General features: G+C 39.8%; 4 protein-coding genes across 4 annotated transcripts; all 4 read left to right on the top strand.

Moving 5' to 3' along the window:
• Positions 1 to 668: 668 nt before the first annotated feature.
• Positions 669 to 8,905, top strand: LOC308684715 (C-type mannose receptor 2-like; the record flags this gene model as incomplete). Its single annotated transcript, XM_081355969.1, has 4 exons — positions 669 to 705; positions 798 to 1,148; positions 8,026 to 8,376; positions 8,541 to 8,905. 4 exons carry the CDS (start codon positions 669 to 671, stop codon positions 8,903 to 8,905), a joined length of 1,104 nt encoding a protein of 367 aa, XP_081212095.1.
• Positions 8,906 to 21,362: 12,457 nt separating this feature from the next.
• On the top strand, positions 21,363 to 41,206 carry LOC308705543 (uncharacterized protein; the record flags this gene model as incomplete). The annotated part of the gene is made up of 3 exons (XM_081390588.1): positions 21,363 to 21,468; positions 32,427 to 33,539; positions 40,626 to 41,206. 3 exons carry the CDS (start codon positions 21,363 to 21,365, stop codon positions 41,204 to 41,206), a joined length of 1,800 nt encoding a protein of 599 aa, XP_081246714.1.
• A 1,995-nt stretch (positions 41,207 to 43,201) lies between these two features.
• LOC308705551 (GTPase IMAP family member 7-like) lies at positions 43,202 to 45,367 on the top strand (the record flags this gene model as incomplete). The annotated part of the gene is made up of 2 exons (XM_081390600.1): positions 43,202 to 43,208; positions 44,190 to 45,367. The coding sequence occupies 2 exons, from the start codon at positions 43,202 to 43,204 to the stop codon at positions 45,365 to 45,367; spliced, it is 1,185 nt and encodes a 394-aa protein (XP_081246726.1).
• A 13,734-nt stretch (positions 45,368 to 59,101) lies between these two features.
• LOC308705558 (GTPase IMAP family member 7-like) lies at positions 59,102 to 60,238 on the top strand (the record flags this gene model as incomplete). The annotated part of the gene is made up of 1 exon (XM_081390615.1): positions 59,102 to 60,238. The coding sequence occupies one exon, from the start codon at positions 59,102 to 59,104 to the stop codon at positions 60,236 to 60,238; it is 1,137 nt and encodes a 378-aa protein (XP_081246741.1).
• Between the last annotated feature and the right edge of the window lie 11,851 nt (positions 60,239 to 72,089).

A 72,089-nucleotide genomic window follows, 5' to 3' on the forward strand; every position in this document is an offset into this window, starting at 1 on the left:
GGGAAGCTTATTTATTCAGCTTTCAGATTATGTATAAATCTCAATAATAATAAAAATACCCATGTGACTGGTTTTGTGGTCCAGGGTCACATTTGACAAAAGTGGTCCAGACTGAAATTAAAACATACAAGTCAAATTGAACCGGGATGTAACACGAGTTATACAGTCCAGCAATTACATTAAAGCAGCTGTTTAGTTGTGAATGTTCAAATATAAATTATGAATGTTTACATGTATATAGTTTGCTGATTAGTCCATGTTGTTGCCAAGACTTTATCCTACAGAACTTGTAGATTTACTGATACTGACGTCAATATGCAAATAAAGAAAAAGAGAGGTGGACAATGAACAAATACGGAGGAAGTCAAATATGAAAATTAGTTTTAGAGTAATAAACAAGTGATGTGATGAGCTGAATGAGGGATGAGAGCAGATATAATAATCACATAGTTTAAACCTGCAGACAGAAACATCAGACTCAGGACAGAAACACACGACCTCTAAAGTAAGAACATGTTCATTCTTCAAACACAATTACACTTTCAGATGTTAATATTGTCTCAATGATTATGTGTTTCATTCATGTTCCTGAAATTGTCATATTTTACTCCATAATGAATCTGTAAATGTTTGATTTCTGAGTTTTTCAATGTGTTTCTTCCTCAGAAATGGACCAAACTCTATATTTGATTCTTCTTCTCATTGGTGAGTGTGTTTGTTGTATTATTTATGGTTTATAGTTTCATCAGGTTTGACCCTGATATGAAAAGCATTAAATCAAACGCTCTCTTTCACAGCTCTCTGCTCCGTATCTGAATGTGTTCAGCGTCAGTATCACTTTATAAACGTGTTGAAGAACTGGACTGAAGCTCAGAGATTCTGCAGAGAGAATTACACAGATCTGGCCACCGTTGACAACATGAACGACATGAACGAGCTGAACAAGAGTGTGAATGATGGAGTTGGTCAGTATGTCTGGATTGGACTGGAGAGGAAATGGCAGTGGTCTTCAGGTGAACCTGCGCTCTATCTGAACTGGGGATCTGGACAACCTGACGGCAGAGATGAGTGTGTTATGATGAGAAATGGACAATGGCATGATTCTCAATGTAGTGACAGCCTGACTTTCATCTGCAGTTCATCTAACAGTAAGTGCAGCTCCATACAATCAGAACAAACATTCATTTATAAAAGATACACCATATACTGCACTGTAAAATCTAATAGACACTTAACAAATCATGCAAACCGATTGCCTTAAAAAACTATGTAAAGTAAAATAGGAATAGTATGTTGTACTGAAAAAAGCTTAGTTAGTATAGTTCAGTTGCACAAGAGTTCTAGAAACTAAAAAAAGAACTGAGAGTACTTGATAATTTACTTCACATTTACTCTTGACTTATTATAGCTACCATTGTTGTTTTGCTGTTGAATGTTGAAGTGTGTGTGTGACTCAAGCATGGTCAATTACAAGATGGTGTAACAAAAATAGAACTAACCCAATTACAAGTTTTACAAGGTGTTGGACATAAGTGTTAGCAACAATTTTTTAAAAGATAACTTTTCAACATGAAAAAAATAATAGTTTGTGTTTTAGTTAGAAGTTATGGTCACCTTTTAAAAGCAACCTATTAATAGGCCTATAAATCTACCAAAATTTCATTTTCAACCAAAATCTAAAGTCTACATCCTAGATGGATTAGCTTACTCCTCATCGAAAATTATTTAAAAACATTTAGATTATACAGTTATACAATGTTAATAATTTTAATTATATGCCTATAACTCAGTCTATAATATATCTGAAAACTGGAATAATCAGTCATTAATGAAAATTATTGCTGGTTATGAGGGAGAGGTAGCCGTTCTGTCACACCGTTATCAGCATAAGATGAAGTAGATTTATCTCTCGTTAGTTGTTCATCGGCTGCGGCTGTGGCGAGTAACCGATCGGAGAGAGTTGCCGCGTGCAGGAGCTGAAAACTGAGAGTGAGTCGGACACTTTCTGCTTCCCGTAGCTATACCGCTCACGTGGTGTTTGCATACTTTACCACAGCTGAAGTGAAATAAATGCAATATTTGTGAAATACACACGTTTCAGATACATTTCCATTTAATACTCCATGCTTACAGTTTTTCTTGATTGCTTAAACACATTTCTTGAAACTATGCCTCGTTTTCTCAAAACAGTAAACACACAGCAAACATCCTATTTTCAGTTCAAAATGAAGCTCTATACTCAAAACCATTCACTCTTGCTGAAAAAACAAACTTTGCCCTCAGACATCACACATAAGCCCTCAAAATCACACACACTACAAGTCTTACATACAGTCTTAGTCTTAGTTACATTTAGTCTTACATGGTAAGTTATGTTGCTTGTGGTTCCCCCCTCACAAACCCCAAAACACAAAAGGCACAACCAATGGATACATTGGCACATATTTTTTTTATTCCCTAATGTACTGTACAGTACAACACACCAAAAAAATAAAATAAATAAATAAATCCTCTTGCATCAACTGAAATATTTGGCAGGCTTCTTCCATTTCATCATCTCTGTGTTCTAGAAAAATAGAAGTACTGATTACTGTAACACATAATTTTTACAAAATGGAAGCATTCAGAAAACTCTATCGGTATGTGAGGCAATCGATTGCAATTCTTTTTATTCCAGTAGTGTAGGGCAACAGCTACAGTTCATGTATGTGTTGTAACAGCACAGTGTACAGCTCTCAACAAATACAGTAGAGAGCAGTCTGAAGCACATCTACTGTACCTGTTCTTCTCCAGGAAGGTTCTTATGATCGAGGCGACGGTGAAGCGACTCGAGTTTGGCTGTACTCGTTGCCCAGCCTCCCTCATAATCAAACCATGGACAAAGACATGGGCAACTAGAGTGGCACTGCTTGTCTCTTTGGCCTTAGCCTTGGCCTTGGAGCTTTTTTAGTTCAAAAGCATGGTTATAGTGTTTAAGCAATCAAGAAAAACAGTAATACAGCATCTGTTAGTACAAGAATAAGTTCAACAAAAGGGTTCCACACCGTTACATGAAGGGAAATGTGAGCGGTGTCGTCACAGTGTGTCGTCACTTCAGCACTCACATTGACGTCTGACAGTCTCAGTCACAAAAGGGGAAATCCCACCGTAAGTCGTATCAAAAGGGCAAAGTCCAGCCGGGCTCTTGCAGTTCAAAAGCATCAGCATTCATCACAGTAGCGACGGCACTCCTAACTTCCCATCCCTACATACTCTCTCCCCGCACCCGCTATCTATTTATCTCTCTTCATCGCCGGTGGTCATGTGTGTGATGCGTGTGATGCTGGCCAATAGTGAGCCTATACGTTCTGATGAGGACTGTGTAGTTGCTGATTCAGTGAAAATCTCTTTATTTAAAATATTTCTTAGTGGACTCCAAATAAATAAGTTCACAGTAATATTATGCTCACATTATTGGCGCATTATAAATAATTATAAATGTAATGTCTGTTGGCCAATTTAAGGCAGTCGGTTTCTGCAAATGAAATGAGTTAACTCTAGCATGGTATCTTTACAGTAACATACCATAGATTACAGTAAAGAACTGAACAATTAACAGTAAATAACTGACAACAGTGTTGCCAGTATTTTACCATTCATTTACAGGTCAAAGTTTTACACTGTACACTGTGTGATTTTCGTCCGGGATATCTTTAAATTCTGTGGCTATCAAACTGAATGCAATTTAACAAACTGTTGCTTACCTCCAGTTTGTGTTGCAAACTGGATAGCTAAACCATATTACCCTCGTCTTCCAAGCCTGCCAGTACATAGGCTATACACCGGCATATATTTTATTAATTTACTTGATCATTCATTTAATTGTTTCACTTTTCACTTTATTTACTAATTTATTTAATATTTACTTAATTTTTATCATCACAGGAAACGTGAACTGTTGTCCATCATTTTCTAATTGAAAAAAAAGAAAAAAAAAAAGAAAAGAAAACCGGCGCAATATTACATACGTTTTCCATTTTAAACCATGAAGACAAGTCAGTAGATATCACACAAGCAATGTGCCTTTCTGTGAGAGTTGTGCCGGTGAAGAAATCTCAAACCCCAGTCAATTATCCACCTCAGAAAATAAAAGTAAACACTGACGAGTTTTGGCGCATATTCTCTCAGAGACAACGAGAGATACATCCTACTCAACATGCTGATAGCAGTATAATAAAACTGTCTACATTTATTTTCTCAATATTTATCTTGTGGCCCATATATACATTGTGAAAAACTGAAAACAGAAGTAGCCTACTGTTAAACAAACTGTAAACTGTTCGTGTTAAACAAGTTTTTTTTTTTTTTTTTTAAAAAAGCTACTCTTTAATTTTCATTGATGACTATTGCAGTGTTCGGACTTTACATTATGGACTTAATAATTGTAATTATAGTTCTGTAATTCATTGTATAATCAAACTAAATGTTTTTAAATCATTTTCAATGAGGAGTAAGCTAATCTATCTAATATTTTATTATCTTTGCAACGTGAAAACACTTTTTATCTCTCCCGTCAAAGCACTGAGGTTGTAGAGGCTAATCTTGTTAAAACTTTCTTTAGCCCTTTTGAGGTTAGCGGAGGAGTCTCTCCCGATTCACATGTCCACAAAGCACGCACGGAGATGCAGTCATAACAAAAGCCACGGTTTATTGAACATAATCTCCGGTATACTTTCAATCCCAAAAAAATTAAATTAAACTTTCCAAGAAAACAAAAAACAAAATATCGCTGTGAGCATCGATACCATAGCATGCGATTGAAGAAAACTGTTGCTCTCCACACTCTACCAACAATTCTAATACACATTTAAGACCTGCACATTCGCGCCGTAATGACGTGTCAAGGAGGAGGAGCAAGTCTATTCACGTGAACAGGTTAGTCCAAATATGAAACATAAAAGAAAAATATAAAATAAGTGAATTAAACAAGTATCAATTTGGTAGTGCACAAAATTCTAAATATGGCTCCTACAGAGGTCGTCCAGTCAGATGTTCCTCGATGTTTTGAGATCCAGGTTGAAAGATAAAGGTGACCGAGCCGTCGCAGTGGCTGGTCCTAATCTCTGGAATAGTTTACCGGTTCATATTAGAACAGCTAGGAATGCTGAAATGTAAAGTCATTGCTTAAGACCTACACTGTACCTGTATTCCTTAGCTTTTATTTCGAGTTGAGTTTTGCGACTGAGACAATTTCTACTGTATTTGTTTATTTGTTTATTTGTGTGGATCTTGTCATTGTTAAGCACTTTGGTCAACTGTGGTTGTTTTTAAATGTGCTACTTGAACGTGAACTTGTGCAATGAAATTATTGGAGGTGTAAGAACTGATTTTCCTGCTAAAACAAAACTCACCCTGCAATAAAGCCATAAAATGCCCCCTGGACAGCAGATAGCAAAGACAGAGCACAGAACCTTGTCCTGCCCAAACTTATCTCCTTGTCCCTTTGTTTGACTTCAACTCATCCCCCCTCTCCCTCCTCTTCTCCCTCCTCAAGTCACTGAAAGTTAAATTAAGAATGTCTATATATCGCATATCTTGTGAATGTGTTGTTTTTTCCTTTTCATGTTTGGTATCATTTTAAGGGTCTCAGTGCGATTGGTAAAATGGTCTTAATTTCATTGCAGTCATTGGTTTAATGAGAAAGATTGAGAACTTAGGAGAATCCTGTATCTCCTCTCTGGCTGATATCTCTTTACGATATCTCAAGAAACCAGGTGCTACCCCCCTGGGGTACATGGATTGGCCCAAACAACTCTAAACAACATTTGTATAACCCCTGTTGTTCTGGTCTGGTATTTAAGGTGAGGGGACAGAGCAATCTTTGGGAATCTTTTACCAGGATCATCCCCCACACAGTAATGCATGTCAGTATTTTCCTGTTGGAAAATCCTGACACATTACTGTGTGTCTTTGTCAGGAAAACATTACTTACTTTTAGAGTCATCTTTGAGTAGCCTAAATGATGTCATGTATTTTTGAATTGGCTTTTAATAATTTACTTCTGTAATTGGCATGATACATTTTTACCTGACAAATAAATGTTACATCTGGATTTATTCTGAAGTATTCTGAAATCATTATTTTAATATATTAAGGAGGCTGGTGCTACCGCAAATCTTAGTTAAGGTAGGTCAAACTAAAGGCACATGTATGAACGGAGCAGTAGGCACGTCATCTGGAGATCTTTTGATTTCTGCCTATCACTGGTTTAGCAAGTTGTATGGAAATGGCTAAATTAAACTACACTCTCTAGCCCGAGTAAGCAGTAGGCGACCGACTTTAGAGGTATTAGCACACCCTACATCCTCTGACTAAAATCAGAATTAACAAGTTTGTGTCCGTGAGAAACACGAATTGGCCGACGTGATCTCTGTGCGGCATTGGGTCCATAATGAATTAATAACTGAAAGTATGGGATATTCAGAATATTCAAAGATCTAAATTAATTCATAATCAATATTTATGATTATTTTCTAATCAGAAATACGATCTAAATTTGATTATCATTTGAAATTGGAGTCAGATTACGCATAGAGCTCAAGTAATACTAAAACTAAGTTCCAATAAATTAAGTGAACTTCACTGGATCGCTGAAAAGACATACACGCTTTAAACCTTCGCCAGGCCGTTGGATTCCGTCTTTGGGCCAATGGATGGTCCTTACAGAGGGCAAATTAATTGTTCGGTAATATCAGTTTAATACTAGAAGTAGGCCTAACCTAATAATAATAATAAAAACAACAACAATAATAATAATAATAATAATAATAATAATCATTTAATACATAAATTGGGAAATGCTAAATCCTCCTGATATATATGGCTGATGCTTTTGATAATATCTCTAGATAAACAATATCATGGGCTATCGGCGCAACCTGGCACGGGGGTTTACTGCCCATATTTCACACATATGGGTATTGCTAGTAGGTCAGCTGTGGGTAATGAATGACATACTGGGGATTTCAGAGGTTGATGTTTTTTTTTTAAGATTTAATAATTTAAATGTATTTCTGTGCCAATTTCATAATTTTGTTGTTATTGTATTTTAGTACTGTTGTATTCGCAGTTTTTCTAAAATGAATGTCAGTCATGTGACTCTTTCTGATCTACTTAACCTGGAAGTGTTAGCGCCAACTGAATGGCGAAACGTGAATTCAGTTACACGTGTTAGTGCTCCTGACCATTCTACTGCTGGTTACCAGTCAAACACAGTAAAAGGGTACATTTTGTTTTGTGTTTTTAGTGGCGTGTTTAGTGTGTTAAGTTGTGTGTGTGTTTTTTTGTTGTTGTTTCTTGTATGTCTAGTTTTCACGGTGCATCATATCAATAAATAAAATGGACATCAGTACGAAACGTTTGTATATTTATTTTCTCCTGTTTGTATCAAATAAAGTATTCTTAGAGTGCACACCTTTTTGCATTTTCGTACTAAACAAAAAGGCTACCTTAGTTCCAAATGCTGTAACTTTTGATTACTTTATGCTATCACCACAAAATTTGGTCCAGATGCAGCTCACATATAGGGGAACTTGTAAATAACTTATCAAATAAGAAAGATATGTAACATTATAATAAAATAGTTTCTCAGCATGATAATGTCCAAATATAATGTAAATGTTAATTTTCTAAAAAATTAAAAAGAGTTATATCAAACGATACCAATACCTTTTGCCTCTCCTTGCTATAGTTTTGGAGTTATGAGTCTTTACTTTTGTGTATATCAATCAGAAAAAAGCAACTCAGAATGTGAAAATGTGCAAAATGTGCAGAATGTGCAAAAATGCCTACAGGGCTTAATGATATATCAGATTTTTTTTTAAAGAAATTGTGAATATTTAATATATAATAAACTGTGGAAACATTCTTTGAATGGCACATGTTTCTGATGCTTCCACCGCTGTTTTTATTCACATCCAAACCATAAATAATAATAATTATAAACAAACTAATTCATGAATCTGTTTCCATGTGTTTTTCTTAAAGTGAACACAGGACTCGTCTTTGTCAATCAGACGAAGAACTGGACAGACGCTCAGAGATACTGCAGACAGAATAACACTGATCTGGTCAGTGTGAGGAACCAGAATGAGAATCAACAGATTCAGAAGTTCATCAATGATAGTCACAGATCTAATGATGTCTGGATCGGTCTGTTCAGAGTCAAAGACTCATGGCAGTGGTCAGATCAGAGTAACTCCTCATTCAGATACTGGAATACTAATGAACCTAATAATGCTGGAGGATATGAAAGTTGTGCAGCAATCGAACACAACGCTCAAGGAAAATGGATAGACACCTCTTGCAACAGCCAATATCCTTTTGTGTGTCATGAAGGTGAGCAGATCCTCACAAACACACACAATCCATCCATCACCTCCAGATATCTTAAAGTTCACGCTACATGTCTGACATGACAGATTCCTCCACAGTGTTTGTTCTGCATGTTGTTTTTGATCAGTCTCTCTCTAGTTTTTGCTTGTGGTTTGTTTTGTGTCCAGATAAACTGATTATGGTCAACAAGACTCTGACGTGGCCTGAAGCTCTGAGATACTGCAGACAGAATTATACGGATCTGGTCTCGGTTCATTCAGTCGAGATGCAGGAGGAGGTGATGAATGTGGTTAAAGGTGCGTCTACTGAGGCGGTGTGGTTGGGTTTACGTCACTCCTGCACTGTGGGCCTCTGGTTCTGGGTGAGCGGAGAGACCGTGTGCTATCAGAAATGGGCTCCAGGGAACGGCACAGGAGACGAGGACTGTGAGTCTGCAGTGAGATCTGGAGCAGTTCAGTCTGGAGGAGATCAGCGCTGGATCAGCCTTCCTCAAGACAACAAACTCAACTTCATCTGCAGAAATGATGAGTGAAGGATATATTTGTGTTGTTCTTTTATTACTGGCAAATCTTTTTTTTTTGTTTCTTGTTTTCATCAGATAATATTCTTATATCAAAGTACACTTTAAAATCTCATTAGTAAAAAAAAAAAAAGATTGCAAACCGATTGCCTTGGATGCTTGCAATAAAATGAATGCTTAGTTAGAATAGTTCACATACACAAGAGTTCTAGTATATAAAAAGAACTGAGTGTACTTCATTATTTACTTTAAATAAAATTGAATTGTTGCCATTATTGTGTTTTGTATGCTGAATGTTGAAGTCTCTGTGTGACTCATGGTCAATTTCGAGATATTGTCCCAAATATACATGGATTATATCAACACAAAATACATATGTGACCTTCTGACTCTGTACACTCCCCAAAGAACTCTTAGGTCTTGTAATCAGCTTCTTGTAACTGTTCACTTTTCACTTTCACTTTCACTGCTCCGTCATTATACGGTTTTAAATCGGCTCTTAAAACTTATTTATTCTCTCTGGCTTTTAATTAAGTCGCTTTTGATTAATTTTATATGATCTATTAAATGGATTGTATCGGGTGTAATGTGTTTATAATTGTATTTTGCCTTGTCTATTTTGATGCTTTTTATTTGCACATTGTAGTTCTGTACAGCACTTTGGTGCAACTCTGTTGTTTTTAAATGTGCTATAGAAATAAAATTTGACTTGACTTGAACACAAAGTTTCACAGGGGGTTTATGACCAACAAAAAGGAGCAACAATTTTTTTTAAAGATCATTAATTGATATTAAACATAGTCTGTGTGTGTTTATATAAGTATATACATATGAAAATGTATGTAACTGAAGAGTATCTTATGTATAGCCACTTGAAAATATTTGATCAGGGGGTGCTGGGGTAGAGTATTTTAAACAAAATACTAATATTAAACAGCCCAAACAAGATGAGGAACATACAAATGAATGAGGACAGAGTTATGTGAGAACGCTCAGAACTCATGATAAATTTTAAAAACACAGCACAAAAATCTGCATCGTACCTTATGATAGTTAGAATCACTGTTGGATTTTACAGTATACAATGATCATTTCTGTAACTGAAGAGTATCTTTTTAATATCAATATAACATATGTGCATCTAAAATACTAATGTGCACTATATATATATACATACATGCAGGGTTTCTGTTTTTAAAGTCAAATTTAAGGCTTTTTAAAAACTTTTTTAAGACCCGAAGAAATCAAAATTAATACCATGCATTAGGATTAGGGGGTGTGCAATATTGACAAAATATGTCTCGAACTCTCGATCGATATTTTCAAAGTTTTTTGATAATAATAAGATTTTTTACTGATTGTGTTTTTGTGCTTGGTGCCATGGCTGGTTTAGGCCTGTTAGATATTCATATTTTTCATATTCTATGCAGTGGTCAGTTCACAGCAGTGACAGAAATTAACATTTATTTTTTTATTAAGGGGTAATATTTGCCATCTTAAATTGATTTCCAGGGGCATTTTCACATATATATGGACATTTGTAGATGTATGCATCACCTTTTATGCCAAATTCTAACATTCAAATTAAATTCTATTAGAATAATTACATAATGCCACTGTTATCAGTCAAATTAAATCATCAAATCAAAATCCATCTTTGCAGTGCAGAGGTGACACAGTGGCGGCATAAGATCTGGCATTAATATATTTACACTGCATTTACAATTGCATAAATAAAGCTATGAGATTGTTAAATATGAACTGATTTCTTGTATTCCTCTCTATCCTCTCCAGCTGGTGTGTGTGTGTTTGTGTGTGTGGATGCTGCACACTGGTGGTGGTAAAAAAAATAAAAAATACATATATATAAATATCATGGTTTTGTGTACATCATAGTATGAGATAGACAAAAAGCATACTGACAAGGTTAAATATCTATGAATTGCCCATAATGCATTATTATTATTATTAGTTATTTATAAGCCTGAGGGATGAAACAAGAGTTAAATTAAAGGGGGGGTGAAACACTCAGTTTCAGTCAATCTCATGTTAATCTTGAGTGCCTATAGAGTAGTACTGCATCCTTCATATCTCCAAAAAGTCTTTAGTTTTATTATAATTATAAAATAAAGATAGGCAGTTCCGAGTATTTCCGGAAAAAATCGAGTGGCTGGAGGCGTGCCGTGTGGGCGGAGCTGAAGAATCACGAGCGCTGTTCACTGTTTACGTGCTGTGCTTACGCGCCGATAGCTAACAACACACATACATTTGAAGCAGTTTTACTCACCGCCTGCGCTTCCAACGCACGACCGCGAACCTTTATCATTGGGACTGCTCCATTATTAAGCATTAGACGATCTGCATATCCGGCGTCGAACTGGGCCTTGTTTATAAAACAATCATCGTCGAAATGCAGGGAACAGGGAACTCCGTTGATGCTCTGGAAAAACAAACTCCATCCACTGGTCCCTTAACGCTGGTTTCTTTGGGAATCTGTGCAAGATTGTCCTGCCCTGGCAACCAAAAACACACTTCTTTCTTTGACATCGCAAGCACAGCGCTTTATGGGCGTACTGCTTTCGCTCTCTGCTCGTCCCTCTGGTCGACGGGTGCGCGCGCGCCCTCCCGAGAGAAGTGCCCTTAGGACCCTTATAAGGAAACCCCGCTCCAGCTGACGTCACACAGACCCACACTCGAAAAAAACTTTCCGAAACTTTCCGTTCCTTCAAACGTACAACTTAATTTTTGAAACTTTGTCCATGTTTAGCATGGGAATCCAGCTCTTTAACAGTGTAAAAAACATTAGCATTTATAGCATTTCACCCCCCCCCCCCTTTAAACAAGAAAAAAAAAGGAAAACAAAGGAGATTTAAGCCACTTGCTTGTGGATGAAAAGTTTTGCATATAAAATAAAGAAATAAAAAAAAAAATATTCAAGAGAAAATGATTTTGGGTTTTCATAATAAAACTCTTTAAGGATAAAACTGTGGGTCACACTAGAAGAGTTAAAAATACAAGAAATTAAATCAACCCAAAATACTATAGCCTACTACAATTACTAAATACATGGGCAGCGGTTTCTTCAACAAGACCATAACATGAGCAAGTTTCATCAATAACAAGATATTTACAGATAGATGAATTAAACCTGTCGCTCATATCTTTTAAGTTGTTGCACTTGTGATAATGCCGTAAGTCACATGATAACATTAACATGGCGGATGATGTCCGGATCACATTCATACTTCATGCTTTCAGGTTATATAGTACCTACTCATTTAGCCTTCATTAAGTATTATTGAAATTAAGTACCTGTGAGTGTGTGGGTTCGAACACAGCCATTGTAATGCATTAACACTGAAATGATAAAGAGATCTGTGTGATATTTTCCAAAAATGTTATAACATCTTTTGAGTAAAAATTGAGACACACTTAGACATCAGCACTCATCATACAAACCTCAATAATGGTGACAAAAAAAAAAAAAAAAAAAAAAAAAAAATATATATATATATATATATATATATATATATAAATTTAAACAGTAAAAGTTTCAGCTGCATAAATTATCTGTGCCGCAATGCATGCTGGGAGTCATGAGTGAGTTTTGTGTGCTGGCATGAAGCGTCACCATTGTTGCGTTTCATATGCTGATTATTGATGTATGTAGTACAGGCCCGGAGTGGGTAATCGGGAGAATCGGGAGTATTCCCGGTGGGCCGCTTCACTTTTGGGCCGGTCGAGGAATTATTTTTTTTTTTTTTACATTTCAATGTCACATTAGGATACACACGTTCCGCATTCTGCCACCACAGCGCGCAACTCAGCATGGGTTGTACCATGTGAGGGAGTTCTCCCCTCCCCTCCTATAGAAATGGTTGGGTCCATAGCCCGTCTTTTCAAAACGTTTTCTCAGGGAGGCTACCGCGGCTCCGCCGGCGCCTACTGATAGCTGGGCCGGTGTCGTGCCGAAAAGTTGATTGCGCCCAGTCTCCTAACGTCTACTGCTGGATTAAACATACATAACGTGCAAATAAATAACCATCAGTTTATCTCCGTGGTAATAGCAAAGGTATGTCTGTGTGATACTTTAACGTTTCTTTTAACATAATAATAACAATTGTGGCCAAATAAGCGTTTGCAGTTTATAGCTTAATCAGGTATGACATTTACATTATAGGAAATAATAGAAGCCTGTTGTTGCCGATGGAATACGTGTTTGTATTTGGAAAACGGACTGTAGCCTATAATAACATGACTTAACATACCGCTAAGCTATATATAAAATAAAGACATGATCTCTTTTGCAAATATCCGTATGACTCTGCATTATTTTACCTGCTGTGTACCAACCAATCCAGCCCTTTTTACCTGTTAAAATACCTTCAAATGTCGAAAACAACCCATAAAATACAGTATTCTACTTATAACAAAATGATTGAAGCCTCTACTTATTGCAATAAATAATGCAATCAATTTTCGGCAGACCATCACTTTTCGGCACGACACCCCGGCCGTAACGGTACGCGTCAGGGAGGATGGATGGGAGGAAGAGGCCAGGAGGTAGGCTATGGAAGCTTTGTTTCCGCCACAGAATAAAACATTTGAAAAGATAATTGCGACTTTTTATCTCGAGTTTACATCTCGCAATTCTGACTTTTTTTCTCAGAATTGCGAGATATAAAGTCAGAATTGCCTGAAATAAAGTCGCAATTGCGTGTTAAAAAGTCAGAATTGTGAGATATAAAGTCAGAATTGCCTGAAATAAAGTTGCAATTGCGTGTTATAAATAATTGTGAGATATAGAGTCAGAATTGCGTGATATAAAGTCGCAATTGCTTCTTATAAAGTCAGAATTGCAAGATATAAAATCAGAACTGCCTGAAATAAAGTCGCAATTGCTTATAAAGTCAGAACTGCAAGATATAGAGTCAGAATTGTGTGATATAAAGTCATAAAACGTGTTATAAAGTCACAATTGCGAAATATAAAGTCAGAATTGTGTGATATAAAGTCACAATTGCTTATAAAGTCAGAACTGCCAGATATAGAGTCAGAATTGTGTGATATAAAATCATAAAGTGTTATAAAGTCAGAATTGCAAATTATAAAGTCAGAATTGTGTGAAATAAAGTCGCAATTGCGTGTTATAAAGTCAGAATTGCGAAATATAAAGTCAGAATTGTGTGATATAAAGTAGCAATTGCGTGTTATAATGTCAGAATTGCGAAATATAAAGTCAGAATTGCGAAATATAAAGTCAGAATTGCGAAATATAACGTCAGAATTGTGTGAAAAAGTTGCAATTGCTTCTTATGCTTCTTATAAAGTCTAAGTGAATTATTATTTAACCTTTACATTATTTGTTAACCCATGGTATTAATACTAACTACACAATAGTACGAGCTGAACTGTTGCTTCATTTATCCAATTTTAAAAAAGTGCTAATTTGGAATTCCACCATGGAAAAAGTGGGCCGGTCTTGGGCCTGAAACTCCCGGGCTGAAAAGTGGCCCCACTCCGGCCCTGATGTAGTGTATAAATAACACTGTATTTATTAACTTCTTAATCACAGCATAGTTACACAATTTTTTTGCATATCTGATCATCACGTCAGTGCTGGATGTCACTCCATATTATCACATGGTGGTATGATATTTAAAAGTATTAATGATAAAACACACTTCTGATCAGTCAATTAGACTTCAGATGTGAACAGTGAATAAGAGTACTTCCCAATGTCAGCATTAAATACAGGAAACATCTGATGATATTCTTGTCTAGTTTTGATGTCCTCTACTGCAATAAAAAGTGTTTTCTGAACACACTGTTCAAGCAGCTAAAAAATAATAATGATTCTGGCTAGCCCAGATGAAATGAACACTGCGCAGTGTGCACACTATAGGGTGTTAAATGTGACACTGAATCAGTGTTGGAGTTAATGTGATAATTAAGTGATTAACTGAGTGATGATTGAACATTATTGAAGATATCTGCTGTTAATAAATCTTCAAAACAGATCCATACATTGCACAAAAAAAAAAAAAAAAAAAACTAAATAGTATTGCTTTCAATATAAAAACCAATGAAAATGTAAAAGAACATTAAAATTAAGTTTGAAACCCCATCGCACATTTCAAGGTTTAAATAGTGTCGGGACAGTTATTTATTTAAAACAGGGTTGCATCGAGATTAGAGTTTTTTTCCCTTTGCAATGCAAAATTAGAAATAGGTACAGAATCTTATTTTTGCGACATTTTAAATTTGTATTGTCAAAGAAATTGCAGCTAAATTAAACAATTAAAACAGTACAAAATGAAAATATTTCAAAACAACAAATTTAAGAACAGGCGTTTTTCTTTGCCTCTCTCTTGCGCTGGATCTCTTTTTAGTAAGTTTATTTTGTCTCTTTCACTGCGCGTGCCGAGTCTCTCTCGAAATTAAACATTTCAGGGTAAAAACACATCATACAGGCTAATAATATTACTGTAGGCTATACGTCGCTGCGTGTCGTCCACACAAATCACGAAATAAAAGAAAAAACATGTAACAAATGATTTAGCATTTGTTGCTTCAAAGACACAGAATGCCTAGTTGAATTCACCTTACAAAAAAAAAACAAGTTGAGCGTGAATTAAAGCGCTTTGTGTCTGCTGCTCACTCCCATTCGTTTTGTCAACAGTTCATGTTTAGATAATGCCAGATTGTTGACAATCATACACACACTGCTCAAACATTCTAAAACTCTACAAAAACAGTTGAAACAACTGGATTGAACACTTCAATTGAAATTCTGTGTGAAAAACCTACATATAAAACGTACTTGGTTACTTACGTAACCTCGGTTCCCTTAGAGATAAGGGAACGAGTACTGCGTTGAAAACGCTGTGGGAAAACTCCTTTTCTCGAGAATATTGAAGCCTTTATTTTAAAACGCATTGCTGCAGCACATGCGAGAGCTAGAAGCTCGCGTGAACGTGCTGATTGGCTTGTGCAAACCAACTGCACGAACCAATGGCGGAACAGCAGAGGAGCGCGAGCCAATCGGGGCGCTTGGCACTCTGCCAGAGTCAAGCGTGCGAAACTGCACGTGACAGAAGAGTATAAATACACAGAGAATCCGCCATTTGACAGGTTTAAATCGACTGAAGCGAAAAGACACCTGCCATAAAAGACAATAGCACGGCAAGGCAACGCAGTACTCGTTCCCTTATCTCTAAGGGAACCGAGGTTACGTAAGTAACCAAGTACGTTCCCTTACGAGAACGTTCTCTCGTACTGCGTTGAAAACGCTGTGGGAACACTATTTAAAACGCCGTGCTTGTCGTCTTTGGCCAATCTGACTCACCGAGAGCTCCAGGAAGTACAGAATAGCCTAGGATAAAGAGACCGAATCTTCGGGCCCTTAGATATCCAAACAGATAAAGCTGGGCCAAGGGCCAGTCTTAAGAATCCCACAACACGAGATGACAACCAGTGTCTGAATCAAAAACTAGTCTGGGTCCACAGAGCCAGCGTTAGATAGAGACTACTCATGCCTATAAGGCAGGTACCATAGAGGTCTAAGATGTGGACGGAACGGACCAGCCGGCCGCCGCATATGTTATATAGCGCATAACGTCCTGCATAGACATTTTCATAACTAGTCTGGATCCATAGAGCCAGGGCCTAGCTAGAGAGAATTCGTACCCGCGGAGCAGGGACTTTTGGGTTGTAACGTTTCACAAATGTGGACGAAACAGACTAGCCGGTCGTCGCACAAGTGTGACAGAAAGAATGTCAAAACCAGCCTGGGTCCGCAGAGCCAGAGCTTAGATAGAGAGAACTCGTGCCTGCAGAGCAGGAACTTCCAGGTTGTAAAATCTCACAAATGTGGACGGGACGGACCATCCGGCCGCCGCACAAATGTCTTCGATAGGAACACCACTTGACCAGGCCCACGAAGAGGCGACGCCTCTCGTGGAGTGAGCTCTAACACCTATGGGACATGTAAGACCCAGTGAGGTGTAGGCCAGAGCAATGGCATCCACTATCCACCTGGACAGCGTGAGCCTCGTGACAGGAAGACCTTTGGTTCGGCCCCCGAAGCAAACAAAAAGCTGTTCAGACTGTCTGAAAGAGGCTGAACGCTCTAAATAAATTCTCAAAGCTCTGACAGGGCAGAGTGTGAGAACATCACTGAACTCTTCTGAGGTGGGAAGAGCTGACAGAGAAATAACCTGGGCTCTGAACGGAGTTGAGAGCACCTTAGCAATATATCCATGTCTTGGCCTAAGGATGACCTTAGAGTCATTGGGGCCAAATTCCAGACAGGAAGCGCTAGTAGAGAGCGCCTGTAAGTCACTCACTCTCTTGACTGACGCCAGTGCCAACAGCAGGGCGGTTTTCAGGGAGAGAGGTTTTAGGTCGGCTGACCGAAGTGGTTCAAAGGGAGGTCCCTTAAGAGCCCGCAGAACCAAAGAAAGGTCCCATGCTGGGACAGATGGCGGCCGAGGCGGGTTAAGCCTTCTGGCGCCCTTAAGGAAGCGAACTATAAGGTCGCATTTTCCTAAGGAGGCTCCGGCTTCCAAAACATGCTGTGCAGCAATGGCTGCTACGTATACCTTGAGAGTGGAGGGGGATCGACCCGCATCCAGCATCTCCTGGAGAAAAGATAGCACTCTTGGAATTTCACAAGTGTGTGGGTCGAGGTTTCGAGCTAAACACCAGCTGGAAAACACTGACCATTTATGGTGGTAGAGGCGTCTGGTAGACGGAGCTCTAGCTTCCCTGATCGTGTTCAGGACGCCCTCTGGGAGGTCCTGGGGTACCCGTTGAGTGGCCAAGCGTGTAGGGCCCACAAATCGGGACGGGGATGCCATATAGTCCTGCTGGCCTGAGCCAGAAGGTCGCGCCTCACTGGGATTGGCCAAGGGTCTGTCACAGACAGCCGTATCAGCTCCGGAAACCAAGACTGGGTTCGCCATAGAGGAGCTATCAGGAGCACTGCGCATTTCGTGTCTCTGATCCGTTCGATGACCTGAGGGAGCATCGAGACCGGAGGAAAAGCATAGAGGGGAAGGCTGGGCCAGTCGTGGGCCAACGCATCCCTGCTCTTTGAAAAGAAGATTGGGCAGTGACGATTGTCTTCTGAGGCGAAGAGATCTACTTCTGCCTTCCCGAAGACCTCCCAAAGTAGGAGAATCGTCTGAGGGTGGAGAGACCATTCCTCTGGGGGAACCCTGCCCCGAGAGAGCATGTCTGCTCCCGTGTTCAACGTGCCCGGCACGTGAGCTGCCCTGAGCGAGCGCAGATTGGTGTGAGCCCATAACAGTAGCTGGGTGGCTATGGCAAGCAGGTTGCGGGACCTGAGGCCGCCCTGGCGATTTATGTAAGATACCACTGACATGTTGTCCGTCCGGACCAATACGTGGTGTCCAGCCAGGTATGGGAGGAAGGTTTTCAGGGCCAGAAAAACTGCCCTCATTTCGAGGCAGTTGATGTGTAGGCGTTTCTCCGAGCTCGACCAGAGGCCGGAGGCAGGCCTGCCCTCGTACAGGGCTCCCCAACATAAGTTGGAAGCGTCGTTGAAATCATCCTCCTCTTGGAGACCACCCCCATACTCACGCCCTGCTGAAACCAGCTGGCGTTCGTCCAAGGGGCCAGGGCTTGAACACAGCGCTGATCCACCTTGATAGTCAATCGGCCTGAGTGCCAGGCGCGGGGTGGCACCCGAGGTGCTAGCCATAGCTGAAGAGGACGCATGCGCAGTAGGCCTAGTTGGAGTACTGATGATGCTGAGGCCATAAGGCCAAGGATCCTCTGAAACGTTCTGAGGGGTGCATGAGAGCCCTCCGTGAACGATGCGGCGAGCCGCTGAATCGATAGAGCACGGGCCGGGGAGGGCCATGCTCTCATAAGAACGGAGTCGAATACTGTCCCCAGGAACATGATACGTTGGCTGGGTGACAGAATACTCTTTGAAAAATTCACCCTGAGCCCTAGACATTCTAGATGGCTGAGGAGCCAGGCTTTGTGAGTATGTGACTCCGCCTCTGACTGAGTCAATATGAGCCAGTTGTCGAGGTAGTTCAGGATGCGCATGCCCCGCTGTCTCAGGGGGGAGAGAGCTGCATCCATGCACTTTGTGAATGTACAAGGTGCCAGAGCCAGTCCAAACGGTAGAACCGTGTACTGGTATGTCTGTCCCTCGAAGGCGAATCTCAAGAATGGCCTGTGGTGGGGATTCACTTGAATGTGAAAGTAAGCGTCTTTCAGATCTACTGAGAAAAACCAGTCGCCTGGGCGAATTTGCGCCAGTATATGTCTGGTCGTGAGCATCCTGAACGGCCGTGACATGAGAGCCTTGTTCAGATGTCTGAGATCTAAAATGGTCCTCAGGCCGCCGTCTTTTTTCGGAACGAGAAAGTAACGGCTGTAAAAGCCTGACTCGCTTAGAGAAGGGGAAACCCTCTCGATAGCCCCTTTTGCTAGCAGACTTAATACTTCGGTGCGGAGGACATGACGTAATGTGCTGCTGACCGAGGTTTGAACCACAGCGCGAAAGCGCGGGGGTCTGCGTGCAAACTGAAGCGAGTAGCCGTGCTTTATGATGTTTATCACCCATTCTGAAACTCCTGGGATAGCCTGCCAGGCTAGAGCCCGAAGAGCCAGAGGCATCATTATATCTGGAATGCCCGGAGACGGGGGCTCGAACTGATATGAAGTCAGGGGAGAAATTTTGCTCGTTTTGTGCTCTGTGTGGGTCGCTGTTAAAACAGCGTTTGGGTGCAGGGGTGCGTAACACGTAACAGGCCCATTGTCTGCATACACAACTGCTCCAGCCGCCTGAACTGAAGAGGGAGCTGTGAGAAGCACTCGAGCGATCTTCGGGGCTGGTCCGGCCGCGGCGGGACATAGACCCCTTTTCCTGCCGGTTAGGACGGCTTCTTGGGCTCATGGTCGAGCGTCAGCTTCGGTCGAGGGCCCTGGCGCCTGGGAAACGGGAATCGTTTTGCAGGCTTCAGGCGTCGAGTGGTGTCAGCCGCGGGGAGGGGCTGGAGAACCTGAGACGCGGGCTTTTCCGGTCACGGCGTGCTCTTGGGGCGCCGTTGGACCGAGCTAGAGCGCTTGGGCAGGAAGTGCCTCATAGCACTTGAAGCTTTCTGAGCCTCCGTGAAGCGATCAGCGAAGCCATTTACAGAAGGGCCGAAGAGACCGGATGGAGAGAATGGAGAGTCGAGGAAGGCGGTTTTGTCAGCGTCCCTGATCTCTGTTAAAGTAAGCCACAAGTGGCGCTCTAAGACAACCAGGCTAGACATGTTGCGGCCCAGTGCTTGCACGGTGGTCTTTGTGGCCCTCAGCGCCAAATCTGTAGCACTCCTGAGGTCTTTGAAGGTGTCTGGGTCCGGGCCAGACTCGTCCATAGTGCGGAGGAGCTTAGCTTGAAACACCTGCAGGGTCGCCATAGCGTGGAGTGCAGAGGCGGCTTGGCCGGCGGCAGCATAAGCGCGGCTGGCGAGAGCCGAAGTGGTCCTGCACGGCTTAGAGGGGTGCACGGTTTTAGCCCTCCAACTCCCAGCAGTGGGAGGGCATAAGTGTGCAGCGACCGCTTCCTCTAATGGAGGTAGAGAAACATACCCTTTCTCTTCAGCGCCGTCGACAGAGGAGAGCGTTGAAGAAGCTGAAGAGCGCGTTCGCGCTGAAAAGGGCGCGCTCCAGCTTTTAGTGAGCTCATCATGAACTTCAGCCATGAAGGGGGCGGCACGTTGACGAGGGGCCAGTTGGCGCCCCGGCAGGTACCATTCGTCGAGGCGGCTTTTGGTAGGCTCAGCTGGGGAAAGCCAGTTGAGTCCCAGTTCTTCGACAGCGTGAGACATGACACGGAAGAGTTCGGCGTCGATGCTCGCTCGAGTGTCAATGGGATCCAGCTGAGAGAGGGGGGCGGGGTCCGCGGAGCCCGACCATTCCTCACTTTCAGATGCCGCCATAGAAACAGCGTCGTCCAGTTCTTCGGACAAACCGAAAGAGACGAGACCTGCCGCTTCAGAAGAGGGGCGTTGGTCGCTCTGTGAGAACAGGACTGGAGATGAAGGCGCGGGCGAAGCGTGCAGGGAGAGACCCGGCGTGCATTCATCCAGATGAGCGCGTTCAGGAGGCCTCTGGTCGCGCCGCTTCTTCCTACGGGGCTCACGGGGCGCCGAAGATGGAAGGTGGGCGGGAACACTCAGCGAGGCGGCGGAAGATCTGGCACGGAGCGTGGCAACAGGCATTCCGTCACAGTGGAGGCAGCCGCCTTTAGTGAGCGCTGCCTCGGCGTGCTCAGGGCCGAGGCAGGCAACACACAGAGAGTGTGTGTCAGAGGCGTGCAGGGAGACCCCGCATGAGTCACACACGGTGAGCGGCATTTGAAACAACGCCGCGCGCTGTGAAAACAGCGATTTGCTCTCTTAGAATGCTCTTTTTGAGTTAGAAAAAGGATACTCGTCGGATGCCACAGGGAAACGCTCAGCTTGGCAGACACCGGGATGCGAAGCAGTTCCGCTGGAAGGCTGTTCGACGACGAGCGGCTTCACTCGGAGAGAATCAGCGACGAGGTGAGTCGAAAGCTGAAGGAGATAAAATCTGTCAAATGGCGGATTCTCTGTGTATTTATACTCTTCTGTCACGTGCAGTTTCGCGCGCTTGACTCTGGCAGAGTGCCAAGCGCCCCGATTGGCTCGCGCTCCTCTGCTGTTCCGCCATTGGTTCGTGCAGTTGCTTTGCACAAGCCAATCAGCACGCTCACACGAGCTTCTAGCTCTCGCATGTGCTGCAGCAATGCGTTTTAAAATAAAGGCTTCAATATTCTCGAGAAAAGGAGTTTTCCCACAGCGTTTTCAACGCAGTACGAGAGAACGTTCTCGTAAGGGAACTACAATAGGCTATAGGGCCTACATTTGGACACAGAGAGATTTATCCTGAAAGGAATTTTGCCTTTTTCTTTGCTCTGTATCATCAGGCTGGCTATCCGACACTCTCCATATGAAAGAGGGGTGATTAACACTTTATTGTCCTGCACCCCCACGATACAGCCAGTGAACTGCCCCTCCAAACCCCCCACAGGCTATCTGAGTTTGAGACTGACTTAAAACAAAGAGAAGTCACTATTCTAGACATTAGCATTAGGCTATTAAAGTGTTGATAATGAAGGAATTAAATAATTTAGGCAACATGTAGTAATATTTGTGTCATAAAAGTTTAACAAATAAATATTTCATTATTTCAATAATTGGAGAATTAAAAAACTTCTTCGGTTTGGGGCCAGCTTTTTCCAAGCAAAACTAAATACCATCTTCAAATGCATGTTCATTTGTTGTCAAGAACAAAATGTTTTCAACTCAATATTAAATTCCACAGGGATCTTTGGATCCTTACAACCATGGTGCATGCAATTTGTGAATAAAGAGGTTTTTATTTTATTTTTTTATTCAAATAAGTCTCGAACCACAGAGAGGGGTTAAATAATTCAGCAGAAGCAGGGATGTTTAGACCAGAAGGAAATCCCTGACAAAAATAGAACTGCTTTTAAAATTATGATTGGAATTATTATACAGATGTAAACTCAGTCATTCTTTTAGATAATATTTGTTCCTTAGTGTAAAATAGAAATTTTATAAATTTAAATTATATAAATATTAGCAAAAAAACAGTATGGTCTAACAGAGTTTTAGAAATAGACAAATCTCTCTGCATTAATAATATAAATCCATCACCTGCACGTCATGATTACACTCCCTTTATCAGTCACTGTTTTCTGCACCTCGGTGTCTGGTCTCGTCTCTACAAGGTTCAGACTTCTTACCAGCATACCTACCTGTGGATCTACTTACCTGGTGTCCAGTTGTTGCCCTTCGTCCCCGTCCATCGTCCTGTGTTTCATCATCTTCATCTGCAAATACATTATTCAAGTTCAGCTAAGTGTTCACCATATCAGCATTGTAATCATCGTTCATCTCATCCTGCATCGCTCACTCTGCACTTTAATAAAGTTGGTTTGTTTGTACACTCTACCTTGTCTGCCTATTTATGGATGTGACACCATGTCATCTAAAATGATCGAAATCTAAAATCTCCTTTGGCATCACCACTGCAAATGACGATGATAATGTTATGTACACAGCAGCTTCCTATCTGGTGACTGTCCCGTGCTACTGCCCAAATCGTCGATAAGGCTTATATGGCAGCTGGCCAAGTGGCGTCTGACAGCTGACAGACATGCGGGACTCCGAGAAGGCTTGACTCCTAGATGCCCCAATAAGCCCCCAGAGACTCTTCAGTGTGGGCTTTCTCTGAGAAGTTTCTAGAGGCTCGGAAACAATCCAAAGCACCGAGTCATTTTCTTCCGAAGTGTGTAGCACTGCCTTCGTCAAGCTCCCGGTCGTCATCTGCCCCACAAGTGTACAGATCGCCAGCACAATCTTCCTCAGGCTCGAGGAAGGACTCAGAGCCTGCTGTGAATCCTGAAGCGAGGCAGTTCATACAGTGCCCTGTTGTCAAGCAGCACGCTGCCTTAGATGCAATTCAAAGCATTACAGCCCCTCACCCACTTTGCCAGTGTGTGGATGGCGCTGCCAGCTGTGCCAGAATGGGTGGCAACACAAAAGAAGTGTCAGGTTGAGACGCGACAGTTTTGCAAGCAGAAATGTATTCCCTCCTGGCAAAATAGACCGTAGAAGTGGAGACCTCAGAGAGAGTGGTTTATACAGTCGCTACTTTCTAGTTCCCAAAAAGGACAGGAGTCTTTGCCCTTTTTTGGGATTTGAGACCACTGTAACGCTCAGATAGCCTGGTTAAAACCAGACGCTTCTCAGTTGAAACTGAGTGTAGGGTCTGGAGAAGCTATGTAGACAAATCATTTCCAAAGGGGCGTCACCAACCGACGTAGCTCAGCTTGATTGACAGGTGATCTGACCAATCATACTTCGCCATCCGCCATTTTGTCCGACAAAGCAGTCAGGAGAGTAGTAACAGGATTTGAACTTGAAAAACGGAGTGTACTGACGCCTTTCCGTGGTTAAAACAACATTCCTTCTTATGTTTGTTCATGTTTATTTGAGGCTATAAATTAACTAGTAGGAAGAGATGATCGGTTCACAAGAACAGCTTTAACTGATGCTCTACAGCGATCTGTCACGGCACATTAAAGAGCAACAAAACGGTATTTATTGTTTAAATTTCTTTAAAAAATTACCAAATTTGAAAGCTGAGACTTTGTTTAATATGTTTAATATCAAACGTAACCGAAAAGTAGCCTGCTCTGTCCTGTCTGCCAGCGTGTTGTCAGTCTCCTCTCTGCTCCGCAATGTATTTTTCACTGCGTGAGAACTCCTTCAGCGTCGCTGCGCTGTCGTCATCATGTAAATCCCTCCCCCAACGTTTCTGATTGGTGCCGCGATTTCAGCGGCACAGTAATGAGTTTGAATGGGCTCTTCTCCAGACTATCCTGAAGAGAGAATTGAAATTCGCCGGAAGTAGTCTGGGTTTTCCCAGGCTAACGCTCAGATAAAACGCTTAATCAAAATGATGACTGTGAAACAGATCCTCAAGCATGTTCAACCAGGAGACTGGTTAATATTGGTGGATCTAAAAGAAACCTATTTTCATATCCAGATAGCCCCCCACCACAGGCGCTTTCTGAGATTTGTGTTTGAAAACAGTATATGAGAATGCCTAAATTCAATCTGTTCAATAGCGATGACGAACAAAAAGATATTTCACAGTCCATACAAGTTTCAGTGCTGTCCTGAAACAGCGATGATGCAAAACAGATAAATGATTCAGGGTGGGAGGCAGTATTACAGTGTCCCATCTTATTAGCCAGTCCTCCCCAGTATCAATCTCAACCAAGATTCCCTCAGGGACGGCTGTTGCCAGCTCACACCCCGGTCAGACTCACGTTGGGTCTTCATTTCCGCTTACGAAGCGGAGATCTTCGACCAAACAACACCGAAATCCCTCCATCAGACAGATGTCGTCGCAGGTAGCAGATGTGGAGAAACTCCTCCACGTAGCGCTCTGTCACTCCTCTCAGAAATGTGTTGCTCCTCATCAGGGCAACGTTAATGGAAGCAATTTCCATTCTTGGTTTTTGGGCCGTTCTTCTGTCATGCATACTTGAAGATGACGAAGAAGATTAGGATTAAAGTCTTTAATAACATACTCAGAAGGTAATCCGAAAAAATGCATACGAAGAAATAAGACTAATGCATTAGAAGAACCGACAACAGAACATTGAAAACTTAAGTACAAGCCAAATGAATGAAATAATGATAAACACCTGTGCTGATTTAATGAATTGCTATAGGCCCTCTATTATTCTCAATATATATGCTGCCACTTGGAAATATTATAAGGAAACATGGAATTAGTTTCCATTGTTATGCTGATGACACTCAACTATATATTTCATCACGGCCGGATGAAAACGCTAAATTATCCAAATTGACAGAGTGTGTTAAAGATATAAAAGATTGGATGACGCACAATTTTCTTTTATTAAATCCAGATAAGACAGAGGCAATACTTATCGGTTCAAAAAACCGCCCACAAAACCTCCTTCAATCAGTGGCGGAACTAGAGTTTTATACATGGGGTGGCCACTGCTACTTGCGGGGGTACACAGTACACACAGTACACACACACACGCACACGCACACACACACACACAGTAGAAAAGCTTATGGAAGGAATTGGGTCACTCTGTTTGTGTCTATAAGTGTTGACCATCCAAAATATTTGCAGAAAACAAAGCTGAAGCACCAAGGAGATAAGATACCGTAGCACGTGTCTGTTATGAACTGCTGCATTTATTTACAAAAAAAATCACATTTACAAAAATTATTATTTTTTAATTAGATATAGCAGGCATCAAGCAGACATTTACTTGAAAAATTTAAACAATTTTATTGCCCATCAATATAAAATCTTATCCTAGGAAGATTTAATACAACATAATTCTTTCATTATAATAATTTATAATTATTCTTTCTAATTATAATTATTTAATTTATATTTTTTTTGTGTGTGTTCATTTTTTGGTGAACTATCCTTTTAATCTGGCAAAATCTTCTCAACTTAAATTCCTGATTTGGGTATGTGATTGACTGCCTGTGTCTGGTAGATGCTCTGACCTGTTGCTGGTTCTGAAGTCTGACCACACTGACTCTGCTAGCCAGTGGTGATGCAAGGGCTGGGGTCTGTCATTTTAAGCCAAAATGGGGGTCAACCTTGAACAAATTGCAACAGAAGCAACCTCAACTGATTTTGTATCCTCAATATGTCCTAAGTAAGGAAAAACAAGTCCCGAAGAATCCCATTAGGGGAACGTTTCGAAAAAGACCCAAATATAGCCTATTCATTCTTTCTCTCACATGAATAGGGTAAAAATTGTAACCTTTAAATATTACCATGAAAATTACAGAGTTGATTACTTACATCAAGACAAACAAAAAATGTATTACAAGTTTTTTTTTTTTTTTTTATTGTTTGTAAACATGGACAAATGGTGCATAATCTTATAATGTATGTGCTAATTTGCATAAATACCACAACAGATCTAAACATTGGGTATAGCCAGGTGAAAATGTCTTGTTGAATCTTGTTGACATATAACAGTAAAATACTTAATGTTAAGGTCTGAATGGAACCCATTTAGGCTACCCATGAGCATTAACACATAGAGGCAGGAAGAAGTACTTTAGAAACCAGCCTTTATTTATTTTTAAGAGATGGGGTTTTGGGCGGGGTCCGTGGGACTGTTTCTGGGGGACGAGTCTGAGGGAAGAACAGGAGTAAGGAGAATGCAGAAGACAAAAGGTAGGTAAAATAAAAAGTGAATACCCAGAAACAGTTTTCAAAACTTTCCCCTAATGGGATTCTTCTGGACTTTTTTTTCCTTACTCAGGACATATTGAGGATACAAAATTATTTGAGTTTGCTTCTGTTGCAATTTGTTTAACCTTTTTTCATAAAATGACTGGACTATGTTTGTGCTTATTAAAAATAACTCTTAGCCTATCTCTCCCTTTCTTTTCATGTTTAATTGACCCTGTTCAAAAAATATGCCAAATTTAAAATATGATTCCAATCATATTCATATTCTAATCATCATCCAATTACCAACATTTTTATCTTAACTCTTTCCAGTATAAAAAAATGGTGTTTTTGGTAATTTTCACAATTTCATGGCACCCCAGAATATTTTGTTGTATGAATATCTGAACATACCAAAAGAAAGAACAGACCCTGTGCTTTTAAAAATAAAAAATAAAATCTGTTTTGTTCTAGCTTCGTGCGTCTTTTTTATCAACACTTGAATGTTGGCAAGTTTCATAAAAAGCAACATGAGCAAAAAGCTGAGAAAATCGCATTTTTATCAAAGACTACATCTAGATCAGATTTAATGATGACCAAAACACAGTAGATCGAGTCCATCAACACCCTACACCCATAAAGCTTCACAGCCCTAGTGATCGCATTATGATATCGCTTTGTTTCTGCTCTTCTTTTTTTGATCTCCTATCCTCACATTAAGGCGGGCGTGCACGGTGCGAGTTCGGACCAGGATCGGACACTCGGGAGGTCGTGAGATATTGCACACGTTGCGAGTCAGTTTAACTGATAATCGCGTCAATGCAGCTGGTACACGGCACGACTGTCCTGCACGAATTTTATCCCGAGCCGGCAGCAATCACGTGAGCTTTCGCGCTAAACACAGAGACCGTCAATGTTGCATGGCAAAGCTTCAGATAGAAAAAATGACCGAAATGTGTGTGCAAATGATTTGTTGTAAAGCAGAGAACAGTAGCCATTCAACATAAAAACTAGAGAGAGAGAGAGAGAGAATTATTATTTGTATTTAATTATTTTTATTTAATATTATTATTATTATTATTTTAATTGAGAGAAGTGTGGGTGTGTGAGAGTGTGAGAGAGGGAGAGAGACAGTGTATGCGCACGCTGTATGGTTGCTGCCACTGAGGTATAGCCCCACGTGGTTGTGTATAATTTGGAAATAGGGGACAGCTGGTGAAAATCGGGCCGACTCCCCGAATTTTTTAAACATGTTTAAAGATGATCGGGAGGTCGGGGAGGTGCTCATAACGTGCTCGGCTCGGCTCGTAATTCCTCTCACACGCTGCGAGCCACGACCATGCGAGCATCACCGATTCCACTCGATTTCTCCCGAGTGAAAAAAATTATCTGCGAGCTCGTAAAAACAGCAAAAATCGCACCGTGTACGCCCGCCTTTAGCTAGAACATTTGTATACTGTAACGTACACACGGCAAGGTAGCCTACTTTATATGCGTATTAGGCCGAATGTATTCGGAGCAAACCCCCCTGATGCTAAACCTTAAAAACTTACTTCAAATATGATGTTTTCTTATTCGGTGGTGAAGTTTGGTTTCTTCTTGCAACTATCTCTCGTCCTCTGCTCGTCCATTTGAAAACTGCGCGCGCACCGCGCCCGCGCTGCCGGCGAACGTTTTTTTTTTTAAATCAGCATTAGCAACTGCCAGTAGCAAATAAAAATTTAATAAAAAACCCCCCTCTGGCTCCGCCACTGCCTTCAATACAACTTTAACATAGTAGGGTGTCCTGTTACTTTATCCTCTACAGTAAAAGACCTGGGTGTTATATTAGATTGTAACTTGTCTTTTGAAAATCATATTTCATATGTTACAAAAACAGCCTTTTTTCACCTTAGAAATATTGCTAAATTACGTAACATGCTATCTGTTTCTGATGCAGAAAAGCTAGTTCATGCATTCATGACCTCGAGACTAGATTACTGTAATGCTTTATTAGCTGGTTGTCCTGCATCCTCAATAAACAAGCTACAGTTAGTCCAAAATGCCGCCGCTAGAGTTCTTACTAGATCAAGAAAGTTTGACCATATAACACCAATTTTATCATCACTACATTGGTTACCTATAAAGTTCCGTATTAATTACAAGGTATTGCTACTGACTTATAAAGCCCTAAACGGCTTAGCTCCAGTTTATTTAACGGATCTTCTATCGCCCTATAATCCATCGCGCTCTTTAAGATCACTAAATTCGAGGCTTCTGGTCATACCTAGGATATCCAGATCCACCAAAGGAGGGAGAGCATTTTCACATTTAGCACCAAAACTCTGGAATAGCCTTCCTGATACTGTTCGTTGCTCAGATTCGCTCTCCCAGTTTAAAACTAGATTAAAGACGCATCTCTTCAGCCAGGCATTCATATAATATTTTAATCTTACAGTTAAATCCGGTCTCTACTTCATAAACGCCAGAGGAGAACTGGCCCCCGACTGAGCCTGGGTTCTCCCAAGGTTTTTTTTTTTTCGGTTCCTTGCCACTGTTGCCTTTGGCTTGCTCAGTTGGGGATACTTAATTTGATTAATCGATTCAACAGTGCTATTGATCTGCATTACCAAACGTGGATGTTTTACACCAGAAACATACACTGATGTACTATTTTATTTAATACTGTGAAGCTGCTTTGATACAATCTGTATTGTGAAAAGCGCTATATAAATAAAGTTGACTTGACTTGACTTGACTATGACAACTAAAGATTGGCCGGACAACTAAAAGGAAGACAAGAAACTGGCGAAAACAAACTAAAAGTCCATGATAATGAAACTAAGAATGAGTGTCTGTGACTTTAAGAGCCCAACTAATGGAAACACTAAATCACCATTATGATGAGTTAAAATGAGACAGAGTTAGACCCCTGTTAATTCTCAATAAATTTGGTAGACGTCTAACAGATATAAAGTCAGCCTGGATAGTAATGATGTGCAGTGGAGTGCAGCTGGTAATGCTGTGCAGTGGAGTTGTTTAATCCTCCTGTGTCTAGATCTTTAGAGATTTAATGCATTTTATATTCAATTGATTTAATTAAGGCTGTGAGTAGAAGTCAGTTGTAGTTTTTGTGTTTCTGCTCATCTTTTTTTTCTGTTCTCTTCTTTCCTTTGGGGATTCTGCTTGTTAACAGGCTTATTAAAGGATTAGTTCACTTTTAAAAAAAACTTTTGCTGATAATTTACTCACCCCCATGTCATCCAAGATGTCCATGTCTTTCTTTCTTCAGTCGAAAAGAAATTAAGGTTTCAACGTAATTGCGTATTACGTGACGTCACGAACGCACATCACAGAACAGAGCAAGGCGAACATTTGTGCTTATAAAACTTAAACCTTTTTATTTATTTTTTAAATGACCGATTGTTTCGCTAGATAAGACCCTTATTCATCGTCTGGTACCGTTTAAAGCCCTTTGAAGCTGCACTGAAACTGTCATTTGGACCTTGAACCGTTTGGGGCCCATCGAAGTCCATTATATGGAAAAAAAATCCTGAAATGTTTTCATCAAAAACCTTAATTTGTTTTCGACTGAAGAAAGAAAGACATGGACATCTTGGATGACATGGGGGTGAGTAAATTATCTGCAAAAGTTTTTTAAAAAGTGAACTAATCCTTTAAGGGTGAGATGACCATATTTAATATACACAGATTTTGTGGCTCGGATAAGGTCCAGGGGCCGTATTCACAAAGAATTTTAAGGCTAAAAGTAGCTCCTAACTGGCGAATTTAGGAGCAACTCCTAAAAATAATGGGCGTGTCACTCGTAACTTTAGGACTCCTAATTTTTTTCACTAAGAGTAATTCACGAAGCATTTTAGCCCTAAAAGTAGCACCTAAGTCTGGGACAGCTTAAAAGAAGTCGAGAGGACTCCTAACTCACTAAGACCTATTCACAAACCGCTTTTTGTGGCATTTCACGTTGCGATGTTTTGAGATGCGCATGCGGCGGCTACAGGAGCTTCCAATCGCGAGGGAAAAATTCTGCATTGTAGGCATAACTAGGTATGCAACACCACCACCAACAACAACCAAAACTAGGCTACTCATTGCATGTAAACTAATTGTAACGTTTCATAGTGAATCAAATTAAAATGTTCTTCTCTTTGCAAACGTAGGCAGAGGCATATAGTGACAGATTAATTCAATAATGTTGCAAAGATATTGCATCAATCCATATATTTCATTAGGCTACTAGGCTTTTTGTTTTGCCTTACTCTTTATTCATTTAGGCTATTTATTCAGTTATTCATCATCTTCCGTCCTTCGCACTACTTGTGTAGCGCACGCATTCTCAGACCTGTCACCTGTCACTCATCATCGTAGGGGAGGTGTTTGGAATCATTCACGCGTTACAATCATCAGCCAATCAAGGTGGTCACTTCAGTCAAGCTCGTGCATGAGTAATGACGTCATCCATGGCAACGAAGACTCACTCTTAGTTTAGGAGTTGTCATTTTTCTTTACTAAGAGTAGGTCTGAAAGGCGTTGTGAATAACTTTTAAGAGAAAACTCCTAGCTAAAATCTTTTAGTGCGATTTAGGAGTACTCCTAGTGGTAAGATAAAATGCTTTGTGAATACGGCCCCAGATCATCATTCCACATGTGGGCCGACACAATGTTGCTATCTGGGAATTAACCTAACCAAGATTAGGATTGGTGCCTGTGAAACTATCATTCCTGCTTCTATATGAATCCTGCTAAGGTAATGTGAATCATTTATACTTCAGTATGTTGTGCTCTTTTCCAGGTAATAACCGAGCTGACATTATGTTTGCCATGTGTTTATCTCACAGTAAGATTTACGTGGCTTTGATTTTGAAGGAATTTGCTGTGTAAATGAAGGTGTGTAGAAGTAGGAGGTTCCGAAAAATAAAATAAAAAACATCCAGAGAACTAGTCTTTCTGGTAATTCCTGTAGCTCATCTGTGGTGTCAAATGACGCATTCAAGGGTGTTTTGAGCACGAAACTCTTCAAGCTGTTCGCTGATACACATCAAATGACATTTGTGTTTAAAGTAGCTTTTGTTAATTGATCATATAGAACACCAGGAACCATAACTGGATAAGATTATAGATGAAAACAATTAATACAACATAATCTTATACATTGAAGCACCTCAGTTGAAGAGAGGACAATAACATGGGAGGTAGGAAATGACACCTTAAAAAAAATAAGCCTTTCATCAAATCATTATTCTAAAACATGACCTTGAAGTATTTTTTGATCTTTGACTTTGAACTATAGCAAGTGTTTCCATATTTAAAATAAAAAGCTACTAAGAGTTTTTAACTTTTTAAAATTCAGATCATTCCACCTGTCTTAAAGGGACAGTTCATTAAAAACTTTAAATGGTAATTTCATTTCAATTGTATCGGCTTCATTCATTATTTTGACTTTTATGCCATAATCATGATTAAGCATGACATAATTTTGATTTCTTATAGCATAATCATGAGTTGGTATGGCATAATTTCGTCAATACGACTTGGTGTGTAATAATTTAAACTTATGTCAACCATGAGCATAATCAAAAGCATGATTTTTTCCCCCCTTACTACTGTTATATGTTCAAGAAATCATTTAGATATGTAGGCTTCATTTTTTTTTTTTACTGGAATAGTAAATTCCTTTACTAACAACAACATATTTCTCAAAAAGCTTCTGAGTCTCAGCCTGAGAAAAGGATCGTTCTACTTGGGAAAACCGGAGATGGCAAGAGCAGCGCCGGGAATACGATTCTCAAACAGCAAGTCTTCAAGAGTAAAGCTTCACCTGAGTCTGTGACGGCTGAATGCGTCAGTGGAGATCGGAAGGTCGATGGCAGAAAGATCACCGTTATTGACACTCCTGGACTCTTTGACACCGGATTGGATGAGGAGACCATCAAATCCGAGATCATTAGATCTGTGATCGAAAGCTCCCCTGGTCCAGACATGTTCACTATCGTCCTGAAGGTCGGGAGATACACGGGACAGGAAATGGAGATTGTGGATAAAATCGTGGAGTGTTGTGGAGAAGACACCTTCAGTCATTCAGTGGTTTTATTCACTCACGGCGAACAGCTGGAAGGTCAAACCATCGAGGAATTTGTGAAGATGAGTCCAAAGCTACAGGATCTTGTTGATAAATGCGGAGGCCGCTGTCACGTCATCGACAGTAAATACTGGAAAAGGCGAAAAATGGGATACAGGAGCAACAGAGTTCAGGTGAAAAATCTGCTGGAGACCATCGAACAGAAGCTGAAGGACAGTAATAACGGCTGCTACACCAATGAGCTGCTTCAGATAGTGGAGGAAGAGATTCAAGAGGAGATGAAGAACATAGACGAGGTCAATTTGTTGCCAGAAGAGAAGCGAGAGTTAGCGAAGAAGATTGTGCACAAAAAACTTCTCAATCGGCTTGCGGGAGTGACCACAGGGACGCTGACCGGTGCTTTTCTGGGCATCGGTGTCGCAGTAGCAGCTGTTGTGAGTTTACTGAAAGCCACCAACATTCCCGGAGTGGTTAAAGCAGGAGCGGCAGCAGGAGCCGCCGGAGCAGCGGGAATAGCAGCAGGAGCAGCAGCGGTGAAGGCTGGGATTATTGCTGCAGGAGCTGGTGTTGGACTCACTGGTTCAGGTCTCGCTGCAGCTACAGGCGTTGCTTTTGGAGTTGCAGCTTTAGCCGGAGCGGTCGGAGGAGGAATTACTGGATACAAAGCAGCAGACGAAGGTGATTCGGTGAGTGAGACAATAAAGAACACCGCCAAACTCAACTATGAGAATGCCAAAGGTGCAGCGAAAAAGGCACAGAAACATCAACACAAACTGTTAAATAATGAGAACAATACCACTGATTAGGGAACAGCAGTTTTTAGTAATTTATGGAATAGATTATATTATCATTGCTGTATGTGCTTTATCGTTTTTATCTAAATAATGCATGGAGATTTGTTTTTAACTCTCACTATATTACATGTATACATGCAGTCACATTATATTATTTATTATAACGTGTTGGTTTAATTGCAAGTTAATTAGAATTATAATAGCTAATAATAATAAAATAATAATAAACTATTTTAAAGTATTATTTATGAGGTGCAGTGAAAAGGCACAGAAATAAACACAGACTTGTTAAAAAAAGAGAGAGAGAGAAAACAGTTTTACTCAGCGAACAGACCAGTTTTGTAGTTATGACTAAAACTTGATGATTACTAAGATTATATTATCATTGTTGTTGCACTTTTGTCTAAATAATGCATGGGGATTTGTTTTTAGTTCTCTCTAATTATATGAAGATGCAGTCCCATTATATTATTTATTATGAAGTATATTTCTTTGTTGTTTTTATAAATTAGAATTGTAATTTTTGCTATTTGTGTAGGTCACATTTACAATATAATCTTCGCCTGCATTACAATGGCTGAATCTCCCATCACATTCAGTACATTTTCTCACGGCAGGTGATTTGTTCCAGAAACATTTTTATGCTGGTTGAAAGTCTCTTCACATCCGGATAGCAATCACTAAGTGGTCTAAATGTATTTAAATGTATATACTGTATGTGGAAGGTGCAGGACCATTCTTAACAATATGAACTGTTGAAATGTTAACATAAAAAATCTATAAAAAAAATCACATCAAATGGCATTTGTGTTTATAGTAGCACGATGAACTGAGCACGAGACCAATTTACAAAAACACAATGTAAAAAATAATTGTGTCAACTTGCACTCACCCTCATGTCATTCCAAACCTGCATGATTTATTCTGTGGAAGATGACATTTTGAAAAATTACTTTGTTTTTCAATGCAATAAAAACTCAATGGTATCCAATGCCGTTTTCATTGTATGGACAAAACAGATTAAACATTATTCAAAATATCTTATTTTGCATTCTACAGAAAAAAATGCAATGGGGGGTGGGGGGGTGCACCTGAGACTCGTTTCAATAGCGCACGCTCCCTGTAGGCGCAGATGAGTTGTCATGAGAACGACTGACATCTCTATCTTTTGTGAAAGTTTAGAGATGTACTCCAGAAAATAAGTTCACGGAGACGCAGAGGCAGAAAGCACACCCTGTTTATTTTCTTTATTTTACAAAAGCAAAATGTTTTATTTCGAATGTAAGTGGAAAAGGTAGACATTTAACAGTTTATTTTTTCATATTTCTTAAGTCTGTATGACCATAATGACTAATAGTATAATAATAGTAAAACATAAATAATAGTATTTTAAGTCTATTTTGCTGCAAAATCCAGCAAAACGAGCTGGCGCGTTTGTCGACCCGAGGATTAACTTTACCCTAATAGGAAGGAACATAAATTGTGACTAAAAATATATGCTCACTCACATCAAGACGCCGCTGCAGTGATGGAGTCCATAGAGGAGGAGCAGCGTTTGGCACTGCGTCGCTTTACAGTGCAAACAGTGCTGTTGCAACCAGCAACACTACACCTATGGCCCATCCAACCACTGTACTAAATACAGATAAAGCTAATGCTAAAAATCTACCCTAACTTGAAGCTTTCCTAACTGATGCAATACTATGCTAGTAACTAAAATAATCTAAATAACTATATAAATGCTATGCTAACTAGATGCTAATATAGGCTATCCTGATCATTTTCAATACTCGCAATTCCAACTCCTGACTCGTTACTCAGTACAGTGGTTTTGAAGAAACAAGATGTTTTTATACCAGGGGCTGCCAAGGGCGTGGTGAGCTGGAACCTGCTTACGTCACGCAGTAACGCAACATCCAATAGGAAAATTCAGCTGCAGTAGCCACCGTTCAACCTGAAGAGGGCAGCACTCAGACGTTTTTACACCATATATTGTAGAATTAAAACACTTGTTTTTTACCCAAATGTCAAAAAAATGTACTCGAATCAATGAACAACACTAATAAAGACCCAGTCTTACAGATCATTAACTAAAAAAAAGTTGTTTTTAGGGTTTAGTTACCCTTTAAAAAAGTGAAATCATAATCAACCACCCCTTTAAGAAATCATTGATGACTAACTTGCAGCATGAATATGTCATTTTTATTAAAATGAAAATACTGAGAATGTGTCCGACAGTCAAAAATATACTTGCACAGCAAAAGGTGCAGTGACCTGTGCCAGAGTGGCTTTCCGGTTCATTTAACTGTTAGATACACAATCACAAAGGAGAAAAGAGAGAAGACAACTGAATATAAGTAAATATTGTATAAATCTATACAAATTAAAATGTATTAATTTTTCATCAGTGATTATTGACTAATTAGTATGTCAGAAGTTCTCAACTCTGGTTCTCAAAGTGCGCAGTCTTGCAGAGTTTATGTCCAGCCCTGATCAATCTCACCGGCTTGTGACTTTCTAGTCAGTAAACCAAAAGAGCTTGATTAGCTGGTTGAGGTGTGTTGGACTCAGTGCTGCAGGCGTGTCTAAGTATACTGGGCAACTCTTAAAGTGACAGCAGTTGCCGTCTCTATAATAACACTAATCAAACAACAAAAGACAGAGAAAAAATTCACTCGTTCTTGACTGAATAACTGTTGTAACTATATTTGGAATGTATTTTTTTTTTTTTTTTATAAAGTGCAATGTTATTTTTATTACTGTGTGTTTACTTGTCTTTAATAATACTTGAAATTTATATTAGTTTTTCTGTAGTATTTTTAAATCACAGGCAAAGTGTACTTTGGCCTGTTTATTTTTGTTCAGGATATTCAGCTACAATAACAACATGTTGCATATTTATGATCAGAAATCCTGATGTGTGGGGAACCCCCGAGGACAAATGCACGCACGCTCTGGAGATTATCACGTGAAACGAAACAATATCCAATCAGAAAGCGAGATGATGGAAGACAGAAGCATAACAAATGCAGTTATGGCGCAGCACAGAGTGAAATTGATGTGGACAGCAGAGATGGAGGATCAGCTTGTTGATTTGTGGCAAATTCCATGAATTTTCTGTGAAAATCATTCCAAACAATATCATCACAATTTCTTCCTGCATATCGTCCACCACGCTTATTCTGAAGTCTCGCAAGATTTCCTGTGTTCACAGTCGAGACTCTGGCTGAAAATCTGTTCGTGTGTGGTGTGCTGTCTGTCACATCATGGCACACCACACACTATAGGAGAAAAACGGATAAATCTAGGATTTTTTTGTCCTCATGTTTGTGGTCTATCACATTTTGAAAATCTTATAAGATGAAAAAAATCTTTTGGTATGTACCCAGCATAAGCAGAATCGAAATAGGAATTGGAATCATTAAAATTCAAATGATATCCGACCCTACTTACAGCAGTGCTGTCCAGTCCTGGTCATGGAGGACCACTGTCCTGCAGAGTTTAGCTCCAGCCTTCCTGTAGTTTCTGCTGATCCTGAAGACCTTGATCAACCGGTTCGGCTCTGCTTAACTGGGGTTAGAGCTCAATTCGGCAATCAGAACTAGATGGCAATAAATACCGAAAAGAGAGAAAACAAACAACATTTTAATGATATAAACCCAGTTTAAAACTTTGATTCATGAATATTTACAATAACATCTGACAATGTAGGCTACATATGACACCACTGACAAATACAGTATTTGTTAAGTGGGTGAGGATCATCTCCTTAGAAAAAAAAAATGTATACCCAAAATATTAACAGATAACAAGCAAAATGTTTATGAAAATAGTTATATGGTGCAAAGAAAGTTTTTTTTTTTTCAAAATGTCTATGACAAATCTACAATGCAAAAACTGAAAATGTATCAGACAGCGATTCAAATATTATACTTACATACAGTAGCAGAAACAATGATCTGATTACACACAAGGAAATGGGAGAAAAGAAACAAATTAATATTTGAGTCAAATTTAGCTCTGTATGGATTAACGTGCTGATGAAATATATACATTCAAGAGAAATTACATTCATATTTAATGGGAATATTATTTCATGGCCTAAATATTTTACTTCTGTTATATCTTTTAATAATTAATTAATTATTACAGATGGTTGATTTCATTTCAGTTATCAATTAAAGTTATAATTGTAAAATCAGTTATTTTTAGGTCATGTTAACATAGTAATATGACAGTAGCATGTAACGTTATTTGTAAATATATGATTTGCTTTCTGTCAGCACACAGTGTTTATCGATGTCTATCAATTATGAACGGTCATAATCATATGTATCGAGATGTAATAAGAGTGTGTAGCTTATGTATTGTATTCACGCTACATAAATCCTCGTTTACGTCACTATTTAAAACTTTAAAACAAAGAGATGACTAATTCAGCTCCACCATTATGCCTGTCACGGTCACGTTCACGTTCTTCTCCCTTCATCTGCCTTCACCTGTTTGTGTGCACTACATTCCCCAGAATCCTCTGTGGCGCACACCTGCACTCACTCTCTCAATCACTAATCAGCATCACCTGCACCTCCTCATCAGTCTCACCCTTTATATTCAGCACTCTCCCTTCACTCCTTGTCTGGTCTTGTCTATACACGACTATTCAAGACTCACAGACCCCCTTAGCACTTACCTGAAACGCATCACCATCCATCTGCCAGCCTGCCATTTTCTTCGATCTTCCATCTTCGTCACCTACAAGAAAGAAAGAGAGACTTTACCATCCAGCTAAGCATTCTCTGATTATCTGTGTTGCTGATACTCACCATTTATCTGCATCTCTGTTTCATTCTGCAATTAAAGAATTAAACTTACCATCTTGTCTGCTTCATCTGTAAACCCTGACAGAAGACCAGACACACACACGTAGTAATATCCAGCTTCAGTGCTCAGGATGTGTTGGAACCTGATCGCGGCACTGGCTCAGGACAGCCGTGATCTATTTGAGTTCACGTTGGGATTTTGTTCTCTGGCGGTTGACTGTGGTCTGAGCGATCATATTATCTAGCCTGTTACCGGATCGGGGCTCAGTACGTTGACCCACGACCGCTCCCTGATCTTTCAGGGCTAGGCTGGAGGGAGGCGAAATCTGTCTGCTGGGACAGCTTTATCCCCGAGTGTGCGTTTTCTACCAAAACCACTCATCTCGTCAAACCAGTCAAACCCACCGAATTTATCTCCAGGGATGATGATTTCTCCGATCTCCCTCCTCTCATCGGCCCAACTGATCCAGATCCCGCTCATCCTGCCTGCCCGCCAGAGCCCGAGCCAGTCGCCTGCCCGCCAGAGCCAGTCGCCTGCCCGCCATAGAGCCAGAGCCAGTCGCCTGCCCGCCATAGAGCCAGAGCCAGTCGCCTGCCCGCCATAGAGCCAGAGCCAGTCGCCTGCCCGCTAGAGTCTGAGTGTCGCTCTCCCCGAGCCAGAGCCAAAGTTTTCTAAGCCCTCTTCATCGCTGGTCCCGTCCAGCACAAAGCCCTCTTCATCGCTGGTCCCGTCCAGCACAAAGCCCTCTTCATCGCTGGTTCCGTCCAGCACAAAGCCCTCTTCATCGCTGGTCCCGTCCAGCACAAAGCCCTCTTCATCGCTGGTTCCGTCCAGCACAAAGCCCTCTTCATCGCTGGTTCCGTCCAGCACAAAGCCCTCTTCATCGCTGGTCCCGTCCAGCTCAAAGCCCTCTTCGCCGCTGGTTCCGTCCAGCTCAAAGCCCTCTTCATCGCTGGTTCCGACCAGCACAAAGCCCTCTTCATCGCTGGTCCCGTCCAGCTCAAAGCCCTCTTCGCCGCTGGTTCCGTCCAGCTCAAAGCCCTCTTCACAGCTGGTCCCGTCCAGCTCAAAGCCCTCTTCACAGCTGGTTCCGTCCAGCACAAAGCCCTCTTCATCGCTGGTTCCGTCCAGCTCAAAGCCCTCTTCGCCGCTGGTTCCGTCCAGCTCAAAGCCCTCTTCATCGCTGGTTCCGTCCAGCACAAAGCCCTCTTCATCGCTGGTCCCGTCCAGCTCAAAGCCCTCTTCGCCGCTGGTTCCGTCCAGCACAAAGCCCTCTTCATCGCTGGTCCCGTCCAGCTCAAAGCCCTCTTCGCCGCTGGTTCCGTCCAGCTCAAAGCCCTCTTCACAGCTGGTTCCGTCCAGCTCAAAGCCCTCTTCGCTGCTGGTTCCGTCCAGCACAAAGCCCTCTTCATCGCTGGTTCCGTCCAGCTCAAAGCCCTCTTCGCCGCTGGTTCCGTCCAGCTCAAAGCCCTCTTCATCGCTGGTTCCGTCCAGCACAAAGCCCTCTTCATCGCTGGTCCCGTCCAGCTCAAAGCCCTCTTCGCCGCTGGTTCCGTCCAGCACAAAGCCCTCTTCATCGCTGGTCCCGTCCAGCTCAAAGCCCTCTTCGCCGCTGGTTCCGTCCAGCACAAAGCCCTCTTCATCGCTGGTTCCGTCCAGCACAAAGCCCTCTTCATCGCTGGTCCCGTCCAGCTCAAAGCCCTCTTCGCCGCTGGTTCCGTCCAGCTCAAAGCCCTCTTCACAGCTGGTCCCGTCCAGCTCAAAGCCCTCTTCGCTGCTGGTCCCGTCCAGCACTGAGGCCCCTTCGCCACTGGTCCCGTCCAGCAGAGACCCTTCACCGCTGGTCCCGTCCAGCACAGAGCCTTCTTCCCCGCTGGTCCCGTCCAGCACAGAGCCTTCTTCCCCGTTGGTCTTGTCCAGCACAGTGCCTTCTTTCCCACTGGTCTCGTCCAGCACAGAGCCTTCTTCACCGCTGGTCCCGTCCAGCACAGAGCCTTCACCGCTGGTCCTGCCCAGCACAAAGCCTTCACCACTGGTCCTGCTGCCCAGCACAGAGCCCTCATCGCTGCCCAGCACAGAGCCCTCATGGCCGCTGGTTTTGTCCAGCCCAGAGCCACTTTCGACCCCTGCCTCATCCAGCCTAGTGTCAAAGCCTGTCTTTGAAGTCCCACCCAGCCTCCCTCTCCCACCTCCTCTCGTCTGTCTTCAGCCTTCCTCATCTCCTCTGCCTCCTGTCAGCCCTGTCACTCGCCCACTAGAAGTCAGTGGATTGGTGGGCTCGCTGTGGGTCTTCCAGTCCCCAGCATCGTCCGGGACTGTGGATTCCTGGGTTCCGCCTCCAGCAGCTTCGTCCAGGATTCCACATCGGCCCATCCGTTCACGTTCTTCTCCCTTCATCTGCCTTCACCTGTTTGTGTGCACTACATTCCCCAGAATCCTCCGTGGCGCACACCTGCACTCACTCTCTCAATCACTAATCATCAGCATCACCTGCACCCCCTCATCAGTCTCACCCTTTATATTCAGCACTCTCCCTTCACTCCTCGTCTGGTCTCGTCTATACAGGACTATTCAAGACTCACAGACCCCCTTAGCACTTACCTGGATCCTTACCTGAGACGCATCACCATCCATCTGCCAGCCTGCCATCTTCTTCGATCTTCCATCTTCGTCACTTACAAGAAAGAAAGAAAGAGACTTTACCATCCAGCTAAGCATTCTCTGATTATCTGTGTTGCTGATACTCACCATTTATCTGCATCTCTGTTTCATTCTGCAATTAAAGAATAGAACTTACCATCTTGTCTGCTTTATCTGTAAACCCTGACAATGCCTAATTGGTCATAGTTCATCGCATAAATGGGAAAACAATAATAAATCAAATTAACGTCAAAAGTTATGTAAAACAATTATAAGTAATGAATTAATGCAGATTTAAAGTATTAAAACAGCGCCGTCGGAAGCAGCCGAACTCAACTCATGGGAAATCTGTATCATGTGCACTTGTAATTAGGGCAAACTGAACGCCAAACACGGGCGGAAAAAATTGTCCTGTGGTTTTTATCCAGTTACACAATGTCTCCTTTTGATGAAAGAACTTTGTGATTGAAAAGAGTTATGAGTTATGAATGAATGAGGGCGACAGAGACTGGATGCACATCAGTGGTTAGTCAACCTGAGACGCTGCTGGTAGGATAACTGTTTGAACAAGCTTAATGACAATTTATATTCAGATCAATGCCATCTTGTGTGTTATTTGTAATGTTTACGTGTTTTGAGACATTTTACTAATTTATATAGACCCCTTTTGTGCGGACGTCACAGTTACGTCACGACGCTAGCTGGAGGCAAAACAAACGGAAAACTGGAGGCGGCCAATACAAACCAGCACAGATTCGGCTACATAATAAGGAGCTTAAATTATTATTTTTATTATTAAAAGTCATCTTGTTGTGTTCTTGGGTGCAAGAATCAATGAAATATGAGTATGCTGTATCTGGAATTTTTATTTCTAGAAAATATTCATATCATTAAAATTGCACCGTAGTGTCACTCTTTACATTGTCGTCTTGGCGTTGGCTAGGCAGAACTGCGGATTGAACCACACAAATCTTTACATGACCATTCAGCACATAGTTATATTATAGGCATCTAAATATATTTATATGTCCTCAGTTTCTCTATCAGGCAGGTGTAGAAGTCAGGCTGAGGCCACTCAACCGGAGGGAGCGTTAACGTTAATCCTGTCAGTTCGTCCATTGACTGAGCATTTACGGTCATCTGGTTCCGTCCGTTAAAATTAACTTTTGCAAATAACAATCGGCGTCCTGGACAGTGAGTGACCTTGCACATTAAGACAAAATCGGATTTTCTCCAGTCATTGTTAAAAAACAAGCTAACAAAACTTGCAAACTAACGTTAGTGAAGCGGCCAGAGGGATCTTTCTGCCTCCAGCTAAGCTCCGCCCACACAAATACGTCACCGTGTTTACCAACTGTAAAAGGGTCTATAGGGTATGATAAGGTTGCTCTAGAGTGCATACGATTCATATGTGTATTTAAAAGTCTGTTAAAAATGTGCATATTGTGTTAATGCACAGGGTGTCTAATGTTTTGATTGTAATTAGGCATTTTATTATTTTTTCTTTAAAGGTTATCAACCTAATTTGATCTTGAGCTTAATCCAGCCTTTTCTACTAAACCAATGACTGTTTCAAGTTACTAATCTAACTGCAAACTAAGCTCATTTCTTCTAATCAATTGAGATGTGAATGGAAATCAACAGACTGCAATTCAACTAAGATTGTAACTTTATTGAAGATTGAAAGTAAAAGGCATTTTTGAGATGATCCTTGTGTCCGTGGTTGACTAAGCTCTTTTCTGAGTTAGAGGCAGGATATGTGTAATCCAAGAAGTAACTCGACAATGTTTGCCATGTGTTTATCTCACAGTAAGCATTTCATGGCTTTGATTTTGAAGAAATGTGCTGTGTAAATGAGGGTGTGTAAAAGTAGGAGGTTCCAGAAAACATTCAGAGAACTAGTTATTCTGGTTATTCCTGTGGCTCATCTGTGGTGACAAAAGACTCATTCAAAGATGTTTTAAGCAGTGAAACTCTCCATGCTGTTCTCTGATACACCTCCAATGACATTTGTGTTTATAGTAGCTTTTTTAATTTATTATATAGAGCACCAGGAACCATAACTGGATAAGATTATAGATGAAAACAATTAATACAACACCTTTTAATACATTGAAGCACCTCAGTTGAAGACAGGACAAGAACATGGGAGGTAAGGAAACCTTTTAAAAATATGCCTTTCATCAAATCATTATTCTAAAACGTGATTTTGAAGTGTTTATTGATCCTTGACTTTGAACTATAGCAAGTGTTTCTATATTTAACATAAAAGCTACTAGTTTTTAACCTTTAGAAAATCAGATCACACTACCACTCTTAAGGGGACAGCTCACCCCGAAATGAAAATGCTATTATCATTTATTCACCCACATTTTGTTTCAAAACTGTAGGACTTTATTTCTGCTGTTGAACACAAGACTTTTTTTTTAAAAAATGTTTTCCCTACAATGAAAATCAATGGGGTTAAATGTTTTAATATGCTTTAAAAGACAATATAAGTCTGTAAATTTGTTTAAAACAATAATTCATTTTAATAACAACAGCATATTTCTTGCAAATAGCAAATAGTAGACTTTTTATGGCTGATTTCAACTTTTATGAGATTGACAACTTTTGTAATGCATGTTTAATCGTTTTTTTTTTAAATAAATTTCAACTTTTTGTCTCACAATTGTGACTTAGTATGTCATATACTTAACTTTTAATAGATAAGAGATGTCAATTTTTAATTTTGACATTACTTATGTCAATCTCTTTCACCACAATTGACTTTTTATGTCATTATTTATGTAATAATTTAAATTGTATCTGTTTCATTCATTTTTTTTAATTTTTTATGCCATAATCTTGAGTTAGCATGACATAATTTTGATATTTTATGGCATAATCATGAGTAAGTATGACCATTTAGATTTTTATCGCATACTAATGACATTTGATGTCATCAAAATGACAGTGTGTAATAATTTCAACTTTTATCTCATAATCATGAGCATAATCAAAAGACTGATTTTTTTTTCTTGGTTATATTTCTTTCTTGGTTTTTAACTATGGTTATATGTTGAAGAAATCTTTTTTTCTTTTTACTGGAATAGTAAATTCCTTTACTAACAACAACATATTTCTCAAACAGCTTCGGAGTCTCAGCCTGAGAAAAGGATTGTGCTTCTTGGGAGAACCGGAGATGGCAAGAGCAGCGCCGGGAATACGATTCTCAAACAGCAAGTCTTCAAGAGTAAAGCTTCACCTGAGTCTGTGACGGCTGAATGCGTCAGTGGAGATCGGAAGGTCGATGGCAGAAAGATCACCATTATTGACACTCCTGGACTCTTTGACACCGTACTGGATGAGGAGACCATCAAATCCGAGATCATTAGATCCGTGATCGAAAGCTCTCCGGGTCCAGACATGTTCACTATCGTCCTGAAGGTCGGGAGATACACGGGACAAGAAATGGAGATTGTGGACAAAATCATGGAGTGTTGTGGAGAAGACACCTTCAATCATTCAGTGGTTTTATTCACTCACGGCGAACAGCTGGAAAGTCAAACCATCGAGGAATTTGTGAAGATGAGTCCAAAGCTACAGGAGCTTGTTGATAAATGTGGAGGCCGCTGTCACGTCATCGACAGTAAATACTGGAATAAGAAAAAAATGGGATACAGGAGCAACAGAGTTCAGGTGAAAAATCTGCTGGAGACCATCGAACAGAAGCTGAAGGACAGTAATAACGGCTGCTACACCAATGAGCTGCTTCAGATAGTGGAGGAAGAGATTCAAGAGGAGATGAAGAACATAGACGAGGTCAATTTGTTGCCAGAAGAGAAGCGAGAGTTAGCGAAGAAGATTGTGCACAAAAAACTTCTCAATCGGCTTGCGGGAGTGACCACAGGGACGCTGACCGGTGCTTTTCTGGGCATCGGTGTCGCAGTAGCATCTGTTGTGAGTTTACTGATAGCCACCAACATTCCCGGAGTGGTTAAAGCAGGAGTGGCAGCAGGAGCCGCCGGAGCAGCGGGAATAGCAGCAGGAGCAGCAGCGGTGAAGGCTGGGATTGTTGCAGGAGCTGGTGTTGGACTAGCTGGATCAGGTCTCGCTGCAGTTACAGGCGTTGCTTTTGGAGTTGCAGCTTTAGCCGGAGCGGTCGGAGGAGGAATTACTGGATACAAAGCAGCAGATGAGTGCGATTCGGTGTGTGAGACAATAAAGAACACCGCCAAACTCAACTATGAAAATGCCAAAGGTGCAGCGAAGGTGGCACAGAAACATCAATACAAACTGTTAAATAATGAGAACAATACCACTGATTAGGGAACAGCAGTTTTTAGTAATTTATGGAATAGATTATATTACCATTGCTGTATGTGCTTTATCGTTTTTATCTAAATAATGCATGGGGATTTGTTTTTAAGGGGGTGGTATAATGCCCTTTTCACAAGATGTAAAATAAGTCTCTGATGTTCCCAGTGTGTGTATAAAACGAACTCTGTCAAAAAGCCCAATATTCGACCAAATCTGAAGCTGAATCCTGGATTCGGTGCATCCCTAGTCCAGCCCTGATCAATCTCATCTGCTTGTGACTTTCTAGTCAGTGAACCAAAAGAGCTCGATCAGCTGGTTCAGGTGTGTTGGACCAGGGTTGGAATGTGATTTTAAACCATTCAAGGTTGTAAAGAGTTTTTCTGTGCTGCTGGCGTGTCTAACTATACTGGGCAACTCTTAAAGTGACAGCAGTCATCTTTATAATAACACTAATCAAACAAAAGAAAGAGAAAATTCACTCGTTCTTGACTGAATAACTTTTGTTACTATATTTGGAATGTATATTTTTTTATATAAAGTGCAGTATTATTTTACATTTAATTACAGTTTCTGTACCTGAATACTGAACATTTTAAAACACTGTTTATTTCAATCTTATCATTGTTCAGTTGTGTCTATTTGTTTATGTTGCTATTTTTTTATTAGTATTACTAAGTGTTTACCTGTCTTTAATAATACTTGAAATTTATATTAGTTTTTCTATGGCATTTTTAAATCACAGCCAAAGTGTTCTTTAGCCTGTTGATTTTTGTTCAGTATATTCAGCTACAATTAAATGTTTTGCAATAAGACTTTTTCCCTAATTGGAATCAATAAGCAGAATTGAAATAGGAATTGGAATCATTAAAATTGAAACGATACCCGACCCTACTTACAGCAGTGCTGTCCAGTCCTGGTCATGGAGGACCACTGTCCTGCAGAGTTTAGCTCCAGCCTTCCTGTAGTTTCTGCTGATCCTGAAGACCTTGATCAACCGGTTCGGCTCTGCTTAACTGGGGTTAGAGCTCAATTCGGCAATCAGAACTAGATGGCAATAAATACCGAAAAGAGAGAAAACAAACAACATTTGAATGATATAAACCCAGTTTAAAACTTGTATTCATGAATATGTACAATAACATCTGACAATGTAGGCTACATATGACACCACTGTACTGACAAATACAGTATTTGTTAAGTGGGTGAGGATCATCTCATTTGAAAAAAAAAAAAATGTATACCCAAAATATTAACAGATAACATAAGCAAAATGTTTATGAAAATAGTTATGGTGTAAAGAAAGTTTTTTTTTATTTGTATTTTTTCAAATGTCTGACAAAATCTACAATACAAAAACTGAGAATGTATCAGACAGTGATTCAAATATTATACTTACATACAGTAGCAGAACCAATGATCTGATTACACACAAGGAAAAAAATTAATAACAAATTAATATTTGAGTCAAATTTAGCTCTGTATGGATTAACGTGCTGATGACATGTATACATTCAAGAGAAATTACATTCATATTAATGGGAATATTATTTCATGGCCTAAATGTTTTACTTCCGTTATATCTTTTAATAATTAATTAAATATTACAGATGGTTGATTTTATTTCAGTTATCAATTAAAGTTATAATTGTAAAATCAGTTATTTTTAGGTCATGTCAACATAGTAATATGACAGTAGCTTTAAATTACAAAGCGCACGTAACGTTATATGTAAATACATTATTTGCTGTCGGTCAGCGTACAGTGTATATCGATGTCTATCAATTATGAACAGTCATAATCATATGTACCGAGATGTAATAAGAGTGTGTAGCTTATGTATTGTATTCACACTACAAAAATCCTCATTTGCATCACTATTTAAAACTTTTAAAACAAAGACATGACTAATTCAGCTCCACCATTATGCCTAACTCGGTCGTAGTTCATCGCGTAAACGGGAAAACAATAATAAATCAAATCAACGCCAAAAGGTGTGTAAAACAATTATAAGTAATGAATTAATGCAGTTTTAAAGTATATAATTCCTCAGAGATTACCAGAAAACAGACTGTCTGAGCAGCTAGTCGACCGTTATAATAGCTATAGCAGTATAGCAGAATAGCTATGGGGGGGGCGAAACTCTGTTGTGTTATGGGTAACAGTCTGTAGATGGCGCTGCGGAGGCGCGTCCGCCATTATGGACTGAAAGCTGCTGAAATCGTTAGCGCCAGTCAATGGCAAAATCCATTTTAGTAGGTGTTTATAGTTCATGTGTGCACTTGCTAGATTGCACATCTTTTTTGTACCTTTCTGCCTGTAATAGGACATTCATAGATTGTTTTTTTTTCTTGCCATTGAAACGTTCACTGTGTGCACTTTCACTGAAGATGTTGAAAAAACAAGTTGTTAATATTTTTGTGATATTCTATGTAAAATATTAACTGTCTTTAGATATGGTCATTATATATATATATATATATATATATATATATATATATATATATATATATATATATATATATATATATATATATATTAAATCATATATATGGTGATGTTCACTAATTTCAAAATCAACATTTGAATAAATATCTTATATCTAATTACTGTGTGTCTCCCTATAGCCTAGCCTATATTATTTCATGAATTTCTGTTAGTCATATAACAAGGAAAATGCATAATAGAACATAAATATTGATAGATTAAAGTTTTGCAGTAATTTTATAATTGTATCTTTGCAAACCGTAAGTGGTAGGCTTAGGCTAATGAAGCCGATTCGGTGGGGGACATACCCTTACTAAAAAGTACTATAGGAATCTTATAGTATTTTGGGACAAAATATTATAGTAATCTTATAGGAATACTATAGTAATTTGGGACATACTACAGAAGTACTATATAAATACTATAGCAGCTTAAAAATATTACAGAGGTATTACAGAACATCACAGAAGTGTGTTATGTTCTGTAATACCTCTATAATATCCTAGAGCCACTATAGTATTTCTATAGTAGTCGTATAGTACTTCTATAGTATTTTTTGTCCCAAAATACTATTTTCCTAAGGGTATTTAGGCCATGCATAACCAACACATAGACATATATTTTCTGTCATTTAACGTCTGTCATCCTCAATGTATTTTAAATTGTTTTCATATTTAGATATGACGGCCAGAAAAAATTAAGTTATGTTAAGTTTTTGTTATGTTAAGTTTTTCAGTGCCACTGACTCCCAGTATTTTTCGGCGTTTTCCTTCAGGTTTCAGTCCATAATGGCGGCCGCGCGTCACGTCATGGGGGCAACTGTTGCTATGGAGCATTCTATTGAGTTTTGCCTCTTGGGCTTCTATACTCTTTGACTATATTTATAATCAGATAAACACTAAAATGAGTTTAATTTAAAACCAATCAATTAATGCATTACTATTTTGACCTGTTTCACTAATTTTAATAGAAAACTCTAATTACTATGGAAATGTAAAAAACTTACCTGTTTGGAGCAAAGCTGGGTGGTCGAATCCAGAATGACAGCTTAGAGATGCAAAGTTTCAGCAGTCTCATTGGTTAGAATTAATCACATGACAACGCCATCTATCCATCCATCCATCCATCCATCCATCCATCCATCTTCTTCCACTTATCCGGGACCGGGTCGCGGGGGAAGCATTCTAAGCAGGGATGCCCAGACTTCCCTCTCCCTAGACACTCTGGATATTGTGGGGCTGTCTTAGCTGACACGCCTCTGCAGCATCACGTGGCGGTCGGGGACAGTGCCTTTGGACTGGCAGACCGGGGTGGTGGTCCCTCTTTTTAAGAAGGGGGACCGGAGGGTGTGCTCCAACTATAGGGGATCACACTTCTCAGCCTCCCCGGGAAAGTCTATGCCAGGGTACTGGAGAGGAGAATCCGGCCGATAGTAGAACCTCGGATTCAGGAGGAACAGTGTGGTTTTCGTCCCGGTCGTGGAACACTGGACCAGCTCTAGCTCTGGGAGTATGGGGTTCGGGGCCCTTTGCTACGGGCTATCCGGTCCCTGTACGACCGGAGCAGGAGCTTGGTTCGCATTGCCGGCAGTAAGTCAGACCCCGGGGTCTCCTCCCGGTGGGACATGCCCGGCACACCTTCCCGGGAAGGCGTCCAGGAGGCATCCGGAAAAGATGCCCGAGCCACCTCAGCTGACCCCTCTCGATGTGGAGGAGCAGCGGCTCTACTCTGAGCTCCTGCCGAGTGACTGAGCTTCTCACCCTATCTCTAAGGGATCGCCCAGCCACCCTGCGGAGAAAGCTCATTTCGGCTGCTTGTATTCGGGATCTTGTCCTTTCAGTCATGACCCACAGCTCATGACCATAGGTGAGGGTAGGAACGTAGATTGACCAGTAAATCGAGAGCTTCGCCTTGCGGCTCAGCTCCTTCTTCACCACGGCAGACCGGTACAGCGACCGCATTACTGCAGAAGCTGCACTGATCCGTCTGTCAATCTCCCGTTCCATCCTTCCCTCACACGTGAACAAGAGCCCAAGATACTTGAACTCCTCCACTTGAGGCAAGAGCTCTCCACCAACCTGAAGAGGGCAAACCACCCTTTTCCGACTGAGAACCATGGCCTCGGATTTGGAGGTGCTGATTCTCATCCCAGCCGCTTCACACTCGGCTGCAAACCGTCCCAGTGCATGAGGGCCAGAGATGCCCATGCAAAGAGCAGAGATGAAATTGTGTGGTCCCCAAACCCGACCCGACATAAAAATTATGAACAGAACCGGCGACAAAGGGCAGCCCTGCCGGAGTCCAACATGCACCGGGAACAAGTCTGACTTACTGCCGGCAATGCGAACCAAGCTCCTGCTCCGGACTTTCCCGGGGAGGCCGATGCTGCAGAGGTGTGTCAGCCAAGACAGCCCCACAACATCCAGAGACTTGAGGTACTCAGGGCGGATCTCATCCACCCCCGGTGCCTTGCCACCGAGGAGTTTCTTGACTACCTCGGTGACTTCAGCTCAGGTGATGGACGAGTCCGCCTCCGAGCCCTCAGCCTCTGCTTCCTCAATGGAAGACGTGACGGCGGGATTGAGGAGATCCTCGAAGTATTCCTTCCACCGTCCAGTGATATCCCCTGTCCAGGTCAACAGCTGCCCACCTCCACTGTAAACAGCGTTGGTAGGGCACTGCTTCCCCCTCCTGAGGCGCCGGACAGTTTGCCAGAATCTCTTCGAGGCCGACTGATAGTCCTTCTCCATGGCCTCACCGAACTCCTCCCAGGCCCGAGTTTTTGCCTCCACAACCACCCGGGCTGCAGTCCGCTTGGCCCGTCGGTACCCGTCAGCTGCCTCAGGAGTCCCATAAGCCAACCAGGCCCGATAGGACTCCTTCTTCAGCTTGACGACATCCCTTACTTCCGGTGTCCACCACCAGGTTCGGGGATTGCCGCATCGACAGGCACCGGAGACCTTACGGCCACAGCTCCGAGTGGCCGCGTTGGCAATGGAGGTGGAGAACATGGTCCACTCGGACTCAATATCTCCAGACTCCCTCGGGATCTGGTCGAAGCTCTGTCGGAGGTGGGAGTTGAAGATCTCTCTGACAGGGAATTCGGCCAAACGTTCCCAACAGACCCTCACAGTACGCTTGGGTCTGCCGAGTCTATCCAGCTTCCTCTCCCGCCATCGGATCCAACTCACCACCAGGTGGTGATCAGTTGACAGCTCCGCCCCTCTCTTCACCCGAGTGTCCAAGACATACGGCCGGAGGTCGGATAAAACGACCACAAAGTCGATCATCGACCTCTGGCCTAGGGTGTCCTGGTGCCATGTGCACTGATGGACACCCTTATGCTTGAACATGGTGTTTGTTATGGACAAGCTGTAACTAGCACAGAAGTCCAATAACAGAACACCACTCGGGTTCAGATTAGGGGGGCCAATCCTCCCAATCACGCCCCTCCAGGTGTCACTGTCGCTGCCCACGTGGGCGTTGAAGTCCCCCAGTAGAACGACGGAGTCCCCAGTCGGAGCACTTTCCAGCACCCCTCCCAGAGACTCCAAGAAGGCTGGGTACTCTGCACTGCCATTTGGCCCATAGGCACAAACGACAGTGAGAGACCTATCCCCGACACGAAGGCACAGGGAAGCAACCCTCTCGTTCACCAGGGTGAACTCCAACACATGGCGGCTGAGCTGGGGGGCTATAAGCAAACCCACACCAGCCCGCCGCCTCTCACCATGGGCAACTCCAGAGTGGTGAAGAGTCCATCCTCTCTAGAGGAGTGTGGTTCCAGAGCCCAAGCCGTGCGTAAAGGTGATCCCAACTATCTCTAGTCGGAATCTCTGAACCTCACGCACAATCTCAGGCTCCTTCCCCGCCAGAGAGGTGACGTTCCATGTCCCTAGAGTTAGATTCCGCGTCCAGGGATCGGGTTGTCTAGGCCCCCGCCTTCGACTGCCGCCCGATCCACTTAGCACCGGCCCCTTACGGTCCCTCCTTCAGGTGGTGGGTCCACGGGAGGGTGGCCCCACGTCGCTCCTTTGGGCTGAGCCCGGCCGGACCCCATGGGGGGAGGCCCGAGAACCAGGCGCTCGCATACGAGCCCCAACCCCGGGCCTGGCTCCAACCCCTGCGCCATGCCGGGCGACGTCACAGTCCTTAACCCCCTGAGGTCGGCAATCACGCCGGCGTGATCTGCTCTTTTTTTTTATATCAGTGCAAAATACTCTGTTGATTTTGATTTTACATACTTGTGTTGTACATCATTCAAAGCTGTTAAATGTCTTCTTTTATTTGTGTACACTCATAATAAAAACAAAATGTTGTGTTTTTCGTAAAACAAAGAAAATAAAAATGATGCGCGTTCTGCCGTCTCTCTCAATGTGAAACTCATTCTGAAACGCGACAGAAAATGACCTGTAACTCAGCGAATGTTTGTCACACAGACTTGAAACGCATGTCTATACAACGCTTGGAATCTCTATTTTTAAAGTATGTAAATTATATAAAAAACAAATATTATATTTTTAAGTAATCCATACGAAAGCAGCGGCATGTACAGTTTCTCAAACGTGTCCTAATTAACTATAATGTGACCACACCCAGGCACGCACGAGCTATTGACATGCAAATGATCCATGCGGAGAAACGCAGACCTGTAAACGCCCTCATCACCTCATGAATACAAAAACAAATCAGTCAACGAACAACAATTTGCATTGTTTTATTGTGACAAATAAGTTAATTTTATTAAATAAATACCGTAACACTTTCTATGAAGTCCATTCATATAATGAAATATAGCTCCATTTATACTTATTAATAAGCAAGTAGTACATTCTAATATACATATTTATAAAGACTCATTAAGACCTACTCCATTTTAAGAACAGTTATGGTTACATATATATTATTTGCTTTCTCAATATGCATGCTCATAATTCATTACAGACGGACTTAAACGTATTAGTCAGTTGTATGGTTTCATGAATGTACTTATAAAGATGGAACCTGTATTGCTATAATGTTATGTTATTTATGAATGTATTAATAATATACAGTAAGTGCTGTGATTTGCTGTGGTCTAATAGTGTTTAACCTGTTAAGCTGCAAGAAATGACATACCCAAACTGAAACAGATACAGTTCAAGAACCCTTTGTACTAAAAGCACAAGTATGATCTCATTTGAAAGCTGACACCTAGCAGTTTATTGTAAATTTAGAATTATTTATAGTCATAATGAAAAAAAATATATATAGGCTATATATATATAAATAGCTTCAAAGTTTTGTAAAGTTATTGGAAATTTATTTTTATGAAACATCCTCATGAAAATAAAGGCAATCTTGAAATGCACTACAGCTAAAACCACATGTCTGACCATGTTATATGTAAAATCTGGAGATGGTAAGTCTAAAACTCTGTATTTAGTTAAATGTTTTTCAAGATCATGTCATGTGACTTTATTTTGATTAGACTCTAAAATGCAAATGATGTTTGTCATCATCTATTCAGTCTATTGTCTCTATTTTTTGTGGTGCAAACGAACCCCATTCAGTGTCAGGCTCTCTTGGACACATTCACACCTCTCCAGCCTGGTTATGGCTCTAAATATGCATTTCTTTTGTCTGCATTATAGTTACTAACGACTGGATATTCATGCTATTCATAGGGTTTCAATCCCTAATTTCTTTTATCAAAGTTCTCACTTCAAATGCCCTTCTTGAATAAAGAAACATTTCAGTAAGCATTCCTATTTAGAAAAAAATCATAAAAGAATAACTGCTAACTTAGGTGGCAGGTGCACCTGGGCTAGCTAGCATGTTAGCTTAGCACACCATCAATACACGACAATATATGAGATTAAAACCATGTTTGTGCTCCAAGCTTACTTTATAACGCAAGTCGAGTGTTTTAAATAATGTTCTATGATATAATTTGGCTTCAGATAAAAAAATCAGACAGAAAATATATTAGTTTATAGTATTCTGCACGATGATAAAGTCTATATAGATTAGCATTACATTATAAATATAATTTATTATTATGAAAATACCTGGCATGGCTCGAAGAACAAAGGCAAATCAAATATCATTGCAATCATGTTTATTGACTTCAAAACATCGTTATCTGCATGTTACGGCGCGATTTCTGTTAGGTGTGTGTGTGTGTGTGTGTGTGTGTGTGTTCGAGGCTTCCTGGAATGTCACATGGTCATGGCTCTTCTTCATGTTCCATATATGGACTAATACTGTGCATATAGCGCCCTCAGGCTATTGGTATGAATTGAAAACAGTAAATCAGAGTATCAAACGCTCATAAAGATTACATCGACGCATTTGGGTATAAATTCAATAAATATTATTCCTGTCTATAGAAATATGAAGTAAATTATCTATGAGAATCTATCAATATTTCTCCAAATCTGCACATTTTTGAGCTAAAACCCTGAGGGATGTTGTTTTGTGAATCGCTGTCATGACGACAGCACAGAGTTTTTTTATGAATGGAAGAGGATGACGCGCATAATTCATATTAAAGGTATCGACTAATTTTTTCATTTCATCTCCTGACACAAATTAAGACATAACTGTCACTATGAGTTTCTCGGAATACAATAGTGGTAAAATACTGAAACTTGAGTCTTATATCTTTTTAATGATGTATAGTTTGTCAAGGTATAACATTAAATCTGATAGTAACTTTGAACTAATAAAAAAAAAAAAAAACGCTTCAGTGCGCGGGCGCACTGGCAACGGTTAACAGGTTAAACTACTGTAATATGGTCTATCTGACTTTATAAGTCTGTCTGGGAACAGCTGCTAAAAGCAAACCGGTAGAGACAGTTCTTGTCTTGCTATCTTGTTGACTGTGTGCAGTTTTAGATACTTTAAGTATGGGAAGGACTGTTGAATGTAATGACATTTTACTGAATTGTTAAAAATAGTTTGATTAACCCTGAGCCTTGAGCTTCTAATCTTAAAACAATGATTTAATAACTGTACTGTGCTGTTATGGTGGGTTGCCCACAGTAAACCCTCATGGTGGCCCAAACACACTGTCCCACATAAAAACCACACTTAACCACAGTGGGCCCGCAATGGCATGTTTGCTGGGATACCTGCAGTTTATTAATGACAGTAATTAATGCATTACAAACACACCCTCAGTTCTGGTCTGTGAGGAACACCCATTAACACTGTAACTGGGTGGTTGACATATAAGCCTGAAAAAAATGGCTTTTTTTATTTTATTTTTTTATTTCAAATAATAGGCATAAAAATATTGAGTTATGTTGTACTGACTCTTGAATTTCTGTGGTCTTTTAGATTTTGTATTGGAAATTGGATTAATTCACCAATTTATTGCATTCATGCATAAAATTGTCATATGGTGTGACATAAAAGTTATTCTATATAAAATTAAAATGGGATATATTCTCCTTAAGTAACTTAATTCACCATAAATATTTATCATTGCCCTCTTAAGATTTAACTTTTTTTTTTGTGCAGATATTTTTTTTTCTAAATCATCAGGCAAAGACAGACATCTCTCCTCAGCCTTTCCAGATATTAATTATGGTTAACCCCATTATAAATCTATCAAAATGCTTGCTGAGATCTTGAGAGATTTAATGTCTTTATCTTCAGTTGGTTTCATCTAAGGCTGTGAAGTTCTTGTCTTCCTGCTCATCTCGTTTTCTGTTCTCTACTTTCCTTCAATGATTCAACTTTTTGTCAGGCTTAGGCTGAGATGACTCCATATTTAATATACACTTAATATATTCTGGTTTTCCTCGCATTCGGCTGACATATGGTTTTCTGGGAACAAACCTTCACAAGTTTAGTTGAGGTTCCTGTGAAAAGGTAATGTGAATCATTAATACTTCAGTATTTTGTATTATTTTCCTGCTAATAACTGAGCTGTTTTTTATCCAGTTACACAATGTCTCCTTTTGATAAAAGAACTTTGTGATTGAAAAGAGTTATAAATGAATGAGGGCGACAGAAACTGGATGCACATCAGTGATTAGTCAACCCGAGACGCTGCTGGTAGCATGACTGTTTGAACAAGCTTAATGCCAATTTATTTTCAGATAAATGCCATCTTGTGTGTTATTTGTAATGTTTACGTGTTTTGAGACATTTTACTAATTTATATTGGGTATGATAAGGTTGCTTTAGAGTGCATACGATTCATATGTGTATTTAAAAGTCTGTTAAAATGTGCATATTGTGTTAATGCACAGGGTGTCAAATGTTTTGATTGTAATTAGGCATTTTATTCTCTTTTCTTTAACCTGTTAAGCTTCACCAGTGCGTCGGCGCACTGAAGCGTTTTTTATTTATTTAATTCAAAATTACTATCAGATTTAATGTTATACCTTGACAAACTATACATCATTAAAAAGATATAAGACTCAAGTTTCAGTATTTGACCACTATTGTATTCTGAGAAACTCATAGTGACAGTTATGTCTTAATTTGTGTCAGGAGTTATGAAATGAAAAAATGAGTCGATACCTTTAATATGAATTATGCGCGTCAGCCGCTCCCATTCATAAAAAACTCTGTGCTGTCGTCATGACAGCGATACACAAAACAACGTCCCTCAGGGCTTTAGCTCAAAAATGTGCAGATTTGGAGAAATATTGATAGATTCTTTTAGATTCACATCATATTTCTATAGACAGGAATAATATTTATTGAATTTATACCCAAATGCGTCAATGTAATCTTTATGAGCGTTTGGTATTCTAATTCACAGTGTTTTCAATTCATACCAATAGCCTGAGGGCGCTATATGCACAGTAATATAGTCCATATATGGCACATGAAGAAGAGCCATGATCATGTGACATTCCAGGAAGCCTCGAACACACACACAGCTAACAGAGATCGGCTGTAATCATGCAGATAAAAGATGTTTTGAAGACAATAAACATGATTGCAATGATATCTGATTTGCCTGTGTTCTTCAAGCCATGCCAGGTATTTTTATAATAATAGATTATATTTATAATGTAATGCTAATCTATATAGACTTCATCATTGTGCATAATACTATCAAATAATATATTTTCTGTCTGATTTTTTTATCTGAAGCTAAATTAGATCACAGAAGATTATTTAAAACATTCGGCTTGAGTTATAAAGTACGCTTTGAGCTTAAATATGGTTTTAATCTCATATATTGTCGTGTATTGATGGTGTGCTAAGCTAATATGCTAGCTAGCCCTAACTGTTAGTCACATGACATGGTCTTGAAAAACATTTAACTAAATACAGAGTTTTGGGCTTATTATCTTCAGATTTTAAACATAAAATGTTTAGACATGTGACTTTAGCTGTAGTGCATTTCTAGATTGCTCCAGTGCCAATTTCAATTTTATTTTCATGAGGATGTTTCATAAAAAATAATTTCTAATAACTTTACAAAACTTTGTAGCTATTTATAACATTTTTTGTCATTACGACAATAATTAATTCTACATTTACAATAAACTGCCTGGTGTCAGCTTTCAAACGAGATCATACTTGTGCTTTTAGTACAAAGGGTTCATGAACTGTATCTGTTTTAGTTTGGGTATGTCATTTCTGGGGATTTTTCAAAAGTGGGGTTGCAGCTTAACAGGTTAAAGGTTATCAACCTAATTTGATCTTGAGCTTAATCCAGCCTTTTCTACTAAACCAATGACTGTTTCAAGTTACTAATCTAACTGCAAACTAAGCTCATCTGTTCTAATCAATTGAGATGTGAATGGAAATCAACAGACTGCAATTCAACTAAGATTGTAACTTTATTGAAGATTGAAAGTAAAAGGCATTTTTGAGATGATCCTTGTGTCCGTGGTTGACTAAGCTCTTTTCTGAGTTAGAGGCAGGATATGTGTAATCCAAGAAGTAACTCGACAATGTTTGCCATGTGTTTATCTCACAGTAAGCATTTCATGGCTTTGATTTTGAATTAATGTGCTGTGTAAATGAGGGTGTGTAAAAGTAGGAGGTTCCAGAAAACATTCAGAGAACTAGTTATTCTGGTTATTCCTGTGGCTCATCTGTGGTGACAAAAGACTCATTCAAAGATGTTTTAAGCAGTGAAACTCTCCATGCTGTTCTCTGATACACCTCCAATGACATTTGTGTTTATAGTAGCTTTTTAATTTATTATATAGAGCACCAGGAACCATAACTGGATAAGATTATAGATGAAAACAATTAATACAACACTTTTTAATACATTGAAGCACCTCAGTTGAAGACAGGACAAGAACATGGGAGGTAAGAAAACCTTTTAAAAATATGCCTTTCATCAAATCATTATTCTAAAACGTGATTTTGAAGTGTTTATTGATCCTTGACTTTGAACTATAGCAAGTGTTTCTATATTTAACATAAAAGCTACTAGTTTTTAACCTTTAGAAAATCAGATCACACTACCACTCTTAAGGGGACAGCTCACCCCGAAATGAAAATGCTATTATCATTTATTCACCCACATTTTGTTTCAAAACTTTTATTTCTGCTGTTGAACATAAGAGACTTTATTTTGAAAAATGTTTTCCCTACAATGAAAATCAATGGGGTTAAATGTTTTAATATGCTTTAAAAGACAATATAAGTCTGTAAATTTGTTTAAAACAATAATTCATTTTAATAACAACAGCATATTTCTTTCAAATAGCAAATAGTAGACTTTTTATGGTTGATTTCAACTTTAATGAGATTGACAACTTTTGTAATGCATGTTTAAGCATTTTATAATCATAATTTCAACTTTTTGTCTCACAATTGTGACTTAGTATGTCATATACTCAACTTTTAATAGATAAGAGATGTCAATTTTTAATTGAACTCTTTCACCACAATTGACTTTTTATGTCATTATTTATGTAATAATTTAATTTAAATTGTATCTGTTTCATTCATTTTTTATGCCATAATCTTGAGTTAGCATGACATAATTTTGATATTTTATGGCATAATCATGAGTATGACAATTTAGATTTTTATCGCATACATATGACATTTGATTTGTGTGTTATAATTTCAACTTTTATCTCATAATCATGAGCATAATCAAAAGACTGATTTTTTTTCTTCTTTTCTTGGTTATATTTCTTTCTTGGTTTTTAACTATGGTTATATGTTCAAGAAATCTTCTTTTTTTTTTTTTTTTTTTTTTTTTACTGGAATAGTAAATTCCTTTACTAACAACAACATATTTCTCAAACAGCTTCTGAGTCTCAGCCTGAGAAAAGGATCATGCTTCTTGGGAAAACCGGAGATGGCAAGAGCAGCGCCGGGAATACGATTCTCAAACAGCAAGTCTTCAAGAGTAAAGCTTCACCTGAGTCTGTGACGGCTGAATGCGTCAGTGGAGATCGGAAGGTCGATGGCAGAAAGATCACCATTATTGACACTCCTGGACTCTTTGACACCGTACTGAATGAGACCATCAAATCCGAGATAATTAGATCCGTGATCGAAAGCTCCCCTGGTCCAGACATGTTCACTATCGTCCTGAAGGTCGGGAGATACACGGGACAAGAAATGGAGATTGTGGATAAAATCATGGAGTGTTGTGGAGAAGACACCTTCAGTCATTCAGTGGTTTTATTCACTCACGGCGAACAACTGGAAGGTCAAACCATCGAGGAATTTGTGAAGATGAGTCCAAAGCTACAGGATCTTGTTGATAAATGCGGAGGCCGCTGTCACGTCATCGACAGTAAATACTGGAAAAGGCGAAAAATGGGATACAGGAGCAACAGAGTTCAGGTGAAAAATCTGCTGGAGACCATCGAACAGAAGCTGAAGGACAGTAATAACGGCTGCTACACCAATGAGCTGCTTCAGATAGTGGAGGAAGAGATTCAAGAGGAGATGAAGAACATAGACGAGGTCAATTTGTTGCCAGAAGAGAAGCGAGAGTTAGCGAAGAAGATTGTGCACAAAACACTTCTCAATCGGCTTGCGGGAGTGACCACAGGGACGCTGACCGGTGCTTTTCTGGGCATCGGTGTCGCAGTAGCAGCTGTTGTGAGTTTACTGAAAGCCGGCGACATTCCCGGAGTGGTTAAAGCAGGAGCGGCAGCAGGAGCCGCCGGAGCAGCGGGAATAGCAGCAGGAGCAGCAGCGGTGAAGGCTGGGATTATTGCTGCAGGAGCTGGTGTTGGACTCACTGGTTCAGGTCTCGCTGCAGCTACAGGCGTTGCTTTTGGAGTTGCAGCTTTAGCCGGAGCGGTCGGAGGAGGAATTACTGGATACAAAGCAGCAGATGAGGACGATTCGGTGAGTGAGACAATAAAGAACACCGCCAAACTCAACTATGAGAATGCCAAAGGTGCAGTGATGGTGGCACAGAAACTGTTAAACGAGGAGGACAACACCACTGATTAGGGAACAGAGCAGTTTTTAGTGATTTATGGAATAGATTATATTATCATTGTTGTATGTGCTTTATCCAAAGCTTTATGTGCTTTATGAGTTTATGTCCAGATCTGATCAATCTCACTTGCTTGTGACTTTCTAGTCAGTGATCCAAAAGGGCTCGATTAGCTGGTTCAGGTGTTGGACAAGGGTTGGAATGTGATTTTAAACCATTCAAGAGCATAAAGAGTTGTCTTACATGTTGTTTTCTGTGCTGCAGGCGTGTGTAACTATACTGGGCAACTCTTAAATTGACAGCAGTCATCTCTATAATAACATAGTGTTTCCCACACATAGACTAATTTGTGGCGGTGCGCCACAGAATCAACACCGGCCGCCACAAATTGCGTTTCGTTATAAAAAAATGTTTTATGCTATTTAAAACACGCAGCGTGTTCATTCAGCTGCATTTCCTTTCCCTGTTCTCCCTCCTCTGTCACTCACGTGTCTCTCACACAAGCGACCGGTCGCGTGCGCGCACCCTCACTGTCTTCAAACTATCTTGCTCTCTCTCGCTCCCTCGCGCATATTAATCAAAATCAATTTTTATTTTTACTGAATTACTGGGTGTTGTGCTAAAAAAAAAAAAAATTATGATGCCTTATCTTCTCTGAAAAGCATTCCGCCCATTCAGCTAACATGAAAAACACTTTCAATAAACAAAACAAAACTATGATGAAATGTTTTCTGTGTTGATCTTGTGCGATGTCCTAACTGCCGGGATAATCACTTAACGCGTACAAGTCCGCTAATGACACGTCCGATTCGCGAACTAATGACTCCTTTAAACCGATTCAACCAAAACAATCTTTTAGTTTACTGTTTGTGGTAAATGCAGTTGGGTTGTCAAGGTCAAAACTGTAAATAAGCTGTGAATCAAATAAACTTACTATAAATAATGTTATGTCATTTTTACTCTTACATTGAATATTTGGATTCTGTGAAGGTGTGAATAATTTTTGATTAATATTTAATATAATAAAGTTCTGTGTAACAGATTATTAACGCAGATTATTAACGGAGATTATTACTGCCACCCCCCCACAAATTGATTTATAGTCTGTGGGAAACACTGTAACACTAATCACACAACAAAAGACAAAGGGAAAATTCAATCATTCTTGACTGAATAGTTGTTGTAACTATATTTGGAATGTATATCTTTTTTTTATTTTTATAAAGTGCAGTATTATTTTACATTTAATTACAGTTTCTGTACCTGAATACTGAAAATCTTAAAACACTGTTCATTTCAATCGTATCGTTGTTCAGTTGTGTCTATTTGTTTCGGTTGCTATTTTTTATTTATTTTTATTTTTATTACTGAGTATTTACTTGTCTTTAATAATACTTGAAATTTATATTAGTTTTTCTATGGCATTTTTAAATCACAGCCAAAGTGTTCTTTAGCCAGTTGATTTTTGTTCAGTATATTCAGCTACAATTAAATGTTTTGCAATAAGACTTTTTCCCTAATTGGAATCAATAAGCAGAATTGAAATAGGAATTGGAATCATTAAAATTGAAACGATACCCGACCCTACTTACAGCAGTGCTGTCCAGTCCTGGTCATGGAGGACCACTGTCCTGCAGAGTTTAGCTCCAGCCTTCCTGTAGTTTCTGCTGATCCTGAAGACCTTGATCAACCGGTTCGGCTCTGCTTAACTGACCCCAGTCAGAGCTCAATTCGGCAATCAGGACTAGATGGCAATAAATACTGAAAAGAGAGAAGACAAACAACATTTTAATGATATAAACCCAGTTTAAAACTTGTATTCATGAATATGTACAATAACATCTGAGAATGTAGGCTACATATGACACCACTGTACTGACAAATACAGTATTTGTTAAGTGGGTGAGGATCATCTCATTAAAAAAAATGTTTATGAAAATAGTTATATGGTTTACAAAGTTTTTTCAAATGTCTATGACAAAACTACAATGCAAAAACTGAATATGTATCAGACAGTGATTTGAATATTATACTTACATACAGTAGCAGAACCAATGATCTGATTACACACAAGAAAAAGGGAGAAAAGAAACAAATTAATATTTGAGTCAAATTTTGCTCTGTATGGATTATCGTGCTGATGAAATGTATACATTCAAGAGAAATTACATTCATATTTAATGTGAATATGATTTAATGTCCTAAATGTTTTACTTCCGTTATATCTTTTAATAATTAAATATTCCAGATGGTTGATTTCATTTCAGTTATCAATTAAAGTTATAATTGTAAATTATATTATTTTTAGGTCATGTTAGCATGATAGCAATATGACCATAGCTTTGTAAAAATACATAGCATGTGTAACATTATATGTAAATACATGATTTGCTGTCTGTCTGCGTGCAGTGTTTATCGATGTCTATCAATTATGAACAGTCATAATCATATGTAACGAGATCTACCCATGTAATGTATTTAAGCTACATAAATCCTCGTTTATGTCGCTATTTAAAACTTTAAATGCAGTTTTAAAGTATAAATTACCTCAGAGATTATCAGAAAACGGCCTGTCTGAGCAGCTAGTCGACCATTATAACCGTTTATCATTTAAGCTGCAGCAGAATAGCTATACTGTACAGCCTATTCATAATCAGATAGGCCTAGACCCTAAAATGAGTGTAATTTAATACCAATTAATTCATTAATTTGTTACCATTTTGACCTGATTCACTTATTTTAATAGAAAACTCAAATTACTATGCAAATTGAAAAAAAGCTTACCTGATTGGAGCAAAGCTGGGCGGTACCAGTCGAATCCAGAATGACAGCTTAGCGATGCAAAGGTCCAGCAGTCTCACTGGTTTGAATTAATCACATGACGACACCATCTACTGTAGGCTATTACTTATTAGGCCTATATAATTTTACTTTCTTCTTTCGCCATTTCAGAAATATAATAGGCCTATCATACTGTATAACTCATCAGTGATCTATTTATTAGTTTTAAAAAAAAAATTATAATAATAAATACATCACTGATGAGTACCAAAACATATTAGTCAACGATCAACTATTTGCATTGTTTTATTGTGACAAATAAGTTAATTTTATTTAATAAAGACTTTAACACTTTCTATGAAGTCCATTCCTATAATGAATTACAGCTCCATTGCATTTATACTTATTGATGAGCAATTAGTACTATTCCATAAATACTCATATTATAAAGACTCATTAAGACCTACTGCATTTTAAAAACAGTTATAGTTACATATATTATTTGCTTTCTCAATGTGCATGCTCATAATTTATTACAGACTGACTTGAACATATTAGGCTAATTAATCAGTTGTATAGTTCCATGAATAAAGATGGAACCTGCATTGCTATAATGTTGTTATTTATGAATGCATTAATAATATACAGTAAGTGCTGTGATTTACTGAGGTCTAATGGTGTTTAAACTACTGTAATATGGTCTATCTGACTTTATCAGTCTGTATGGGAACAGCTGCTAAAAGCAGTCTGTAAACACCTCTGCCCCCATTAACACTATCTGATCACATGGCTACAAATATACAATTTTAGACATGAAAAGACAATATACTCTTGACAAAGTCAACTGCATGATGTTTTATAAACATAATGCATCATTTCAATTATATTTAAGAACTAATATTACCAAAGAACCCGCCGTTTAAAATTGGCGCGGGCGGTAACTTAAAACCAACCCATAAACAGCTCATTAACACAACAACTACGAATATGCACAAAAATAACCACATTAAAACACATTAAGTGACTCAATCCATCATTAAAACATGTCATCCGTCGATATTGACCAGAATCTTTTCTTCATCTATTATATTTTAAAACTTTATTAAAGAGCTCATTTGCGACATACCTGTCTCACTCAAGGCCAAAGCTGTTATTCTAACGTGTACGGGACGGGACGCGATTGGGCAATTCAGTGGAAATGACATCACTCAAACATAAAACTCAATATATAATTTTAAACAGATATGAACTCTTTTCCCCGACTCTTCAAAATATATGAACAGCAATATCTGCACAGTGACACAAAAATAAAATAGAAATAGATTTAAATTATTTCTGAGGGGGAAGATGACTTAAAGCTTGCTCACAAAACTCAAAACACTACACCTGATTAGTATATATATATATATATATATATATATATATATATATATATATATATATATATATATATGTATATCTATATATATATATATATATATATATATATATATATATATATATATATATATATATCCTTAAAAAATGAATACAACAAGAAAGGACAAAAACTACTGATAATAGATACAATACTATATTGACAATGTAGAAAAGATAATGTAGGCTACTTAAAAGAAAAGTTTTTGGGGAAGTTTATAAAACAATAAAAACAACAACAAAAACAACAACACATCAGAAAAATAAAAATAAGAAACAATTTTTAAAGGGGTCATATAATGCCATTTTTGTAAAAGTTAATAATATGATTCTTTAGGGTCTAAATTAAAAGTTTGTAATATACTTTAATTAAAAATTCTCATTAGTATTGTAAGAAAACACTCATTTTACCTGGTCAAAAACAGCTCTGTTTTCAGCACGCCGTTTCAGTGCATGTGTCTTTAAATGATAATGAGCTTTGCTCACCCTGTTTTGACACAATACACGTGGAGTGTTGCCTTGACAACAGTTGAGGGTATATTTTGAAGAATGGCAGCGGGAGTCTCCAAGGACACTGTGCAACGGTATCAATTATCAAATGACGGCCCTGAAGAAGTTCGACAATTAAAGCTCGAACAGGACGTTTCTGAATGGTTGGTTAACGTAATGTCACTTTGATCTATCTTTGTGTGCACTGGCAGGGTAGAGTAGTGATATATACGAACGCAATGTGTTTACTGATGTATACTTTAGTTCATTGACACATTGATGTTACAGCTAATGGTCATGAAAAAAATGTTTCTGTAAATGTAGGCTTGTCCGTGATGCGTAAAGTTATCTATGCAGTGTTAGGTACAACTGTCAGGGCTGAAGCACTCACATGAGGTCACGTCAGGAATGTTTCTAACAGTAGTTGAAGGACACCTAAGAATTTTGTATTACCATTTATCTTCATGCAGTTATAACAGTTTTTTTTTTCTTCTTAATCAGTAACAGACACCGTTATAAACCATCTACAAAAGTAAGCTTAGTGTAGTATTACCATGTTAACTTTAACACCTTTGTAGGCCTACACTGTCATGCTGGATTAACGAGGAAGCAAAAGCAGGTGCAGTCAACTCTTTATTAGAGACAAGCTTAAACAGAGGCAACAAACAACACTGGTGGGTGGGCAGCGCAGGGACCTCGATGGCCAAACACAGAGAGAAGAGCTGGTGCAGGGTGATGTGATGACGATGATGATGAATCCGACGTGAACACGAACTGGAACAGGTAACAGGAAACTCGAACAACACCACACGATCACAGACGAGGAACACCAGACATCTAGACATCGACAACGATCTGACAGTGGAGAAAAGAAACCGGTGAGTATAAATAGGCTATGGAGATGAGTTGCAGCTGGCGCCGAGCTGATTAGAGATTGAATGAATGAACAGGATTGTTTGGGCCACGCCCAACCCAACCCACGCGACACAGACACACACACAAATAACAAAGGCACGAGACAAGAAGGAAACAATGCATCTGAAAACCGTGACATACACAGTTTGTAATAACACAATAACCATAACGCGTTGTTCATTATAAACGTGGGATTATGAATTATATCGAAAACGTTGTACATAGAAAACATGCCGTAATGTACCCTGAGTGTAAACCTTAGCCGCCTTCATCGTGAAGCATGCTAGCGATTTGCAAAGATTAATATAAAGATTAATATAAAGGTTAATAAAACGTTACACTCACTCACTTCTTCTTCTGGAGGTGCAGCAGGAACACGAATAGTTGGTACCGATCCTTTTTTCAGGAACAGCTTCTTAGCAAAACCAGCTTTACTGACCCTCGTTTATAAAGCAGTCTGGTGTGAAATGATTCGCGCACACATGAAAGCATTGATGTTGATCGTGGGGAATATTCCCTTCGAAAACAAAACTCAGCCACTGCGTCTTCAATGGTTCGGATTTAGGAACATCATAATGACTGCTGTGTTCGTTATTACACCCAAGAACAGAACACCACAATCGCTTAGACGCCATTCTGCTCCAGCATATCAACAATGGCGGACTATAATGACAGCTCGCACAGGGTGGGTCTGTGTTGAAACGCTGCTGTCAATCAACAATTGTGGGAGGGGCGTCCGAACAGCTTGATTTGAGACAGGGAAAACATATAAGAAGATTAAAAAAAAAAAAACACTGGATGGATTTTTATAATTTTATGATGGTTGTGTACAGGCACTGCCAACACACATTTCAGTACAATCAACTTGTAAAAGTGCATGTACCATTATATGACCCCTTTAAGATGTTTTATGAAACAGTTACATGTGTTTTTTGGGTGTGTTTATTGATAAGAAAAATATTAACTTGATAATAAATGAAAGTGAAAGCTAGATCTTGGTTTTAGCCAGCAATCAGCAACCTCTCCACAAAGAAAAGACGGTAAAACAGTAATGTAAGTTCTTTACATTTTTTACACCATTAACAGACAGTGTTGTGTGAGGTTTTACCAGGGCAAATTAGCATAGACATTTATTTATGTAATCTGTAAAATCTCAAATTAATTTGACTGAATTTTGATTTTATGTGTTGGCAAAGGATTTCTGAGCCCCTTGACAGTGCTATTTATAATATGGTAAATCAAAAAAAAAAATGAACAGAGTTTACAGATAAAAAAGCACAGCTTACATCTAACCCACCAATAAAACTGCAAAGAGCAAAGTTGCTCTGTAAAAAGATTTATTACATTTTATGACATCTGAGTAGCCGCCAAATAAAGCTATTTTGTCTGTATGTGAGTGGTGTACAGTGTATATAGTTCAGATTCACAGATTAAATTGGTAATAGTACAACAGGACAGCATAGAAATACATAGGCTAATAATAGACATTTGAAAAAAATGGTGCTTGGTGAATAAATGCATTATATCCATGAATGTTTATAAAAATGAAGGCGTCAAAGTCAAGAATAACTTTCAAATTTCACTTACAGACACTGGCGTCATCAACAGACAAGGATAATGGGATGTAAGTCATGTCATTATCATATACTCTTAAAAGTAAAGGTTCTTTATTGGCATTGATGGATCCATGAATAACCTTTAAAGAAGTAGTTCACCCAAAATATAAAAAAGAAATGCCATCCACCATGTTACGAGTTTGTTAAAACGCCTTCATGATGAATTTGTTTCTAAGCTGTTCACTTCACTGAATCGATGGACTGGAGTCATGTGGACAACTTATGGATTGGGATGGTGTTGTATCAGCTGTTTGGACTTTTTACTTAAAGGTGCTCTAAGCGATGCCACATTTGATGATGAACATTTTTTGTCACATACAGCTAACATCTCCACACTATCCGCTAGCTGCCTGTCCCCTGAACACACGGTAAAAAAAATGCGGTCTCGCTGGACACCACAGGCTCCACAAACGGCAACAAAAACAAACTGGGCTCATCCGCACCACGAAACACAACACACAGTGTTCCAGCCAATCACTGGCAAGAAGTATTTGAGGGTGGGGTTTGGGGGGTTAGTGTACGTACACATGAAGGGGGTGTGGAGGAGAGAGAAGCAAGAAGAGGGAAGTTTGAATTATGGCCGAAACACAACCAAAGAGATGACGTTATGATGAACAAATTGCAAAGAAGAGGGACAAGGATAAGGAACGCGCAAAATACTGAATTTACATCGGAAAAACCTTTGAAATGTGGCGAGAACTCCGCCGGCAGAAGGGATTACAATCCGACATTCAGTTGCTCTGTTTTTGCTGAACAGGTAAATCCATATTTTTTTTCAAACTGACGTTCATGTTCGCCAAACCAACACAAGAATGTAATTATCTAGAACTATTCAGTCAGCGTTAAATTTGGTGAATACAACATGTATGTTTCTAGCAGCTAGCGATCAATCTCTATTGTAAATGATCAAGCAAATTCACAGTAGGGTGACAATTTGTGTGAATGATTGTTTTCATCCACTGTTTGTTATGAATTTGAATGTTCATTTATAGGCTGTTGACAACTTTGACTAAATTTGTTTACGACGCCGCCGTTGTTTATGCTCACTGGGAAACGCGAAGCTAACATTATCATGCTATTATTGCGTCCTTGTTTGGGAGCTAACATAGTTATAACCTCAGGTGGCGAAACAATTTTAAGATAATTTTTCTCTTTTTCTGCATTCTGTTCTGCAATATATAAAAGCATTTATCTAACTTGGTGACATTACACATTGAATGACTCCATTCAGTAAAACTTGTTGTTTGTAGTGACAACTTTGACTTTCCTTTATGCCGGAAGGGAGGGGAGGAGGGAGGAGACGGCATGAGGAGGAGGGAGGGTCTAGCTAGCCTCCATTTTGTTTGACAACAATTCGAATGTCAACAAGAAGTTACGACTCCCGGCATCGCTTAGAGCACCTTTAAAAAAATAAATAAATAAAAGTAATAATAATAATTCAGCTGAACACTTCCTAAGTTTAAAGGTTCTTCATGGGACCATCAATGCCAATAAAGAACCTATATTTTTAAGAGTGGTCACATTGACAACATTTTTCTTGCATTAACTGTTAAATAGACTCATATTACATTCATTACTTTTTTTTTTTTTTTTCACAGCTTGTGTGTCTGTGCCAGAGAGAAGAATTGTGCTTTTGGGAAGAACAGGAGATGGCAAAAGCTGTGCTGGGAACACAATTCTTGGAGAAAAAGTATTCACCCCTAGAGCTTCAGATAATTCTGTAAAAGCACAATGCGAAAGAAAAAAGACGAGGAGATATGGAAGAAAGATCACAGTCTTTGAAACGCCTGCATTCTTTGACACAGATGGTAATGATGAGAAGATGAAACCTGAGATCATTCATTTTCTGATTGAATGCGCTCCAGGTGTAGACGCCTTTGTGATTGTTCTAAAGGTGGAAAAGTACACAACACAAGAAATGGAGGCGCTACAGCAACGTCTGAACACACTGGAAGAGGTTGTCTTTGAACATACAGTGATATTATTCACTCATGGTGAACAACTAGAAGGCCAGACCATTGAAGAATTTCTGAAGGCCAATCCACAACTACAGAAGCTGGTTGATAAATGTGGAGGACGCTGTCACGTCATCGACAACAAATACTGGAAAAGACGTAAACAAGGGTACAAGAGCAACAGAGTTCAGGTGAAAAATCTGCTGGAGACCATCGACACGATGAGGAGTAAGAACGGCTGCTACACCAATGAGCTGCTTCAAAAGGTGGAGAAAGATATTCAAGAGGAGATTGAAAATAATGTGGATGAGGAAACTTTGCCTCCAGAAGAAAAACGAGAAAGAGCTAAGAAAACCGTTCAGGGTAAACTGCTGGAGCAGGTTGCGGGAGCAACGACAGGGGCGCTGATTGGTGCTTTTCTTGGCGCAGGTGTTGCGGTGACTTTCATTTTGAGTTTCTTGCAAACGACCTTACCCATAAGAACATTGCTGAATGTAGTATCGTTTGTTGTCGAGGCTGCAGGAGGAGGAGCAAGAGGAGCAGCGACAGAAGAAACAAAAGCAACAGTTCCTGGAGGAGAAGCTGAGAAAAAAGGAGAAAAAGCAGAAGAACTGGAAGTGGAAACAGGAGAAAAAGCAGGAGGAGCAACAGTTCAAGCAGGAGGAGCAATAGTTGAAGCAGGAGGAGCAGTGGCAGGACCTCTAGTGTCAGGAGGAGCAGGGTCATCAGTCGCTGCCGGTGCTGTCGGAGCTGCAGCTCTTGTAGGAGCCTTTGGTGGAGGAGTCACTGGATGGAAAGCTGCAGAAGAAGCGGATTCAGTGTATGACGCAATGACCAAAGCTGCAAAGCTGAACTACGAGAATGCAACAGTTGTGGTTGAGAACATACACAATATTTTTGCTAATGTTTTCAGTAAAACACAAACAGAAGAAAATAAAAAATAATAATTTGAACTCATGTGTTTTCGGTGACCTGCAGAGCCAAATCTTCAGTTGTATTTATGATTAGCCAAATTAACAGGTGTGAAAAACTGTTTAGTGTAAATCAAAAAAATTATATTCTGATTCATTTTAACTTCTATTTGAAATCATGAAATGTTTGATTCTTTATTCTAAGCTTGTTATTATTTTTCGTGACCAAAGAAATTGGTTTTCTTTTCATACAGTTTCACCTCACATTATATAAGCTGTATCATTATTTGTTAAACAAATTTCTAAATTCTTCTTGTAATGCACATTTGAATATATATAGTTTCCTGGTAAGAATGCAGATATGAGCTGAATTTCTTGTGATCATAAACAATGCACATGATAACTGAGAATAAAAATGCCTTTAAAATGATACTCTGCGGTCTGTACATTTACTGTATAGTTTCAGGTATTTAAAGCATAACTTATTGCATTTGAGGGATGTGTTACATGAGTTCTAGGTTCACGTCTATTTAACTGTCATTGGCATAGGAGTAAAGCCATGAGTACAGAAAACAGGAGTCACTCCTAATACCCAAATTTCCAAACTCTTTGTTGAAGTGAAGCCGTGTTTAGCTGCAGTGTGCATGGTTAATGAATCCTCTTCTAAGATATCATATGCATCGTAAGCCTTCTGGACTGGAGTTCGACAGTCTTGCTTTATGGTCATAATGACTGTTTGATTACTTTTATAATTTGTTGTAAATGTAAGGCTGTTTGCCAACAATGTGAAGTTCAAAATATTGCATATGCGAATAAACTTAATTTAAGGACTGTCTAGTTGTCCACATGGCATATAATTGCTTAAAATACATTTATATTTGGTGCACATTCATTAATATCTGGCTACTTTCTCATTCATTCCATTCGTAATGAACCGTTTTCAAGAGTCATGAATCGAATCAGACTGAATTGAAACATTTTGTTGGTAAAAATGGTCCTCCTCCCATTGTAAATAGTGTAGAGATGTATGAAACAAAGCTCACACAGAAGTCACTTTCAAACCAGGCAGTTTTCTGTTAGTCAGCGTGCGAATTTGTGTGATCAACACGCGTGAAATTCCCAATTGCAAGGATTCCTACTGAAATGAATGGAATTCGCCTGGGAAATGTGGCCGCACCTTAAAGGGGGGGTGAAATGCTCATTTTCACTCAATCTCCTGTTAATCTTGAGTACCTATAGAGTAGTATTGCATCCTTCATATCTCCAAAAAGTCTTTTAGTTTTATTATATTTATAAGAGAAAATAGGCTGTACCGAGTCTTTCCGGAAAAAAACGAGTGTCTGGAGGCGGGCCGTGTGGGCGAAGCCAGAGCCATAGAGAGAATCCGTCGATCTGGGCTTTGTTTATAAAACATTCATCGTCGAAATGCAGGGAACAAACAGTCTACACAACTCGTTTCTGCATCCACTGTTCGTAACGCTGGGTTCTTTGGTAAGCTTTCCCTCACCAAAAACACTTTGGAGACACTATGCAGCGCTGCCGATGATTTCCTGTTGAAGCGCGTTGAGGTGCGCGGCTGCGCTTTTCCGAGAGAAATGCTCATATAAGGAGTTCCACTCTGGTCTACGTCATTAGATCCACGGTAAAAAAAAAAAAAAACAGCCGAAACTTGTACCAACCCGGAAGTAAGATTTTGGGCACAGAAATTCTCCGTTATTCGTCCAAAATATTTTTAAAAAACTTTGGCCATGTTAAGCATGAGAATCCATCTCTTTAACACTG

This window comes from Scardinius erythrophthalmus (assembly GCF_964197995.2).
Source record: "Scardinius erythrophthalmus genome assembly, chromosome: 2".
NCBI classification, from domain to species: Eukaryota; Metazoa; Chordata; class Actinopteri; order Cypriniformes; family Leuciscidae; genus Scardinius; species Scardinius erythrophthalmus.